General features: G+C 43.2%; 1 protein-coding gene across 5 annotated transcripts; it reads left to right on the forward strand.

Moving 5' to 3' along the window:
• Positions 1-3067: 3067 nt before the first annotated feature.
• Positions 3068-45633, forward strand: CREBRF (CREB3 regulatory factor). 5 transcript variants are annotated; one of them, XM_068272884.1, is made up of 9 exons: positions 3068-3128; positions 24709-24896; positions 28174-28299; positions 29930-31040; positions 32326-32520; positions 33991-34180; positions 36331-36404; positions 38332-38454; positions 44245-45633. In XM_068272884.1, the coding sequence occupies exons 2-9, from the start codon at positions 24783-24785 to the stop codon at positions 44358-44360; spliced, it is 2049 nt and encodes a 682-aa protein (XP_068128985.1). In that variant the 5' UTR covers positions 3068-3128; positions 24709-24782; the 3' UTR covers positions 44361-45633. The 5 variants fall into 5 exon arrangements, with proteins under 5 accessions (XP_068128985.1, XP_068128984.1, XP_068128988.1 ...); XM_068272883.1 differs by lacking the exon at positions 3068-3128 and adding an exon at positions 3407-3545; XM_068272887.1 differs by lacking the exon at positions 3068-3128 and adding an exon at positions 3894-3952.
• Positions 45634-72089: the final 26456 nt, after the last annotated feature.

Below are 72089 nucleotides of genomic sequence, written 5' to 3' on the forward strand. Positions count from 1 at the left end.
GTGACTGCTGCACATTTATAATACCAATCACTGCATACCCACCTGTTCAGTGCACCTACCTACGTGAGAGCGCACGTATTGTTATCTACAACTGGGGGGGGGGCACATGCAAGATAATAAGGTCGTTGCTTCATTGTGGAGAGACCAAATTCGATCAGCTGGACAGTCACTGTTCTGTCATTGAGCTACCTCAGTCTGGCGACAATATGGGCTGGAAAGCCGCCATCACCTGCACTCTCGTCATGGTGCGCACCAGTCCAGCACGGCCTTCACTACACAAACAGCTGTTTGTGGTGCGTTACATAGTGAGTTTGGTCTGTCAGTGTGAAGCAGTACACTAATTACACTACCAGATTGATGTATACACATGCAAGATGTTTTAAAGCACTTTAGGCCTCCAATTTAGCATGCAATGTGATTTCTGCCCTTAAAACGCTGCTGTGCGTCAAATCCAGATTTTTACCTAGGACTTTTGGCGTGTATCCCACTCCGCCATGCAGAAACTCAGATGTTAGACCCCTTGAAATATCGTTTCCATGACTTTTGTGGCCAGCATAAATGTTTTTAATTTTTGAAGTTCGCCTCCCCATTGAAGTCTATTGCGGTTCGCGGAAGGAACCCAAACTTTTTGCAGAGGTTCGTGTTCGAGCCATCTCTAATCCCTCTCTGATTAATTCTGATTGGAGAGAGATCTGTTGTACGCCCATACCCCACAGGCCGATTCCCAATCTATTTCATTTGTGAGAAGAAAAAGACAGTTGGCATTACTGCATGAGACAATCGGTTTTGAGGCAATATGTAATATTGCCTACTTGAGCCATAGGGAAACATGGACATTACCTTGTACATCACTTGTACTTTCAGTAATAACTGACAGTAACTGATATATTTTAGTTCTGAGAAAATATTGTCAGACCTGGAAGGAATCATTGTTAGAAGATAACTGTAAGCTTCTAAGAACTAATGGTGAGGTATGTAATATATAAGTAATATTAATTTGCAGGTACATCATGTTTATTTGAAATAATTGTACTCAGTTCAGGTTCACTTTAGGTATAAAGCATTTATTTATTAGCGTTCAGGAATGTGTGCTACAAAATAAAGGAACCCTCGAGGCAGACAGATCATCTACTTGATGTTGTCATGGAAGAGTTGCTTTGGGGACTGGGAGTAGCAGAGCACGTGTTCCCAGCCCTGCCATTATTATTGTCAGGTGACTAGCGCTGTTTGCTCCAGCCTCCCCCTCTTCTCCCCAGCAACACCTCAGTGTGGCGGACTCGGAGCAGTGCTGCAGGCAGCGCATATACACAGGTGACAGGAGAGCAGCTCTCCTCAGTGTGGGATATGCACTGTAGAGCAGCTCTCCTCAGGGATACGCACAGGTGACAGGAGAGCAGCCCTCCTCAGTGTGGGATATGCACAGGTGACAGGAGAGCAGCTCTCCTCAGGGATACGCAGAGCCGGAACAAGATCCTCCAGCACCCAAGGCTGAGACACCAAAGTGTGCCCCCCCATCCCCCCCACCCCAGCCGTCACACACTGATTGCTATTAGACTAAGAGGCGCCACAGGGCCCACAACCTCCCCAACACCTTAATATCTAGTTATCTGGCTTGCAGTCACTGCCATGTATCCCTTTTTCTTATTTCTCTCTGCTTCAAACACAATTAGGAATGACAGCTGAATGAATTCTGCGCCCCCTCCTACACTGCGCCCTGAGGCTGGAGCCTCTCCAGCCTATGCCCTGGCCCGGCCCTGGGGATACGCACAGGTGACAGGAGAGAAGCCCTCCTCAGTGTGGGATACGCACAGGTGACAGGAGAGCAGCTCTCCTCGGGGATACGCACAGGTGACAGGAGAGCAGCTCTCCTCGGGGATACGCACAGGTAACAGGAGAGCAGCTCTCCTCAGGGATATGCACAGGTGACAGGAAAGCAGCTCTCCTCGGGAAAACGCACAGGTGACAGGAGAGAAGCCCTCCTCACTGTGGGATACGCACAGGTGACAGGAGAGCAGCTCTCCTCAGTGTGGGATATGCGCACAGGTGACAGGAGAGCGCAGCAGCTCTCTGAGGAGCTGTGTGTGTACACACGTGACAGGCAAGCGTCGCTACACACACAAGTGATATAACAGAGCTCCGCACAGCGCTCCCCCCTCCCTCATCAATAGTAGCATCAACAGCAACGTTTCTAGATCTCTCCAGAACCCGCCCCCTCCTCAGTATGGAAATGAATGAGATAAGGCCCCTCCCACCCAGGGAATCCCCCTCTGCCAGTGGCTGCTAGTAGAGATGGGAAGTTCGGATCTTTTCAATGATCCGGATGATTCGAATCGGATCATTGAAAAGATCCGGATCTTTGATCCGAATCTCGGATCATTTTACTACCGAAGCATTCGGGGTGAGATGACTAGCAGGACAGGTCTTTCCCTGCTGTGGACAGGAGAAGGGGAGGGGGGTGGACACACAGAGAGAAGGGGAGAAGATGGACAGAGGGCAGGGAGTGGACAGAGAAGGGAGGAGGGACGAGCAGAGAGCAGAAATGTTTGTGCACACAATACCCACATGCTGCAATCATATGCTTTACATATATTTATTTCACCTATATGCTCATCTGTGTACTTTCCATGCAAACGTCACACAGTGAAGGAAAGCATTCCCAGAAGATAAGTGCAGCTGTTTAGTGCCCAGTGCAGGAGGATCATTTTGCCCTGCAATCACAGCGCCTGCAAAGTTACTGAGCTGTGCTGAGCCAAAAGCTTCCAATGTGATCACTGTGCAGCACCATGGAACAGACAGCCTATAATGAGCAGCACATTATAGCCAGTATCTGGCAGTGGCACCCATGTCCCCTCTCTCTCATCTACCTGTCTCCCTGCAAGGCTGCCTCCCTTCCAACAGAGCGATCCATCTCAGCTCTGCTTCCAGGTCCCCGCTGCCCGCTGAGAGGGGGCGTGTCGCTCCTGGCCCCGCCCCTTTTGCGATCCGAATCGTTCATTTTGATGATTCGGATGATCGACTCATTAAATAGATTCGGATCAAAGATCCGAATCGTTCATGATCCGGACAACACTAGCTGCTAGGGGCTATTAGTGACAGTGCAGGAGTCGGTGTAGTTGTATATGAGACAGGTGGGTGTCACATGGAAGTTCGGTGTTGTCACCAGTGTGTGGGGGGGAGGAGTGTCCGGTACACGGGAGGAGGAGGGCGTGTCTCGTCTAGGCACGGGGTTTGGAGGACTTCCAGCACGGTAACACCGTCCCCGGGCTCTCTGCTGCCCTCTCATCCTGCTCTGCCTCAGCACCCCCTCCCCTCTATTGCCACCCCTGACAGGTGCGTGCCTATTGGCTGTCGCTGGGTACCAAGCTGCGTGGATTGGAGGAACGGGGGGTCACGTGGGAGAGGAGTCACGCGCTTTCCGGGAACCCGTCAGGAAGGAAATAAACAAAACAAAGCAGAAAGCATGGAGACTGTCCGCGGGGACGATCGGTGGCAGCGGGGCGGCTGAGGCGGCGCACCCAACACCATCTATTCACTGCCGGAGACAGGTAACGGCGGGCGGGGCTGGGGAGGGGGCAAAGGGCAAAGAGCAGGGCACGGGGCAATGCTAGGCACGGGGCAGGGGGGAGTCCCTCTCCTCCAGCCACGCTACTCGCCCGGGAACCTGTATGTGCTGATCTGCCTGTACTACTTGCTGCTGGAGGGAGGGGGCGTGGTGCCTATTGCCACACTACCTGTGTGTGTATGTGTGACAGTGGCCTCTGGTGTGCAGCATCCTCTCATCACTGACGGGTGACAAGGGCGCAGCTATTAGTGTGTTACATTCCATGATCACACAGGCGCCTCATGGTGTGACCGGGGCACAGCGCCTGCTCATTGATGGAGACTACAGGACGCTGCCTCATGCTGCACAACTTTCTGACATGACAACATGGGACATCTTTATCGCACAAACGTCAGTGTTCGGCCACAAATGCAGAAAGGTCATACTTTCCATTTACCCAAATTCAACTAGTCATTTCTGCCACTGATTATCTTTTTATATTCATTCAGAGACGAGCAATGCAATGATTTAGGGCTTGGACATTTAACACAACGTAGTCACTACGTCTGCAGAGTGCAGGGCTGTTCCGATGCCTCTGAGCCTGCAGTGGAGGGGCAGATGATCTCCTGGGATCGGGCAGAGAACGGTGTGGATGAGGGTGCAGCTTCTGGGTACAAGAGATCTCCTCTCTCCTGGATGAGGCATAGAGCAGTGTGTGCATGGGAGTGGAGAGGTTGTAGTACTATGAGGGCAGCATGGCAGCTCTGCTGTGGGGCACGGGAGAATCAGAGACTTGTTCCCTGAGCAGTGATGATGGCGATTGAAGAACTATGGTTGCTGTCTCTGGTAGTATGTACATAAAGGAGAAGGCTATGGGTGCTGTCTCTGGTATGTTCATAAAGGAGAGAGCTAGATGCTCTTCTCTAGTTTGAGTATCATACTGAGAACGACCCACAGTCTCTGGCAATAGTCAAAGGGACAGGTGCTCTTGAGAAGAGGGAACACCAATAGTCTACCATTTAGGGAGGGCAAGCATTCTTTGGCAGTGCTTGCAGAAGAGGAACAGGTACTCTTCCCTGGGCTGGGTGATACAGAGTTGTGGGGGCACCATTGACAGATTGCAGGCAGTGTCATTGTGTTGGCACAGTGCAGAGACAGGTGCTCTTTTCCTGGATGGGATACAGAGTTGTGGGGGCACCATTGACATATGTCAGTCTTACTGTATTGGCACAGTGCAGGGACTGGTGCTCTTTTCCTGAATGGGTTACAGCACAATTGTAAATGAGTGGGAGGATGGAGTGGAGCTTCGTGAGGTCCAGTCCTTTCCACGATGGGTTGCAGAGTGGTGCAGATGTTTGGGAGGATCAGGCACTGGGGATGCTAGTGTTAGTACACAGCAGGGACAGGTGCTGTTTTTTTAATGTGTACAGAATAGTGTAGAATGTAGATGAGTGGGAGGATTATGTGATGATGGCAGGGATTCTTGCTGTAAGGGTACATGTCGTAGACAGGTGCGCTTCCCTTATTTGTACAGAGCAGGGTAGATGAGTAGGAGGATGGAGCAGTGGTGGGTGACGTGCCTGGCTGTATATGTACAGCCTGGTGATGGGTAGAGCACAGCCCTTGCTGTATATTGTGTGGCAGACACTCTCTGGGCCTGTTGTTTACATGCAGCGCTGGCTGTACAGGGGGGTGTGTTGCTGGGTAGAGGCCTCTGCCGTGCTCTGCATGGCCAGGGGGTGTGAGCTCTGAGGGGTGGAGACTTGGGTTTTACATAAGCAGTAGCAGCAGCTCCTGTCCCCGGCCTCTTGTTATTAGTCTGTGCTGCTGGGGGAAGGGAGGGAGGTACTGCCCCCCTCTCTTCCCCCCTCCCTTCCGCGCCTTGCATTGAATGGAGCCGGGGATTGTTTATGTGTGCGCTCACAGCAGCTTTGTGGGGAGGGAGAGGGCGGGAACCTGACGTTGAGTAGCAGCACACGCAGCCAATCACGGCGCTCCTTGAAGCTGTCCTATCCAGTCGGTGAGCTTCCTGCGCCAGTCTGATCAGGCTAGGCTGGTTCGGAGCAGGAGTTGAAGCCATGTTGGTTGTATACAGCAGGAAAGGGGTGTGATGCTTCTGACTTCAGTGCAGCACTATCATGGAGCTACATGACAGTTCTTTTCATTTGGTATTTCTCTCTGTGTGTTACTGCTGTTCAGGGAAAGTTTTCAGTGTTTACAGTTGTACCATGCTGGTAGTGTAGTGGAGCTGAATGGACGCTGTTTCCACACTCGTCCCCCATTCATATCTGAAATAGAAACGTAATTGCTGTTTGAATGAAACTTGTTTCACCACCTGGTTACCCCCATGTACGTTTGAAGATGAGAAAAATATTTACTAGCTAAAGTGAAGCAAGAATTTACTTACCAGTAATGGTATTCCAAAGGTAAACATTTCAGATTTTGTGCCCACAAAGCTATTAAAGTACGTTTTTTTAAACGTGTAGTGTGGAAGATTATTTTTATGATCTTAATATCATTATGTCTCCGTTGGTTAATATTTATATTCATTTACTGTGATGACAGTTGACAACTGGGTTCTTACTTAGAGCTGATCTCCCTGTTTACAAAGATCTGCAGTGCAATCCTACATGTTTTGCAAATAAAAATCTATAGTTTAAAAATAGGGGGGGGGGGGGTGCTTTCCACAGGTGTGCAATGGGGGTGTCCTGTTACAGTAGAGACTTGGGCATCAATAGATCATGAAACCAGGAGAGATCAGCTGCTAAAAGGACCTGGACAGCAATTCCATATGCATTCAAATCCTTTTATGTAATGTTTTTTGATTATTACTCTGGGGAAGTTTTGTAACATCGTACAAACCAAGCAGAACTTGTGAAATGGTGATCTTTTATTAACCTCCACTGTAATAAACATTTGCGGGCAACAAAGTTGCTTACAAATAAAACGTTGCTTACAAAGAAAGCTGCACCGTACAGTATGAAAAAAGTAGCATTGACTTGGGAGGGGGCACGGCAATGTGCTGATATTTCAGTTGATTGCAACCTTATTTATGCAAGAGCAAGCTTTTTTCTTGGCAGTGGATGTGCTCAGATATGAGTGCAAGCAGCTGGGGAAGGCAGTTATTACTTTATCAATGTCTACCTAAATTATATATTCCAAGTGTGAAGGGGCACCACACAAAGTGTAGAAGTGTCTCTGGGGCTCACACAAGCCAATGACACAAATGGGTCAACGTAGTAAAGCAGATGCTAGAGCAGTCACTCATCCAGGACTGACAGCCTGGCCCGCCGGTGCTCAGTCCTTCAGTGGATCACCACCTCCACTACACAGTAAATCCAACACGATTAGAAGGAGGCAATCAAAAGGCGTATAAACAGTTGTTTGTTCCACAGGTGACTAACACAACATGTTGAGAAAGGGGGAAACCCCGAAACATGTTGTGTTAGTCACCTGTGGAATAAACAACTGTTTATACGCCTTTTGAGTGCCTCCTTCTAATCGTATGTAAAGAAGGATCCGCAGACCAGACCAGGTAGATGAAAAAGGCTGAAAAAAATTTTATTTGAAAAATTCCACAAACAGTGCAATAAAAAAGACAGAAAGTGCTAACGCGTATCGGGCCTACAATCTGCCCTTAATCATATTTAATAACAGTATAGAATTTAAGAAAAAGTAAAGTTTTACTTTTACTTTTTCTTAAATTCTATACTGTTGTTATTAAATATGTCTGTAACATGTTTGTGTATTATAACATTGTATTGCACCTTTAAGATTTGGGCTGTATGGTGAGTGGGTGGAGTTTTTCCTTTCCCCACCTGCATATAAGCCCTGTTTTAGGCAGATTTACTTCAGCTATGATTAAGGGCAGATTGTAGGCCCGATACGCGTTAGCACTTTCTGTCTTTTTTATTGCACTGTTTGTGGAATTTTTCAAATAAAATTTTTTTCAGCCTTTTTCATCTACCTGGTCTGGTCTGCGGATCCTTCTTTACATATTGACTGGTTTGGCTTCCCAGATCCTGCACCGACCGGTTAGAGGTGAGGGGGGTAGAGCGTATTTGAACTTTCCTACTTTTCCTCCTTCTAATCGTGTTGGACATAAATGGGTCGGCACCACCAATTGAATATAGTTTTATCTCTTTTTACATAGAAAAAGCAGTAACGGCTTCACAACTTCATGTTCACGAGGTAATGAAAATATATGAATTGGTGTTTTATAAGAAGATAAGATCACGCAACTGGGATTTCGTAGTAACAAAAATGGAATTTGGGCCCTAGTATTCTCATGCAAGTCACAGATAAGGTGTGTGTGTGTGTTGCAGAAACATTGAGCTTGATTCACAAAGGGGTTTAGCACGTGAAGTGCCGTTCGCGGACTTTTGCGCGCGCAAAGTGCCGCGATTCGCGGCACTTTGCACGCTCAAAAGTCCGCGAACGGCACTTCACGTGCTAACTGTTTAGCACATCTGTGCTAAACAGTTAGGACCGCTTTGTGAATCAAGCCCATTGTGATTATATCTTTGACTGGAGTAGTTCATGCATGCTGCCTAATAAACATACCTATTGCTAATTGTACTCTGTGCTAGATATATATCTACCAGTGCTTACCGTACATTCTATACCTGAAAGAGAAACTTTACTTTTTTTTTTTACTTGTAGTGATTTATAGGTCAGCTCCATGCTTTTCAAATCTGTTATCCTATATAATAAAACCCCTGTGTCTCTTCATCCTGTGTGGCCTAGTGCACACCAGAGCGGTTCTGCTGCGGTTTGCGATCCGCTTGCGGGTGCGGATCCACTAGGGTAATGTATTTCAATGGGCTAGTGCACACCAGAGCGGGAGGCGTTTTGCAGAAACGCATACTCCCGGACTGCTGCAGATTTTGGATTGCGGATGCGTTTCTGCCTCAATGTTAAGTATAGGAAAAACGCAAACCGCTCTGAAAAACGGCACTTCAGAGCGGTTTGCCAGGCGGTTTTTGTTACAGTAGCTGTTCAGTAACAGCTTTACTGTAACAATACATGAAATCTACTACACCAAAAACGCTTCACAAAACCGCAAAATGCTAGCTGAAACGCTACAGAAAAAGAAGAAAAAGCGTTTCAAAATCTGCTAGCATTTTGCGGATCTGCTAGCGGTTTTTGGTGTGCACCGGGCCTTAGTGTGTGTGTGTGTGTGTGTGTGTGTGTGTGTGTGTGTGTGTGTCTCCCTGCTTCCAGACCTGACAGTTTGCGGTTTGTGAACCTCATTGCATTGTGGGAAATAACAGCTTTTTCCAACTGCCAAGCAAGCAACATCTCCCAGTGTGCATATACTTCGGACAGTGGTGGGGGATGAGCAGTTGGGACACGTCTGTGCGTGCATTGCGGGTGGTAGCGGCCGTGGCTTAGTGTCCGTTTTTTTGGCGGGCCTTTTTACTAGTTGATCATAATTACTGTGCTGTGTGTGTGTGTGTACTATTAAAGTTGACCTGAAATCTTGCACAGGACAGAAGGGAAACATATAGAAATGCACCCTGTATGTATTTATAGAGTTTAGCGTGTCCAATTGCCCCTTATTTGTGACTAAGCACAAGTTGTAATTTGATCCCTCAGCTGTGTTAGCTGACTGCCACAGCAGAGAGCTAATTGGTAAATACAGGATGTTAATATGTCTGCTTCCAAGAAAGTAGGAAATAGATACACTGTAGATTTATTTCAGAATTTTTATCCGCTGTAACAAAGAAATGTTTTTTTCCTTAAATGTTGTTATACTTCTGCTTATCTTTTAGAGCAGAGAGGAAGTTCTGAGTTCAGGACCGCCTTAACGGAAGCCAGTGCAAAGGTTTTAACAAGCATATTAGATGAGTACCAGTTGGCTCTTTTTTTTCTCTTACAAATCACTCCAAGGTTTGTAAGAGAAAAGTTGTATTTGGTCATGCAGTGGCTGACTCACTTAGGCCTCTTTCACATGGGAGGCTGAAGGTAGTGAATTCACCAGTCAGCTGCTCCCAGGCATCTGTTGGATGCTTGCTAGCGCTCGGCATGGGTGATGGAGAGGTGCCCCCCTTACCATGCAGTCATATCTGAAGGAAGCCATGCTCAAACATGACCTGTTGTGGTTTTCTTCCATCTTTTAATGCCACCGCGTATCAAACGATGACAAGCTTGTTGTTACAAACACTGCTGTTTGGCTGCATGCAATTGTGGCTAGGAGGCTGAACTGCCCAACAAATACGCAGTTCAGTGTCCCGTGATATAAAGACAAATAACATGTATATCGTGCTTTTCTCCTGACGGACTCAAAGTGCCAGAGCTGCAGCCACTTGGGTGCACTTAGTAGGCGTTAGCAGTGTCTTGCCCGAGGTCTCCTTACTGAATAGGCATTGGCTTACTGAACAGGAGAAGTCAAGGTTTGAACCCTGGTCTCCTGTGGCAGAGGCAGAGTCCTTAAAGGAAACCAGAGACCACAGATACTTACCTTTTGTATACATACCTGGGCCTTCCTCCAGCTCCATGGGCACAGATCGCTCTCACGCCGCCGTCCTGTGCTGACTGAAGCTCTGGTACCAGGTCACGGTGGCCATGGTACAGGTCATGTGGCCATGTTCAACAGCAACACTTTAGCACATCCAGTGAGCTTTGGTTGTGAAGTTAAAGGGAAACCAAGGTGAGAGGAAAATGGAGGCTGCCATATTTATTTCCTTGTAAACAATGCAGGTTGCTCAAAAGCCCTGTTGATCTTCTGGTATAAGTAGAGTCAAAACCCTGGAACGAGCATATGGCTAATTCAGTAACACCTGAGTCTGACTACCTGATCATCTGCATGCTTGTTTAGGGTCTATGGCTAAACGTATTAGACAGAGGATCAGGAGGCCTGCCAGGCAACTAGTATTGTTTAAAAGGAAATTAATATGGCAGTCTCCATATCCCGCTCACCTTGGTTTTCTTTTAAATGATATATCAGGCAAAATGCATAAAAACAGCTGTACTTACCTGGGGCTTCCACCAGCCCCTGGAAGCTTATGTGTCCCTCACTGCAGCTCTGCACTCAGCTGGTCGCCCGGAATCCCCTCCTTGGCGGAGGCAGACCCGGCGAGCTGGTCTCCCTAGGTCACCTTCATACTGTGCCTGTGCTGAATGCTCCTGGTGACGGGAGAGTGAATGCGAGCGGCGTAGGCGCAGTAGCAGCCAACCTTGCCAGGTCTGCATCTGCCACGAAGGGGTTTCCAGGCGACCAACTGACTGCGGAGCAGTCTATTGGCACCATAAGCTTAACTTTAGGAACTAAAGGCCAGATTTGCTTACATAAAGAGAACCTGAGATGGCCCAATAGAAAAAAAAAATATGCATACCTCTGTGGCTTCATCCAGCTTCCTTCAGGCTTATCGGTCTCTCACTGTCGTCCTCCGCCTCCTGGTTGTTCCACATTTGGCCCGGTAATCAGGTAGTCTGCACATACTACGCATATGCGACCCAGCCAAGCATGTGTGCCCCATCCCTGGGAGAGTTCTGTGCTTTGTGCAGTACTACTACGCAGGTGCAGAACACTCCCGGCCACTGGAATACAACAGAGTGCGCATGGCCGGATTGCGCCTGCATTGACTGGCGCCAACTGGCTGAATTGCTGGGCGGAATTGCATAAAAACGAGGAAGCAGGGGACGACTGCGAGGGACCGATAAGCCTGAAGGGGGCTGTAGGAAGCCCCAGGTATGTATAATTTCTTTTTGTTTGGCCATCTCAGGTACACTTTTTAAACACAATGGGCCATCAGGAAGAAAATTCTTAGTAGAAAAGAACCCTAAGGGCTGGATCACACCTGGATCGCAAAACAATTTTTCAGCAGTTTTACTGGCAAAAACGCTTTGCGATTTCTTGTTGGGGGAACAAGAATAGCAAAGAAACCACTCCTACAATACTGCATGCAAAACGTTTGAGATTTATACACATTGCAAACACTGCAGGTAAAATGGTCCTATTGGAATACATTGTCACAGCATTTAAGTGCTGAAACACTCCTGAAAAGCGCCACAGTGTGAACCATGCCTAAGACATCACTGTCAGTATTCTCCCCAGAATTTTTTTTCCAGCCGGGTGGTATGAAAAAGCAGCCAGGTGGGGCGAGATGAGAGAATGCAGGGCTGGCACTTCTCTGCTTACAGCAGAGAAAAAGGTGAGCAGATAACAGCCGGGTGGTCACCAAAAATAGCTGGGTGGAGCACCTGCCTAAAAGGGCCTGGGGAGAACACTGCCTGTCATACTCCATACTGAAGCAGTTGACACCAGTATTTCCTTTTTTCTGCTTGCTGTTTCATATTCCTCTTTAGACGGTGAATCAGAAAATATGGTGAAGCAGATCCTTATTTGAGAGTGAAAGGAAATATTAGAAGCTGCAAAGCAGAAAATTGCATTGCCATTTTCATTATGCTAGACCAGTGCTACTAGGCGCTAGGGCTGAAGGAAAGTCTACTGAGCTTAGGGCTGGATCACATTGGGGCGATTTTTCAGTGCTTTGCCGATCGCCGGCGATCAGCAAAGCACTGCTACTAGGTATCCCTATGGATACATTCACACTGCAGCAGTTGCAATTTCAATTAATTGAAAACACGTTTTGGAGGTAATTTGCTCTGTGATTCTCGTTCTATTGAATGGGAATCACAAGCGCAAATTGTGTTGAATCGTGGCAAATCACAAAATTTGGGCTGCTGAATTGCAGAGGCAAACACAATCGCGGTAAAGCGCCCAATGTGAACCAGCCCTGAGCGGTTGTGGCTTCCTGGGAAAAGGAATGCTACTGTAGAATCTGCCATACATGACCCGGTTATTCCTATTGCTCTCCTGTGTGCCAGTGTAAGGAGAGGGATATGGAGGCTGCCATGTTTATTTCCTTTTAAGCAATGCTAGTTGCCTGACTACCTTGTTGATCCTCTGCCTATAATACTTTTAGCCATAGACCCTGAACAAGCATGCAGCAGATCAGGTGTTTCTGACATTATTGTCAGATCGGACAAGATTAGCTTTTTCTGGTGTTATTCAGACACTACTACAGCCAAATAGATCAGCAGGGCTGCCAGGCAACTGGTATTGATTAACAGAAATGTATGCCAGCCTCCATATGTTCTTTAATGCCTGAGTTCTTTGGCAGAAGGGGTGACAGCCCACACACACTCACTAGCAAGGTCGCCTGAGGCAATCTTTCGAGATTGCTTTGGGCTCCTTTTCTGTAGCTTGTTAGTAATCAAGCATTCCAGGAGTCCATGCGTGTTTGCTTTTGTGATGTATCAGTGCAGATGCTGGCAGCATGCTTCTGTCCCCCCACACCCCCTTTCCATAGAGCAGAACACCCTCTGTGGCTGGGAGCCGGACAGCGTAGGGACAAAGGCTATTTGATGGGACCAAATAAGATCATTTTCAGGTGACCATTATTCCAAGTACTGTATGTATGGGCCTTCAGAAGAAAGATTTTTAAGAAGCACTGTGGGAGATTTATCAAGACTTACTGAATATTAGGGTAAAAGTGAAGCTGTTATCCAGAGCATTGAGTGGTAATCTATTGAAACCTGGTTGCTTGCTGCACTACTGCCACTACTTGCCACTACTCGTTGCAGCTTTTTTTTTTTTTTTTCATACAGTGCTTTTGGCGAAGTCGATTTCAAATCCCTTCTTTAGCCTGAAGTGTTGGCACATGTCATCCACACTCAGATGCAGGAACATGTGATTTCAGCTTTTTTTTTGTTACTTGCATCATGACACTGTCATACTCAGAGGGAGCAAATGAATTTTTCTAATTGCTCAACGACTATATGCCTGTGCTTTTTACTTGGAACACCTTCATTTTGAATCCACTTAACAATGTCATTTCATTTATGAATTGTTACTGCATTCTCTGTTGTGGTGCCCATACACGGTACTATAAAAACTTTTGATTTTTCCCGTTTATTCGACCAAAACAATTAAATGGAATGCAAGTCGACAATAATATTTTTTTTTTGATCAAGAAAGACGAACGATTAACCAAATTTTTTCTAATCGATCTAACGCATACATATTGAACTCTTGTCCGCAGGCCAAATCTGGCCCTGAGAACCATTAAATTTGGCCCTCAAAGGGTTTCCCTACTTTGCATTATGTTTGGCCCACTCTAGACCACCAGGGAAGCTATATTTGAGGCGAAACCCTAGAACAATAGGGAAGCAATATGGGGGAGGCAGGGGGAAACCACTAAACACTAAGGCACTGTATAGGGGAGGGAGGACCTCTAGGCACCAGGGAACTGTATAGGGGTTGGAGGAGGGCCATTAGACATCAGGAAACTTTATAACGGAGGAAAGTGGCCAGTAGACATTTAGGCCCCATTCACACCTAAAAGCGCAAAACGCCGGCAATTACCGCTAGCGTTTCCGGGCGCCTGATTTTTCCCGCGATTATTGCGGAAAAATCACTGGACACTTCAGCGTTTTGGGAGCGATTTCGATTAGAGGTGCTATGCATGCTAATCGCAAATCGCCGGCAAAACGCTGCATGTTACACGTTTGTGGTTAATGCTAACCGCAAACGCGGCAGTGAGAACACTGCCATAGCCTTACATGGGCTAGTGGCTTTTAAAAACCGCTTGAGTTTTGCGCTGAGTGGGAATCGCGCGATTCCTGCTCAAGTGTGAATGGGGCCTAAGGTTGGCCCGTGACTAGGTCCTAATGTACAATTTTTGGCCCCCTTTGCATTTGAGTTTGACACTCCTGATCTAACGGAATAATCAAATGAAATTATCTAATCTACAAAAAATGAAACTATTGTACCATGTATGGGCACCTTTAGGCAAATAGGAAAGTCCAGCAGATAATGTGGGTTTAGTGGCATTAGGTGTGCAGAACATCTCAGATTCCGTGTCACAGAGCGAGGTAAGATGTCTATGTTCCATTTCTACTGCGCAGACCCACCCAGAAGAGATTATGGTGCCTGTTTTACTGAGGGCGTGTCTTAGTAATTCTGTTACAGAAGTTCAGTGAGTTTACTGTGCCTTAAAATACTGTTTGGGGAAGTAAGGGAAAGAATGTTTGTTTGTTAGTGCATTTAAAGGGGTTCTTCCGCGAATGAGGAAAAAAAATCAAAATGGTTTATGCATGTTCTATTAAAAATCCTTCTAAAATAGTGTGAACATTTTTTCAAAAAAATGAATGGTTTCACCAATACAACATGTAATGTATACAGTGACGGCTGACGGGACTGTGAGGCTAATCCATTTGTTAGGGGTGTTTTTTTTGTTACTTTCACTTCATAAGCTGCTCCCTACCTAGTTTTCATTGCTGTAATGCAGGGCTATGATGAAGTGCTGTGCAATGGCAGTTACAGCTATTAAAATAACGGCTGTGCTGCTCTGTAGTTTCTGCTTGTACTTCCTCACAGAGCTGACCCCCCTCCCCCCGCCTCTCCCTGTAGGCAGAGGTCGGGCAGCTCTTCGGAGCAAATCACGTGTTTACCTCGTTGCCGGGCAACCAGACTTCAGCGTCTGTGCAGAGGACTTCCTATCCATTGCACGGCAAGTTTGCTGCCTGAGCTACAGTTCAGTACGATACAGTACAGAGAGGGGGGGGAGGGGGGTCAGCTCTGTAAGGAAGTACAAGCAGAAACTACAGAGCAGCACAGCCGTTATTCAGCTGTAACTGCCATTGCACAGCACTTCATCATAGCCCTGCATTACAGCAATGAAAACTAGGTAGGGAGCAGCTTGTGAAATGACAGTAACAAAAAAACCACCCCTAACAAATGGATTAGCCTCACAGTCACCTCAGCCGTCACTGTATACATTACATGTTGTATTGGTGAAACCATTCATTTTTTAAAAAAAACTTTTCACACTATTTTAGAAGGATTTTTAATAGATTATGCATAAACCATTTTGATTTTTTTTCCTCATTCGCGGAAGAACCCCTTTAAGGTTGTGTATTGAGAAGAGGCCAGAGGATGGGATAACTCTTGTTTGCTTCAACAGAACAAATCAGGATGACTTGGCTAGATGAGACATCCTCTTACTTTATGGCGAATTCTGAGACCGTATTATGTAAAACGATCTACAATACAGTAGAAACTAAGATCTACAGTACAGTATAATCTCATTGTAGTACACTCTTATACAGTCAGGGCTGGAACCCACAGGAGCGCTTTTGGCAGCGTTTTGGCAGCACTGCGATACGCTAGCAGTTTGCCAAAACGCTGGGCTAATGTTAATGGATGGGGCAACTTCCACAGGAGCGTTTGCGTTTCCCAGAAACGCAAACGCAGGACCTGCAGCATTTTGGGAGCGTTAGCGCTTCAATGTAAAGTATTGAAACGCTAGCAGAAACGCTCAGCAAAACCTAAACTGAGCGGTTTTGCTAGCGTTTTGCGGTTCAGCACACTGTAACAAAATGAAAAATAATTCACAGGACCAATCAGGATAAAAACGCAAAACGCAAAACGCTAGGCACCCGCTGGGGAAAAAAATACAATGTTGCAAAACAAAACCCAAAACGCGCATGAATCCGCTTGCAAACCGCTCAGACAAAACGCTAGCGGTTGCGTTTTGCGTTTGCGGTTTTCAGTGGGTTCCAGGCCTAAGGGCCCGTTTCCACTTGTGCGGTGCAAATTTGTTGCAGAAAACGCAAAAACGAATTTGCATGCGACTGCAAATTTGTATGTGTTTGTATACAAATTTGCTTTCGTTTTTTGTGTATTTTTGTAAGTATGCGAATTGCGGTGTGCGAATTATGATGGTTCTGCTGTGCAGATTTTTCCTGCACAGCAAACCGCACAGATTTCCTGACAAGTGGAAACAGGCCCATTTACTATCATTGGCTATGCGAATCTGCATGCAGAAAACGCATGCAGATTTGCTATAGTGGAAACGGGCCCTTAAACTTTGAGTATAGTTAACGAAATGTCCAGGTCCTGGCCAAGCACCGTTACAAGTATACCTGTATGGGAGTAACACCTGTATAGTAAACTCTGATATAACAGAACTTCTGTTATAGTAAACCTGTTTTCTGGCCCCTGTAGTGTTCTGTATCCAGCTATAGTGGAACATGAACAGGCATATGCGTCATACGTCAGTCGGAGGCCCATGAGCCGTGGACGGGTGGCAGCCTGCTTGGATTACCGTAAAAGCATCAACCAGTGAGACCAAGGTGGCCACTAACTATGCAATTTGCTGAACAAATATTTACAAACGAATCTTCGTATGAATGAAATGATCGTTTGCGACCACTAATAGGTAAAAAAAAATCTAACCAATTGCCTGGTGTGTTCCCATCATATGGTATGGGGCTATAGGGCTAGGCTTTATGTCTGTGTGATTGGCAAGAGGGCCTACCTTGCTCCAATTTAGTTCCAGGTTTTTAGGGTTGGTTTTAATCTATTGTTGTCCTTGAATGTTTTACTAGGCCGGAGGTAAGTACTCTAGAGCAGGTTTTCTCAACCAGGGTTCCTTGAGGACTCTGAAGGAATTCCTTGGCATTTTACCCTATAGTGCAGGAAGCATAATAGAGCACATTATAATAGGGGGTATTGTAAAAAGAAGCACTAAATTGGGGGTCAGAATAATAATGAGCTCAGTATGAGTGGCAGTGTAATAGAAGGTAGTGAAATTAACAGCCTCGCCTACTTTTAAAGACCATGTCTCCTGCAAAATAAATGCAGGGGTTCTACGACACCAAAAAATTGTTTGCAGGGGTTCCTTGAGATCCAAAAGTTATTTGCTGGGTCCCTCCAGGGTAAAAAGGTTGAGAAAGGCTGCTCTAGAGCAACATTTCTTTTATGCAAATCCTTCTATTGTTTTAAAGGGTAGTGCTCCTTCCCAGTTTTTTTCTACCACTGATAAAAAGCTTATTATTTGTGAAGGTGTATTGTATCTGCAATTTGCTTTGAAGACACAGGCAATGTACAAAATATAAAACTGCATCTTGTACGGAGTCAAGACATTCCTGATTTGCATGCATGTGTGAGCACAATAAAATGTCCAGGAAGGAAATGGCATGCAATAGCATTTGCAAGTAAAGCTGAATAAGTCAGTTGCAGCAGGTGTTACTACGAACAATCGCTATAACACAAAAGCTGTTTATTGGTTATATTGAGGTGCTGTTTAATGTGCACCCATCAATGTGTGATGAAAAGGTGACACAGCGCAGGAAAGCTTTTTCCAAAAAAATACAGCTGTGGAGAGGTTTCATTCAGCTCCATCCCTGGCAGTAATTGCTTTTTTGGTAACCCCTTTGTCAGTGCAATGGCCAAATGTTTTGACTAGGGAATTGCAGCTATGTTAAAGGAAAGCTGAAGTGAGTGGAACATGGAGGCTCTAATTGCTGATGCTACTTGCCATGCTTCTGCTCTGATAATTTACGTTATTGTATTCTGAATTCGGCTTCAATAAAGAACCTCTCTTGTCCCAAATTTGGGTTTAGCTTAATGTGTGAGGAGTTTGCTCTAAAGCTGTGCATAAACTTTTAGTAGTATTCATCTGAAACAGTGATCCCTGATGGTTTTAGGTGGCAGGTTACTGTACAAACATGCTTTCTAGCCATGTGCTGTGCAGAATGTTGTGCTGTATGGAGAGGGGGTTGGGAGGAAGTTGCCAGTGCATTCAGCACAAAATTACACACATGCTTTACCAGTGTGTCCTACCCTTAAAGACCGTTCAGGGAACACCCATACATACTTGGAATGGTGCCAATTACCAATGATTGTTTCGGGTGACCAAAGTTGCAAATGTGTACAGACCTCAAAGGGCACCTGAACTGAGAGGGATATGGAGGCTGCCATATTTATTTCCATTTAAACCATACCAGTTGCCCCTGCAGTACTGATGATTTGACAGGCATCGGTAGTATCTGACACACGCTCCTGAAACGAGCATGTGATTTAGCTAGTCAGACTTCAGTCTTAAAGTGATCCCACCACTCTTATAATATGGTATGGGGTGAGATGGGCTAGCTAGCCTTTTTTCCACAAGCACTTCATTAAACTTTGGGCACCCATTATCTTGTTGACTGATTCACAGGTTGTCTTTAACACCTCATACACAAGCCTGACTAGAGGCAGCCAATAACGGCCGCCTCACACAATTGTCAGGTGTGTGTACAGAGGACCCCGACCAGTGACAGCCGGCACCTTCCAGATCATCAGCAGGCAAAAGACAAGGGTTATCCATACACCCCAGTGCACAGCCAAAAAAAGCAGTAATAAAAAGTGCCGCCTTTTCCAGTTAGTAATGTTATCTATCATGGCTGCACTCCCCATTGTATATGAGCGCAGCCGCTTTGCGTACGTGAGGAGAAAATAAGCCTCTGGAGGATCTAGAGGCTTTTATTTTCTGCATACGTATTAGTATGCCGCTGGAGAGCCGAATGATGCCTCTCCCTGCTGCCTCTAAACACCCCCCCCCAGGGGGGCGTTAACCAATTCCGGGCCATAGACTTACACCCCCCTAGCGACCAGGCTATTTTTTACAGCTTTAAGTTTTAAAGTGGATCCGAGGTGAACTTTTACTCATTGCATAATTGTGTTCCTTTCCTATTGCTTATAGGGCATTCCTCAAGCCAAATACTTTTTTGTTTTAATACTCTAATTCCCTATAAACTAAATAAACCACGCCCACAGGTTTTCAGAGAGCCTTGGCAGTAGCAAGGGCTCATGGGAGTGTTACTAGCCATTGATTTCAGAGGCAGGGGGGAGGAGGGGGGGTTAGGTTTTTTCACAGTCTGAGTGCTGATGGTGCAGATAAGCCTGCCTCTGTGTAATGTTTACAAACAACATGGCTGCTGTCATTGTATCACAGGAAGAAATAATCATTTTCTATTAAATCTGTTTGCAGCTAGATTTGCTGTGTAAACTATCTAAACTTTAGATACGATATTTAGACAAGTTACTTGTTATAGTTAGTTTTTCATCTCGGATCTGCTTTAAAGAGAATCTGTATTGTTAAAATCGCTCAAAAGTAAACATACCAGTGCGTTAGGGGACATCTCCTATTACCCTCTGTCACAATTTCGCCGCTCCTCGCCGCATTAAAACTGGTTAAAAACAGTTTTTAAAAGTTTGTTTGTAAACAAACAAAATGGCCACCAAAACAGGAAGTAGGTTGATGTACAGTATGTCCACACATAGAAAATACATCCATACACAAGCAGGCTGTATACACAATTCCTTTTGAATCTCAAGAGATCATTTGTGTGTTTCTTTCCCCCATGCACTGAAGTTTCAGGCTGCTCTTTTCTTCCTGCAAACAGCTTTGCCCTTGTTTGTAATTCCTCAGTATGTGAAAGCCCAGCCAGCTCAGAGGACCATTTATCCAGCTTGTAAAAGATAAGAGACAGAAGAGAGAAGCTGCTAACACACAGGCAGTGTGCATAAAGGGGAGTTCATAGCAGAACCACAACACTGAAGAACTTGGCAGCCTTCCAGACACAGGCCGACAAGTCTGACAGGGGAAAGATACATTGATTTATTACAGAGACTGTGTTAGTAGAAAGTGCTGCAGTTAAGCTGGCCACTAACGGTCCAATTTCTAGTGAAAAATCGTTCGAGCGATCAGAAATTCTGATCGGACGAAAAATCGTTCACTACACCATCAACTAACCAATCATTTCTTCCTATCTATCACGACCACCAAGAAAATCCAAATTTTCGTTCGACGAAAATTCATTCGGGCGACATTTTTTTCACTCGTTCATAATCGATTGTGTCCACCAATGGAGATTATTTACAACCAATCCGATCAGAATTTCTGATCGCTCGAACGATTTTTCGCTAGAAATTGGACCGTTAGTGGCCAGCTTTAGCCAGAACACATTAGAATAGCTTTTGGAACTTGTAGGATGATAAAAAACAGGATGCAATTTTTGTTACGGAGTCTCTTTAAAGCAGTTGTAGGATCAGCCATACTATTCCAGGGGGGGGGGAAAACACATATATAAGTAGATAAATACTTGATCTACTTACATAACACATGTATTATACTGTCCACGTTTTGATTTCAGTGAATGTTATATAGTAAATGACGAGAATTCTGTTCCTGGTGGGGGCCATGTCTTTTGCCCACAGTAAAGGCTAACTGTGATGTCATTTCTGCCCTTTACTTTCTTTCTTGTCTCCTCCAATCACTGAGTCACCTCAGCCTTGCTTGTAAACACAAGTGAGCAGGGGATTGTGTTTCAGATAAACAGCAGACAGTGAAATAAAGGGAAGAGGAGGAATATAATATAGATAAAAAGAACCCCCAGCATGCAATTCTTTGGCACCGACTACTAAAGAGCCAGTGCTCCTAAGGTATATGATAACTCCAAATCATAACAGCAGAAAACGTTTTGAAAGTTTTGACTGCAGGATTAGCATCTTTATCACTTAATACTCTCAGACCAGTTGCTGTTGAAATTAGATTTTGACGATACCGCTTTAAGAGCTTTAATTTGTAGTGCAGGGAGTGGTGTAAATGTGTCACTGTCACAGGCATGGAGCAGGTTGTGTCATCTCCATAGGTTTGACAACAGCAATTGGCACAGAAGTAGTTCCTGGTTGTAAAGTCCCATTACTTGTTAAACTCAAAGCTGTGTGGGATGTCCCCGAAATTCCCATTTGTCCATTGTAACAGTTTTACAGAGCTCACTGATGTTATTTCAACAATTGTGCACAGCAAGAACCTATTCTGTAGTGGCTTTTTGTTTATACTGGCTAAAGAATCTCTCAGAGCAGAAGCTTTACATTACTTTGATTTGGAACTACTGTGGTTGTTCTACAAATCTTCATCAAGCTTTTTTGCTTTGTAAAATGTGACTTTGGCTGTCCTTTCTTGGGGGAATGTTGATCCTCTGGGTTCGCATTTCCTGGCTGATCACTGATCCTATCTTCCAATCTATTTCTAGAGATGTGAACCTGTGTTCTTGGCTTCTCATCTTTCTTTTGAAGCATTTGTGGTCAGATTGATTTGTATGTCATGCTACCTTCTTAATAAACCCCAATGTAAACTTGTACTGCATAGTTAGAACATATAAAGTATATATTTGAACCATTCTTAAAGTGAACCAGAGACGAAGCACCCTCATGTATTTTACCATATATATTTTGGGAACATTCGAGAAAACACCTACCCTGCTCTCTGTTACATTCCTCACTGTTCAGCTTGCGTCTTATAAGCCCTGATAAAATCCCTGACTGAGCATTCAGTCTGGCTTTGCTCAGGAATCTTTATAGCTGAGTCTGTCTCCTCTGATTTTTCACGCCCAAGCCTGCCCCCCTGTGGCTCTGCTCAGGAATCATTATAGTTGACCCATTATAGCAATGCCAGACTGAATGCTCAGTCAGGGATTTTATCAGGGCTGATAAGAAGCAAGCTGAACAGTGAAGAATAATACCCTAATGTTCCCACTGGTATATATGGTAAAATACATGAGGGTGCTTCGTCTCTGGTTCACATTAAGCTATACCCTGAAGAAGCCCTACTGTTGCTGAGCGCATTGTTCGTACCCTCCCAGTTGAGGCCACCCAGTCCACTGCCTGGACAAGTTGTACCGGCTGAATTTGTCCACAGTGGACTACTACAGACAGCAGTACAAAAGTCAACTGGGGGGGGGGGGGTTACTGTTGAGGTGAGAGTCAAGCTGGCAGTGGTTACTCGTACAGTACGTCTTGCTGAATTCAGGTCTGCACCTAGCACATAGCCATAGTGTCAGAGAACCTGCTCAGCTTACTCATTTACCAGGGCTCCTATTAAATTGCGGAAATATAATTGCTGCCAATGCTTTAACCTTGTGCCATAAACAGAGCAGTAGGTCTTGGGCGTTCAGTCTCGTTGAAGTAAAACACCTCTGGACTGCTCCAGAGAGACCTTTCCAGTAGAGATTCCAGCTCCCTGTTCGTTGCTATTATGATTTACATGTGTAACCTAACCATAGTGAATGAGTTCGCAGTTGAGCCAGAACTGGCTTCTCCCAGAGTGGTCCTGAAAAATAAGCACCACAAACAACCTCTGCATGGTCAAAATGACTGTGCACAATTTTTCACAAAATGGGGTCCTTTAGCATGAAAGACCTGCTTCCACAGTTTTTACCAGATTCCAAAACATGCCAATGTTTAAAAGGGAATTCTAATGGGAAGCTTCAAATTCCTGACATTAGAGCATTCCATTTCATAGCGTTTTGGGATAGGGATTGTAGAACCAGCTCAGTCTCCTCCCCTCTAGGAGGATGTCCATAGCAGCCTACATGTGTAAAATACTTGGGATATTTATGCTGCATGCACTGCACTTCACATGTGTTGTATTTTGCACATCTGTTTATACCCCGATGAAGCTCCTTTAGGGGTGAAACATGTTGGGATCTGGGGTGTGTTCATGCTAGTGGGATTTCTAGGAGGGTTGTTTAATAGTACCAGGAGCTTTCACTGTATGCATGCTCACAGCGATCTCTCAGCGCACTGACAGGAGAGCATCCATATTTACCATGATCACACCCTCTTAGCTTGTACTCCTCAAAATCAGGGTGGACTGTGGATAATGCATGACTGACACTGTGAGATCCCCTTTATATAACATTGCGCTGCTCTGACAGGGCTATTGTCTAATGCTAACTACAATGCAATTTCCCCTCCGATTGATGGGATCGGACAATTATTTCCGACATGTTCAATGATGGGATCAATTTTGCGAAGTTATCATTAGAAAATTGACCTCATTGACGATACCAGTCGATCGGCCAGGAAATTGAACCGTGTGTACCCAGCATGTGGGCCAGTGCATTATGTTTACTCATGCAGGACAATCTGTCTGACTGGTCAGGTCCCCTTTGTATCATATTGCACTGTGCTGATAGGGCTATCACTCAAGTTCTGGCATCACTTAAGTTCTGGCATCACTTAGTCTTGCACTTTTGGTAGCCCAATTAATAAACATATCCAATATAAGCTAAGTTTTACAATTAAGTGGGTCTTTGGACTTTATTTCACTGGGGAGAAGAGATGGATCAAGAGGGACACGTCTTAACTTTATGCCAGGAATTCACTGCAAGATCATTTTAAAACCCTATGAGTAAAATACTGGGCTGTAACCTGTCAGAAGTGTATATATGGATAAGAAATAACATTCATATACAGTGGTTTGCAAAAGTATTCGGCCCCCTTGAAGTTTTCCACATTTAGTCACATTACTGCCACAAACATGAATGCACTATTTAGTCATTAGCACTAATCAGGCAATGTCTAAGGGCAAATGACTGCACTCAGGCCAAAGGGGGCTGAATAATTACGCACACCCCACTTTGCAGTTATTGATTTGTAAAAAATGTTTGGAATCATGTATGATCTTCGTTCCACTTCTCACGTGTACACCACTTTGTATTGGTCTTTCATGTGGAATTCCAATAAAATTGATTCATGTTTGTGGCAGTAATGAGACAAAATGTGGAAAACTTCAAGGGGGCCGAATACTTTTGCAAACCACTCTAAGTGTTGTGAACATGCTGATGAGTAAATGCAAGAACACACAAGGGCTGGGCCCCATTCACACAGTGTCTGCTGCCCCTCATTTTAGGGAAAAGGTCAAAAGACTGCAGTGATTTTCTGAGACAATTCATAGTTATCATTTCCAGTTTTGTACATTGTGTTGCACTGCAGAAATCCTGCTGCACGCATTTTTCCAGGCGGTGGTTTGCATTTCCATTCTGGACTGACCTAGACATTGTGTTCATGTGAAGTGGCCCTGCTGTCTGCCAACGACCAACAATACTTATCCCGTGTAGGCAAGATGTTTGACCTGCAGTGTATTACAGTTGGCTGGCAGAACATCACAGGGTTTCTCAACACATTCTGGCCTGCAAATAGACCTTTGTTGGCAAACACAGCGGTTTGTGTGCAGGTCTCATTGTGAACGTGTACAGGTTTTAATTGGGGTCAAAATGTATGCATGTAGAATGCAATTTTAGCAGTTTTCAGTGGGAATTTTGAATTGTATTTTTCCAACAAGAGCAACCGAGCCATGGACCGTAGTGTGGATTTTACATGCTTCCACTTATTAAAGGACATAAAGAGGCGACCAACAACCAAAGGAGGAGCCATTGGCTATGTTGCTGGGCCACTGCATTATAACATTGTTTTGCAAACGATCTGTTTTTTAAGTTCTGTTAGCTCTTTCATTACTTACATCTGTGTTTTAAATGTAATATTGCAGACTCTGGAAGGTCTTGTCTGGTCGTGCCTATAATTCCCTAATCCTCTGCGTGGAGATCCATTACTCTTCATTGTATGTATAATATTTTTGCTGCTGATAAGAAGGAAAAGACGGAAAGAAGGCCCTTGGGGAACAGGAATATATTTTCCGGAGTGGGTTTGGAGGAACTGGACTTTGAGATGCCTCAGGTCAGTTTCTATATATCCACAGTCACTGTAAGTTGGTTTGTGTCAGCAATGCTTCTGCAGTATTACTGTGACATTTACATGGGTTCAGAGCAAATGAGGATATGGGGATGAACTTTAACCAGATCCATTTGTACTCCCCAGGGAAGTAGTAGATTTTTTTTTTTTCTTTTTGCAGCTCTGATGTATGCTTTGAGTCAGTCATACTCTTTTAAAGGATACCTTAGGTGAGAGGCATACGGAGGCTGCCATATTTATTTACTGTTGAACAATGCACATTGACTGGCTGTACTGCTGATTCTCTGATATCTTATGCTGGGCATACACGGCTCGTTTTATATTATCAATCGAGCCACTGATGGCTCGAATGATAATATTCAACCTGTCTGACACCCCGCCGGATTGATTCTGCGTTCGATACCGGTGGGGAGAACAATGGGAGCAAACAAAACGCTGATTAGCAGCGCCCGCGGGGACGAGCGGGAATCGATCCGCGTGCACGTGCCGGCATCGAGCCGCTGGCTAGATACCGGCGCATTCTCGAGCTGTGTATGCCCAGCATAAGCCATAGGTCCTAAACAAGCATGTAGATCAGATGTTTGTGACTGAAGTCTGACTGGATTAGTATTCAGACACTACTGCAGCCAAAGAGTCCACCAGGACCAGGCAGATGGTATTGTTTAAAAGGAAACCAGTATGGCTTGCTAGTATTTTGAGGGCTTTAGTCAAGCATGTGTGCAAGCCTTAAAGGATACCACAACTGACATGTGGCATGATGAGATAGACATGGGTATGTACAGTGCCTAGCACACAAATAACTATGCTGTGTTCCTTTTTTTCTTTCTCTGCCTGAAAGAGGTAAATATCAGGTATGTAAGTGGCTGACTCAGTCCTGACTCAGACAGGAAGTGACTACAGTGTGACCTTCACTGATAAGAAATTCCAACTATAAAACACTTTCCTAGAAGAAAATGGCTTCGGAGAGCAAGAAAGAGATAAAAAAGGGGGAAATTCTTATCAGTGAGGGTCACACTGTAGTCACTTCCTGTCTGAGTCAGGACTGAGTCAGCCACTTACATACCTGATATTTACCTCTTTCAGACAGAGAAAGAAAAAAAGGAACACAGCATAGTTATTTGTGTGCTAGGCACTGTACATACCCATGTCTATCTCATTATGCCACATGTCAGTTGTGGTATCCTTTAATATAGGTATGCTTGTTCAGATAATCGAGTGTTGGCCACTTACCTATGGGAGAGAAGCAGAGCTCTTTGTCTTGGGAACAGACTGTAGTGATTGGACAGTGTAAATCTTATGTACCCATTAGCTCTCCAGTAAGTAGACCCATATTCTTTTACTCATAAAATGACACCTGAAGTGAAAGGGATATGGAGGCTGCTATATTTATTTTCTTTTAAACAATGCCAGTTCCTGGCAGTCCTGCTGATCTATTAGGCTGCAGTAGTAGTTCACACACCTGAAACAAGCATGCAGCTAATCTTGTCTGACTTCAGTCAGAAACACTTGATCTGCTTGCTTGTTCAGGCTCTATGGCTAAAAGTATTTGGTACAGGACAGCCAGGCAATCTGTCTTGTTTAAAAGGAATTAAATATTTCAGTATCCATATCCCTCTCACTTTAGGTGTCGTTTAATAGCCAAGTCAGGTGACAACCCTCAGTATCTGTATGTACCTTCTAAAATGTTGAAGTGGCTACTGAACTTTGGATAAGTAAATTGTTTACATTGTAACACTGAGGAAGTTATTCACTGGTCACACTTCATCTTTATTGTTACAATTTACAACAAACAACAGATAAGCTGTTGGAAATTGTAGAAGTGTTTCATTTGGAGATAGCAGTTTTCAGCAGTAACTGCTATGGATGCATGTGTATCCTGGCACAGTAAGGGCAGTGTGTAGGCTGTTCCAGTGGTGCTGCTGACTGTGTTTAGTATAACTTTTATTGCAAAGGTTAAAGCGGTACTTATCCGTTAGCCGGGCGCATCCGGCAGGTGGCGCTGTTGTTGCTAATTTCAATCACAAAACTGAATGTAAATGCCGGATGCGCCCGGAGCACCGGCTAAACTGTATGTAATGTGCCCGGCTAACTGAATGTAAACGCCGTAGGTGGTAACAATATGTATATTAAAGAAGAGAGTTAATTAAATGACAAATAAGCCGGCGGCAATGTGACAGATCAAGCCGCCAGCTTGCTTCGTGTCTCGCTCTACTCCCCCCCCCCCCCCCCCTTGCCCTCTCTCGTATAGAGCCCTGGGGGGGGGGGCATGCGTGTCCCCCCAGAGTCGTTCGTCGTGGCAGGGAATCCTGCTTGTTTTATTGCGCCGAACGACTCTGGGGGGGACACGAGTCCCCTCCCCAGGGCTGTATACGAAAGAGGGCAAGGGGGGAGGAGAGCGAGACACGAAGCAAGCTGGCGGCTTGATCTGTCACATTGCCGCCGGCTTATTTGTCATTTAATTAACTCTCTTCTTTAATATACATATTGTTACCACCTACGGCGTTTACATTCAGTTAGCCGGGCGCATTACATACAGTTTAGCCGGGCGCATCCGACGTTTACATTCACAGTTTTGTGATTGAAATTAGCAACAACAGCGCCACCTGCCAGATGCGCCCGGCTAACGGATAAGTACCGTTAAAGCATGAGCAATGACAGACGCTGTTTCGGGTATAGCTCTTTCTCAAATTGCATTAGCCACTTTGAGAAAGGGATATGCCCGAAACAGCGTCTGCCATTGCTTATGCTTTAACTTTTATGCAATAAAAGAGATTTTAAATCTTTATTTGAGTGTGGTGCCGATCCATCGTTGGAATTCTACTACTGAGAGCCTCACGGGATATAGAGGCTGAGATCATGGCACACCAGTGTTGACCTATTGTGTTGCTCCTCCTAACCTCTTTTTGCACAGCAATGATTTCCTATGAGCAGAACTCGCATACAGAAAAAAAAAATGACGTACGTTTTTTTTTGTTTTTGCAGTAGAATTTGCTTCTATGAAAAATTGCACCAAATATAAATATTTGCACTTGCAAATTTGCATGTAAAAAATAACTTACATGCGTATGCTATTTCATATTCGCATGCAAATTTTGCATCCAAAAATTCACATGCGATTTGCATGCTTCTAGTGGAAACAAAGCCTATAACAACTGTTTTTGTTTTGTATAAGCTCGCGTAGAGTTAAACAAGACCGTGCCAGCGTGTACACTATGCATTAATTTCCTGATTTAACATACTGAATTGTATCTGCCTCACACAGCCCAGTGTCAGTGGGATGGATCCTCCTTTTGGAGAAGCTTTTCGGAGCCCAGCCTTTGCTGAGCAGACACTGATCAGCACAGATCTTCTAGCAAGCAGCTCAGATCCAGACTTCATGTATGAACTGGTAAGTTGGACTTGTAGTGATCATTTCACAGACAGACCTCAGCATAACTGGGATTTGTTTTAGAAATGTAGTCAATGCTGGGGTCTACAGCTGCTTCCTAGTTTCCCATGTTCTGTTTACTCTATATTCACTAATGCATAAGTTTTGCTGAGCCCTACACTATGGCCTGTTGGGACCACAAGATGGAAAATTTCTAACCATACTGTTTACCCACCAATGTGTATATACAAGGAAAAAAAGCACAGAATGGGTTTTGGTGTGCTGACGTATAACGAGAATGCTCCTCTGTAGGCCTCGTTCACATCATATGCACTTCCGTGTGCATTTGGCAGCGCGCATAGTGTGTGACGTGCAAGAACGGCAGAAGGGCATAGACGGCCCTTCTGCCGTTCACATCAAAGGCGCTGCGCAGCTGTACGATGCACTATGATGCGCTTTCGTACTGCTGCATATGTTCTGCCCGCAAGTGCAGAATTGACGCATTCGCTGTAATGAATGGGATCAGCATCGCAGCGGGTAGCGGCACAGATGGCGTGCGATCATACACATTGCGTTCTGATCACGCGGCCATCTGCGCTACATAGATCTGAACGAGGCCTAATGGTTTACTTTAAATGCATCTCTAATATCAGCACACCCGCTATAAAACTGATGTACAAGAAATCTTATATGTCATTGCTTTAGAAGCAAATAATACAATTACACAGTTGTAATACATATATAGTTTTGTGACATAAACATTAGGGATTGAAAATGTAGAATGTAGCAAACTTTTTTTTTTTTTTTTTTGTAATGATAGGGTTCTCCCTCGGGGCCATTTACCTTGTGAATATTTTCTGTACCACTCAGGGCTTGCGCTACCATAGGGGCAACCTGGGCAATAGACGGCTGCTGCTCCTCCTAGGTCTTCCCCAACTTTACCTGTTGCTCCTCATGGCTCCTGCAAAGTATCATCTCATCTATCCCAGCGGGCACACTCTGCTATCTTTCTGTGCTACCAGTCTTCATCCTGGCCGGTGCGCCTCTCCGATACATTATTACGTAAAAACATGGCGTGGGTCACAGAGCAGATGCAGCCGGCGGTGGATGAAGACTGGGAACATGGGCCCATAAACCGATGGAGGAGTGCGCCCACTGGGACAGGTGAGATGCTACCCTGCTGAAGACTTTGCAGAGGCCCTGGGGAGCAACCGTTAAGTTTGGGAGCCAAGGCAGTTGACTCAGGAGCTCCAAGAGGCAATTTGGCATCAATTAAGCAGACCCTAATGTTGCATGGGGAAGGGGGTGTCAGGACTGTGGGTGGGGTGAGGGGGGAGGGGCAGTGTCAGGGTGGCCCACAGGTTTATTTCTATTTTTTTGGGGTGGAAGGGGGGAGCATTGTACTTAGAAACCAGCCCTGTACCACACTCTGCAATATGCAAGATCTTACGTAGAAAGTACAGAAATCAATCTCTTTAAACTGTATATTTTTTACATTTTATATCTGTGCTTAGCATTGCATATCTGAATTGCATGTTGGGTAGGAAGTGTGAAAGTCTTTCTATAAGAACTTCCTGTTTTAGTACAATATTTTAATGTCGATAACAATCTATGTTGATTCAGCTCAGTGTGTGTGTTTTCTTCTGCACAGGATAGAGAGTTGGGATACCAGCAAAGCCCAGCAGATAATTTTCTGATGGAGGACTGCAAAGATCTGGAAACCTTTGACACGTTTGCAGATATCTTGGGAAATAGTCCACCGCTGTCATCTCACTGGGAGCAGTGGGACACTTATTGCGAGGACCTGACCAAGTACACAAAGCTTACTAGTTATGATATTTGGGGAACGAAAGAGGTGGATTACCTTGGTCTTGATGACTTCTCCAGTCCCTACCAGGATGAAGAAGTAATCAGCAAAACGCCCACTCTTGCTCAGCTAAACAGCGAAGACTCTCAGTCTGTAGTAGAGTCTTTCTGCTACACAGACGGCTTACTTGGATCTAAATCTACTTTTATCCCTGGAAAGAAACTTTCATCTGGAAGAGTAGCTGCTCCAGTTTGTGCATCCAAGATTGCTCCTGTCGAAGTGCCATCTCCTGATTGCTCCCAAAAGGCTGCCAAGGCAGGTGGAAGTCCTCAGATGTTAGCAAAGACTAACATTTCTTGTGATGAGAAAATCAACATTCACGGAGAATGCAAAGACTATGTTAAAAAGGCCAAGGTGAAGATCAGCTCGGCAATTCCAAGCCGACCAACAAGCACAGTGGTTGCACTGGATGCAGCTAAGGAAAATACTTGTTTCTGTGGCGCTGTAGCCAAAAAGCAGGAAAGGACAATTGGAGAGCCCTCATTAGGCCGAAGAAGCTGTGCCATTTTGCCTTTCAGAGAGACTCAAAAACTTTTCTGCCCATCCCAAAATGTGGTCACAACCGGTGTTGTGGACGGTTGCGGTGTTCTACCAGCCTCGATGTCTGACCCTTCACAAAAGAAAGAAGAGCACAACTATTCACTTTTTATCTCAGAGGGCCTTACTGAATCAGTCATCAAAGCAGAAAGTCAGCAGGAGAATGAGAATGAAGAGGAGGTAGAACTGGATGAAGAAGAGCATGATGAAGGTTTCGGTAGTGAACATGAGCTTTCTGAGAATGAAGAGGAGGAAGAAGAGGAGGAGGAGGAGGAAGAGGAAGAAGAGGAGGAGGAGGAAGAGGAAGAAGACTATGAGGATGACAAGGATGATATCAGTGATACCTTTTCAGAACCAGGTATTTATTATTTCTCTGGTTTAAGACACACAATTGACACACTGATATTTTAATGTGTTTATCAAAATGGTTGTAATTACATACATTTGCACACAAGATGGAAAGCTTGAGCACTATGCAATATACTTTTTATTCGCTTAAACTTGTGAGAGTATGTCTTATCTTGCTTACAACTGTTGACAAAAACTAAGAACACATTCTACAGCCATAAGTAAGTGCTGGTTAGTAAAGGAATCTACAGATGGTTGAAAAATGTGGTAGAAAGTAATTGAGGTGAAAGTGGTTATAGGAGTGACTTAGGGTGAGTGGAAAAAAAAAAGTCAGTATTGAGTCAAATTTGTCATGTTTATGAAATTTTCATCCTGAGAGTAAATATTTTGCAATAAAATCCACTGCAGAACCATAACAGGTCTTAAGCTCAGTGTCCGGTTCGGGAACAGTAAAGTCCCATAAGTGTACAGTAGTTTTCTTTCCTATATCCTTTTTATTGTTTTGTTGTTGTTTAGAAATGGTTATAGCTCTTTGGCTCATTGACGCTCTCTCTATAAACTTTGCTTAAAGTACAAGTACCGCTAATTTAAATCAATTGGGCCCTTTAATGTCTCCTCTTTCATGTAAAACTTTGCTTACATTGTGTCAAGCAAAACTCTCTCCTAAGTGTAATGGTTCAGGGTGAACATGGCATTTTACTGTTTGCCTTGTAAGTAGATCTCAGCATACACAAATAGCATAATGCCTATGTAGACTGGTGAACTGCCATTGCTTATAACACAGTGCAAATCGTCCAAAAGCGGTCACATATATCACAGAAAAACAAGCCATTTACTGGTGTGAGACTGTCACTAGTTTAAAGTGTGGGTTGTAATTTACATTAAACCTTTATTAACATACAGGGACAGCTGTAGCCTTGGATAAGGTCTGAGCTCATGCAGTATCCAACAACACTAAATGGTCTTATAGACTTTGTCCAGGAATCTGCGGATTTTAGTTGTTTGTGCTGCTTAAATACAAAAAATATATTATGATTCCTTCCTACTCTGTCAAAATTCAAAAATTTATTTTCCTAAAGTTGGGCTTTGTAATAAAAGGGCTTCCTATGATGCAGTGTGTCTTAATGGGAGTGCATTTGGAGAGGGTGATGTGGGGACAATTGCATAAGTATTCAGGTGACATGTCTGAGACTTGACCTAAGTCAGGTAACAAAATCAGTAATGTGGGCGTTAATCTTCCATTTTGTACTTCGTGGAATAATTACGTTTTTTGTGTGCAATCTAATGTATTTTAGGTTATGAAAATGACTCTGTTGAAGACTTAAAAGGTGTGACTGCCGTGTCCTCGAGGAAAAGAGGAAAGCGAAGATACTTCTGGGAGTACAGTGAGCAGCTTATGCCTTCTCAACAGGAAGGGATGCTAAGACCCTCTGAATGGAACAGAGACACACTACCCAGTAATATGTACCAGAAGAATGGCCTGCATCATGGTACTGTAAACCCGTTCTACTGTTAGTTTGTTTATCAATATCCAGTGCAGGCTGCGCTGGTGAGCTTGGGCGCAGGGTGAGCCGTCATTCAGCTGCTCATTTGAATTCCTGGCGGCATGAAGTACAATTCCCCTGTCTGAGTCATAGCAACTTGGAGGGAGAAGTAATTTGGGGTCCGGCAATTGCCATAACCCAGAATTACCCTTGCGTGCAGGGCGTACTACAGCATTAGTGTAATAGTGATGCCGGTGCTGCCACAACCACCTTCTTTACCAGCAGGAAGTATACACAGACTTTCAATAGATTTCATGCTAAAATGTGTATGGAGGGATTTGATCAGATAGATCCCTCTCTGATCAAATAATGATCTGAGAGGGATCTATCTGCTGGCCACATCGACCAGTGTATGGCCAGCCTTACTGATTTACAAGGGTCATTCAGAAAGTAACAGCCAATGAATCAATTAAGGAGGCATTTTATTACAGACAGTATTTTACAGTATTTTCAGTATTTTACAGACATTTTAGACAGTATCTTCTAAATATTTCTCCACATAATCCGTTTTCAGTATCTTTGTTGTAGCAGCATCTCACAGCAATGAGTTGGAGGGATTAGTGGTAGTGGTTGGGGGAAGGGGGTTGTTATGTTAATGCTGCTGAAGAAGTAGCTACTGGCATTCTGCAGTCGTGTGACATGCAGGGAGAGAAGATATAAACCTGACAGATGCACGTTAAATACATTGCACTGAAAGGATACCTAGGGCCTGATCCAGTTTACTTTTTCTCCTAATTTTTCTTCTAGGAGATCATTTTTTTTTTCATCTTCTTTTTAAAATAATATTTGAACTCTGTAGTTGAAAAAGTATCAAAAAGTAGGTGAAAGGGTACTGTCAAAATTATTCTTGGTATTTTCTTGCTGGTGGCGTAAAAGGCATTTTATTTGTAATGTAAAAATATCACCTAGGAGAAAACTTGGCGGAAAAGTGCATTGGATCAGCCCCCTTATGTGGCAGATAAAAACAAACTACTGTTTCTTTCTAAATCACCCTCTTCTAGTGAATGATGGTAACCAGCAGTAGTAGTTTTGTGTCATGGATGTTGCGCACTGGTATATTGGGCCATCCTCTGATGTCCAGCTCCTTTCTAAGATGAACATCCGCATTGTCATACCAGAGTGTGAATATTATTATAGACAGCTGATGTTTTTGAAGCCAGCACAAAGCTGTACATGCACTTTTACTTGTTACAGTTCTTTGTGTTTTTAACCCCAACTTCCCCCATATTGAGTAAGGAGAATTTGGGGAGGTGGGGTGCCCTGCCAATGTTTGTGTGTCACCTTTCACTGCCTCACTTTCCATTCTGCAAGTACTTGACACAATTCATTAGTTGGTTTCCTCAGCAGCTAAATGTTATATGCACTGAAGCTGCAGATTGAACATTTGGTGACTGGTGTACTTTGCTGTTTTGACAGGCAAGTACACAGTGAAGAAGTCTCGCAGGACGGATGTAGAAGATCTGACTCCAAACCCAAGAAAACTTCTACAGATTGGAGGAGAGTTGCGCAAACTGAACAAAGTAATCAGTGACTTAACGCCTGTATCTGAGCTTCCTGTCACTGCCAGGCCTCGATCTCGTAAAGAGAAAAACAAGCTGGCCTCCAGGTGAGACACTGATCAGTAATGCTCAGGCTGTTCTATTTTTCTGCTGCAGGTCAGGGTTGTGCAGTTGTTTGTTAACAATATGGTCATGTAAAGCTATGTACCCACAGCGACATGGACGATCGTTCTCTGATCCAACTGGCCGAATCTGCAAGCGCCGTTGGCAACTGCAGAAACTAACAATAGTTTAAATGATTACAGCAAAAGTCAATAGGAGTTGGAACGATCCTCCGTGATATGATCCAACATGCTGGTCATTTAAAAATGAACGATCACTGTGGGCGGCCTGTGTTGTGAAATATCGTTTAGCGAGTTTTTGTTAAACAATTTTATGCGATATGAAAAATACAGCTTGCTGTGAAAAAAATTGTCCCAAAAATTGCGTCAAGTGAGATGCTAATCTTCATGACTTGCATGCAGCTTGGAATTAGGCCTGTCCATATCTGCAGCACATGCATTTAGCTGCATATTCACTTAAAGGGGAACTTCAGCCTAAACAAACATACTGTCATTTCGTTACATTAGTTATTTTAATTAAAATAGGTAATAAAATCTCTTACCCATTCTGTTTTAAAAGAACAGGAAAATGTTTGTGATTTCATAGGGGCAGTCATCTTTTTCATGGGGGCAACCATATTTTTGGTTGAAAGGAGGGGATGATGGTGCATGAGACAAAGTTCCAACTGTCCTGTGTCCTGAGCACCCCTCCCAGCTGCGCGCGCTAGGCTTCAAATCTCAAATTCAAAAAAAAAAAAAATTGCACCAAAACAGCAGAATGAGAACAACATCATCACAAATCCCATCATGCTTTGCACAGCATCAGGGGAAAAATGCCCAGGCAGTTTTCTTCTGTTCAGCTAAAAATGAGGCTTGTGTAAGGAAAACAAAGTTCTGATGCTGTGAAACTGTTAAAGAAACACCAAGCCTTTTCAGTGCGGCTGAATAGATTTTTAGTCCGGAGGTTCACTTTAAGATTCGTGAGTCAGGTGGTCTTTATCAGCTGCCACAGCAGAGTTCAATCCAGCATGTGTATGCTGCCCAATACTAAGCTGCCTGCCTTTTGCTTTAGTGAGAAAAATTAGAATCTCATTGATCATTTTTGCTGTACAGTATAGTCAAATTACATGCAGCTTGGCCATTCTGAGCTTAAAGAGGAACTTCAGCCTAAACAAACATACTGTCATTAGGTTACATTAGTTATGTTAAAATAGATAGGTAATATAATCTCTTACCCACCCCGTTTTAAAAGAACAGGCAAATGTTTGTGATTTCATGTGGGCAGCCATCTTTTTGGTTGAAAGGAGGTGATGATGGTGCATGAGACAAAGTTCCAACTGTCCTGTGTCCTGATCACCCCTCCCAGCTGCACAAGCTAGGCATCGAGAACATCATCATCAGAAATTCCATCATGCTTTGCACAGCATCAGGGGAAAAATGGCTGGGCAGATTTCTTTGATGGAGCGGAGCCTAGCTTCTGTGCAGCTTAAAATGAAGCTTGGGTAAGAAAAACAAAATTCTGATGCTGTGGAACTTTTAAAGAAACACCAAGCCTTTTCAGTGCTGCTGAGTAGATTTTTAGTCTGGAGGTTCACTTTAACTTGTCTTGGCCAACTGCAGTGTATGCTGTAGAAAAAGTCTGTATGAACGTTTTGCATCCTTATTCATTATTGTCAACATACTAACAAGGATAAATGTAGGCTGCGTAAAATGTATAATCTACATGAGTTAAGTATCTAGCAGTATGATGATGATTTTTGGAAGGGGTAGCTGTAATAACAGCAGTGATGTTGCAATTATGTATCAGAGAGATGTTTTAATTATTTAGATCCAAGGATATAGTACTTTCCTTGTAAGTTGTGCATCTGTCACTGAGTGGTGCTCCTGTTATTTTCAGATGAAGCTCAATGCATATTTGCTTTTCAAAAGGAGAAGAAGGGGGGTGCTTAACTAAGTGAAGGCATGGAACATCACTGCTGATTCACTTTGTAGTATACCAAAGCCATTTGGCTGCTGGTCAGAGTATATGTGAAGCTTTCTCGTGTTTGAATATTGTTCCTTAGGAATACAGTGTATAGTCCTGCAGAATTTCTAAGCTAGAAAACTAGGATAAATGTGACATCTATTCTTATTTATTCTTTATTTTTCTCATGCAGAGCTTGTCGGCTAAAGAAGAAAGCTCAGTATGAAGCCAATAAAGTGAAGCTGTGGGGACTGAATACGGAGTATGGTACGAGCGGACGTTCCACTTTGTGGTGATGCTAGATTTCACTCATGTTTCCTCACCACTCAGCAATAATAGGTGGTGAATAAGATGGATATGGCGGCCCATATGCAATTCACTTTTTCTCCTGAGTTATCTCCTAGGTCCTAGGAGATAACTTTCACCTTAAAGAGGAACTTCAGCCTAAACAAACATACTGTCATTAAGTTACATGTTAATTAAAATAGATAGGTAATCTCTTACCCAACCTGTTTTAAAAGAACAGGCAAATGTTTGATTTCATGAGGGCAGCCATCTTTTTGGTTGAAAGGAGGCGACAGGGAGCATGAGACATAGTTCCAACTGTCCTGTGTGCTGATCACACCTCCCAGTTGCTAGGCAATGTGAATAACATAGGAAATCTCATCATGCTTTGCACAGCATCAGGGGAAAAAAGCCCGAGCCGTTTTCTTTGATGGGTGGAGCTTAGCTAAAAATGCAGCTAAAAATGATGCTTTGGTAAGAAAAACAAAGTTCTGATGCTGTGAAACTATTAAAAAAAAAAACCCCAAGCTTTTCAGTTCTGCTTAGTAGATTTTTTTTAGTCTGGAAGTTCACTTTAAACTAACTTTTCAGCATTTTTAAATGGAAAAAGTACCCAAAAGTTGGTGAAAGAGTGTTATCAAATGTATTGTGAGTGTTTTCTTGCTTGCTGGAGGCTTAAAAGGCATTTTATGACAGGTTGTGAAAATATCACCTAGGAGAAAAAGTGACTTGCATATGGGCTGATGTGTCTTCACCATTCCAGCTGGTTTTAAATGACTTCCCCTTTTCTGAGAAATACATTCTCCATCTGGGTAGGAGAAACTTGGAGTGAAGACATTTTCCTTTTGTCATGGTTCCCATTAGGAAATCCTGATAAGTTTTTTTTTTTTTTTTTTTGGAGTGCAGAGAATAAAACTGGCCATGTATTAAAAGGGATGTTTATTTGATTAAGCACAAAATGATCAGATTGGTAAGGGTACAATCAATAGAATTATACTTATACACACCCTAGATGATTTTCAGCCAAGGCAACCGGTCAGGGCTGTCTCTGCTTACAAAATGGCCTGTATACAGCTGCCACAATGCATCACTGAGAGATCCGGAGTGCTGGACCATCTGGGCCAAGCACATTGTCCTGCTTGGTATCACTCTGCAGTGGCTGGATGGTGGATAGTTAAGGGCCGTGCCTCTGACACAGGCGACCAGGGATTGAATCTTGGCTCTTCCTGTTCAGTAAGCCAGAACCTATTCAGTGAGGAGACCTTCTGCAAGACCCCCTATCCTGGCTACTGCCTATAGAGTGCACCCTAGTGGTTACAGCTTTGGCGCTGCGAGTCCGCTAGGAAAAAAAAAATGCAAAATGTTCTGTGTCTGTCCGTTGTATGGCACATCACCCCCCTAGCAACAGGCTGTAGGCTAGTGGTGTATCAGTACTGCACTTTGTCCCAAACTGTGACCTGTGAGATCAAGTCCTTCTCCCTGTTGGCTGCGGTGTGTGTGTGTGTGTATACACATTCTAAGAAACAATTAATTTTGTGGGAAAATTTATAATTTCTGCAATCTATCATGCCAGAATAGTTTGGCCTGATCATCCCTTAAGATAATGTTCATCAATAACAGGCTGCTCCAGATATCCCTTCAGATCAATAATTGAAACAATTTAATAATAATCTCTACACGTATGGCCAACTTAAAAGTTGTCAGAAGTTGATTAATATTCAGCTTCCACCAAAAGCTGAAATGTGAGTGTGGGCTGGACCAACACTAAATAACTGGGATGCTCTTTGTGTATGTTGAGTAGGTGCTTGGATGGTGTCTCTATAGAATTGCTTGTAAGTGTACTGTCAAGCTGCTGTATGTTCTCTTGCCATGCAGGCCATGGTATTTGACTGTTTGTGCTTGTTTACAGACAATTTACTCTTCGTGATTAATTCAATAAAGCAAGAGATTATGACCCGGATACAGATCCCATGGGAGGAATGGTCCTCAAGCATGGAGCAGAAACTGGATACTCTTATAAAGGAAACACTAGGTATGAATTGTAATGTCATCCTTTATAGAAATGAACTGGATCCTTTTTCATCCAGCAAAAAGAAAAGCTTTACTGTATTCGGAAAACCAATAGTTAGGATGTTTGTCTGGGCCAGATTTATATCTCTGGAGCCTAGAAGTACAAAAATAATTTGACATCGTAAACCCTGCCCAAGAAGACTTGCCATAGCCTTGTCACACTGTGAGTGTTGGACCTCACAGATACTGTATTGCCCGGAAGAAGTGAGAAAATGACCACAAAAGCATTGACACTTACCGTATATACTCGCAAGCAGGCCGACCCGCATGTAAGCCGACCCCCCACACTTTTACCCCAAAAAACAGGAAAAAATGATTGACCCTCATGTAAGCCGGGGGTAGGAAACGTTGGCCGCGTGATCCCCCCCCCAGTATGTCCCAGTATAGCTAGTATAGTGCCCAGTATAGGTAGGTAGTGCTCAGTATAGCTAGTAAAATGCCCCAGTATAGCTAGTATAGTGCTCAGTATAGCTAGTATAGTGCTCAGTATAGCTAGTATAGTGCTCAGTATAGCTAGTATAGTGCTCAGTATAGCTAGTATAGTGCTCATTATAGCTAGTATAGTGCTCATTATAGCTAGTATAGTGCTCATTATAGCTAGTATAGTGCTCATTATAGCTAGTATAGTGCTCATTATAGCTAGTATAGTGCTCAGTATAGCTAGTATAGTGCTCAGTATAGCTAGTATAGTGCTCAGTATAGCTAGTATAGTGCTCAGTATAGCTAGTATAGTGCTCAGTATAGCTAGTATAGTGCCCAGGATATAGCTAGTATAGTGCCCAGGATATAGCTAGCATAGTGCCCAGTATAGGTAGGTAGTGCTCAGTATAGCTAGTATAGTGCTCAGTATAGCTAGTATAGTGCTCAGTATAGCTAGTATAGTGCTCAGTATAGCTAGTATAGTGCTCAGTATAGCTAGTATAGTGCTCAGTATAGCTAGTATAGTGCCCAGGATATAGCTAGTATAGTGCCCAGTATAGGTAGGTAGTGCTCAGTATAGCTAGTATAGTGCTCAGTATAGCTAGTATAGTGCTCAGTATAGGTAGGTAGTGCTCAGTATAGCTAGTAAAATGCCCCAGTATAGCTAGTATAGTGCTCAGTATAGCTAGTATAGTGCTCAGTATAGCTAGTATAGTGCTCAGTATAGCTAGTATAGTGCTCAGTATAGCTAGTATAGTGCTCAGTATAGCTAGTATAGTGCTCATTATAGCTAGTATAGTGCTCATTATAGCTAGTATAGTGCTCATTATAGCTAGTATAGTGCTCAGTATAGCTAGTATAGTGCTCAGTATAGCTAGTATAGTGCTCAGTATAGCTAGTATAGTGCTCAGTATAGCTAGTATAGTGCTCAGTATAGCTAGTATAGTGCCCAGGATATAGCTAGCATAGTGCCCAGTATAGGTAGGTAGTGCTCAGTATAGCTAGTAAAATGCCCCAGTATAGCTAGTATAGTGCTCAGTATAGCTAGTATAGTGCTCAGTATAGCTAGTATAGTGCTCAGTATAGCTAGTATAGTGCTCAGTATAGCTAGTATAGTGCTCAGTATAGCTAGTATAGTGCCCAGGATATAGCTAGTATAGTGCCCAGTATAGGTAGGTAGTGCTCAGTATAGCTAGTAAAATGCCCCAGTATAGCTAGTATAGTGCTCAGTATAGCTAGTATAGTGCTCAGTATAGCTAGTATAGTGCTCAGTATAGCTAGTATAGTGCTCATTATAGCTAGTATAGTGCTCATTATAGCTAGTATAGTGCTCAGTATAGCTAGTATAGTGCTCAGTATAGCTAGTATAGTGCTCAGTATAGCTAGTATAGTGCTCAGTATAGCTAGTATAGTGCTCAGTATAGCTAGTATAGTGCTCAGTATAGCTAGTATAGTGCTCAGTATAGCTAGTATAGTGCTCAGTATAGCTAGTATAGTGCTCAGTATAGCCAGTATAGTGCTCAGTATAGCCAGTATAGTGCCCAGTATAGCCAGTATAGTGCCCAGTATAGCCAGTATAGTGCCCAGTATAGTGCTCAGTATAGCTAGTATAGTGCTCAGTATAGCTAGTATAGTGCCCCAGTATAGCTAGCATAGTGCCCCAGTATAGCTAGCATAGTGCCCCATATAGCTAGCATAGTGCCCCAGTATGGGTGGGTGGATAGGTGCTGTCCCTCCCCGCTCCCCCCGCGGCCGCCGCCGCTGCTATTACCTTAGGCGGCGCCGCTTCCTCTATCCCCGTCCTCCTCCGGTAACTCATTCACAGCAGCGCGCCTCTCGCTGCTGTGATGACGAGGAAACCATAGAGAGCGGCTTCCTGTAGCGGCGATGCCGTTACTATGGGAACCGCTCTCTATGGTTTCCTGCGTCATCACAGCAGCGGGGGTCGCGCTGCTGTGAATGAGTTACCGAAGGACGGGGATAGAGGAAGCGGCGCGCCTAAGGTAATAGCAGCGGCGGCGGCCGCGGGGGGAGCGGGGAGGGACAGCACCTATCCACCCACCCATGACTCGCAAGCAAGCCGACCCCCCCCAACTTTTGGCCCACTTTTGGGGGGTCAAAAATTCGGCTTGCTTGCGAGTATATACGGTATCCATGTGAATCCCACGTGTGATTTTCTTGTTTTTCTGCTTGCCAGTTCTGCGATTTGTGATTTTTAGGGTTTTGTTCTTTGACTTTTTTCCTCTTCGATTTTGCAGTTTTTGCGTGAGAATTTTTTTTTTTTTTTTTTTTGGTGGGTTTTGTGTGCGTTTTTTAATGCATTTTTTTTTTACTTATTTGGGGATTGTGAAAAAAATCGCAATACGCACAAAAAATTATGATAAATAAGAAAAGAGAAATACATTAGATGCAACAAATGCAAATTAAAATACAGTAAAACAAAAGCTTGCTTTCTTAAAACAGAAAGAATTTGCGATAATTCAGGTTGGAGTGAGCTTGAGATATCTCCCAGGGCATCACTGCTGAATATATGCAAATTAACCATTGTTGCCCTTAGAAGCTAAACACACCTCCAGAACCGTTAGAATGCAATGGTGTGTCAGCTTGTTAATTTGTACAGAGCAATAATAATCCAACATGCATACAGACTGTTTCGGATTGTTTGATCCTCATCAGTGCATGGCATGGATTAATTTGGCTCTATGGAGTAGGGCTTGTAACACCGAGAGAAATGTTTGGTTTCCCTAGTATTTTAGTAAGGGGGCTTTTAGGACCATTGTAGCCCCTCACACACTCCAATGAGTTCTGGTTCACCATGAGCTTGCTGGTTAGCAAATACAGTAATTGTGAACAGGCCTTAGTGTATCAATGAATTTATCTATCAATTAATTTTTGTATTTTTATTTTTTTTATACATCATAGAGATGAGCTTTTTTTTTTTTTTTTTTCCTTACTATTTTAAACTGCTTGTAGCTATTTGATTGTTTTCGGGTGCTTCCTCCCTCCCTTCATAGTTCACACCCCCTGTGGGGATTGTTTGAGCTTAGTAGTGTTTTTACTATACACGTGTGTGTGTGTTTTTTTTTTTATTTATTTATTTATTTATTTTTTATTGGAGTGTGACAGATACATATATACCGAGTGAAGATGGGCTTTCTTCACATACGTTTACACCATAGTTGCCAACACTGCAACCTATTGCACTTTCCAGGGCTCCTAGTATGCGTGTTTTCTTATTGTCAGTTTGGATGCTACACAGTTCCCTCCAGATCCCTGCTTAATTAATTTCTAATATCCAGCTCCTTATCCTTTAGCCCCTGTGGAAGACAATTCTAGCATTCTTCTCCTAGAGACAATCGTTTCAGGAAACAGAAAATTCCCACACCCAACTGAATAATTACTGTATATCAGCCCCTACAAAAAGTAAAAGGGTGGTAAAGGAAATGCTGGGTATGTGGCACAGTTAGCAAAAGGGGACACATGGCATGTAAGATGCTGGATATACTGTATTTTTCGAACCATAGCACACCCTTATTCTCCCCCTAAAGTGGGAAGAAAAAGTCAGTACGTCTTATGGTCCGAATACTACAATTTGGACCTGTGCCAATATACCTTACATGGTGCAGCCTGTCCTTTCTCTCCTCTCTCAGTGCACTGGTGCGCTGACAAAGGCTATTGGGCTTCAAAGTCCACAGGGCCTGCATTCCATTGTGCCCCCTCTGCCCCGCATCACCATGGTCTCTCTGTGGGAGATCAGGGACTGTGGAAGCAGGGTCCGTCTAATCGGAAGTGTGTGCACTGATGCTAGCTGCTGGGGCTATTGGGCTTCAAAGTCCACGGGGCTCGATTGCATTTATTAGATCACAGCCAGCATTACATAGCAGTAGCGGGCGGCAGCAGTAACGTCCCTCTCCCTCTATGCTGATTTGAATCCACCCGCAGCTGCTCGTTCATTGATAGGGTGCACCAGTCCTGCGGGCAGAACCAAGGCTCATCATTGCAGCCAATCACAGCACTTCCTGAGTAGCAGGTAGACTATTGGAGGTACTATGGTGGTGCGGGGCAGAGGGGACTCAGATGAGGGGGCCAGAGGAAGACAAAGGACACGGGACAGATAAGGGAGCCAGAAGAGTATGAAGAGGGACACTGAACAGATGAGCGGTCTATATGAGGACAAAGGGGTGACAGAGAGAGACACGGGTCAGATAAGGGGGCCAGAAGAGGACTAAGGACACAGGTCAGATAAGAGGTCCAGAGGAGGATGAAGAGGGACAGAGAAGGACACGGGATAGATAAGGGGGCCAGCGGATAATGAAGAGGGACATGGGATAGATGAGGGATCCAGAGGAGTACAAAGGGTGACAGAGAAGGACACAGGGGACAGATGAGGGGGCCAGAGGAGGACTAAGAAAGACACAAGTCAGATAAGGGGGTCCAGAGGAGGATGAAGAGAGAGAGAGACACAGGAGACAGATGGGGACAAAGGGTGACAGAGAAGGACACGGGACAGATGAGGGGTCCAGAGGAGGACAAAGGGTGACAGAGAAAGACACAGGACACGGATGAGGGGGCCAGAGGACAGAGAAGGAGACAGATGAGGACAACGAGGATAACACAGGAGGGACAGAGGAGGACCCAGGGGGACAAGGGAGAAGACAGGACAGAGGGGGACACAAAATGTACGGGGGGGGGGGGGGAGGGGGGACACGAGGTAAAACATTTGGGGATAAGGTCTATAAGATGCCCCTGCACCACGAGCACACCAGGTTTAGTATATTTAGTTTTTGTCCTCAAAACTTAAGTGTATCTTATGGTCTGAAAAATATGGTAGATAGAGGGTGCAAATGTTAAAGGGACAGGAGCAGTACTACCATTGACAGTGGTTTGTGACTGGATTGAGCAGTGATGTGGAGGAGCCTCTTGGAGTAGACCTCCTTTCAGTATTGGCAACTCTAGACAAGTGTCCAAGAGTGGACCATACATTTTTTTTTCATGTCTGCTCTTATTTTGCATTTATAAGTAGCAATCATGTTTACTGTACATTTTTTATCATGTGGTATTCTATACCTGCTAAGTAGTGTGACTAGCATTGCAAGCAAATCACAATTTTGCACAAAGACCTTTGGCCATACATCATACTACGGGTGTGACTAGTTTAGCCTATGATAGCCTGGGTTCTACTTCCATTTCAACTTCCTGGTACTTCATATTTTCGAATTTAGAAACAAGTGGGTTTGTGACAGTAGTAGATGAATATGAGAACCCATGACATGCTGTTTCAGTCTTAAAAATTTAAAAGAATGTTATCTGACATCTGTCCTTTTTATTTCAGGTTCACCAGTGGCCAGCCAGACCTCTGAATTTGTTAATCAGGTTCTGGAGAAAACCTCTGATGGAGATCCCACTGGTGGTCTGGTGGGGCTACGCATCCCCACTTCAAAAGTGTGACACCCTCTCCACGATACAAGTGCTGATGTGTCATCTTCCCTTGTCTTCTCCACCGTCTGTACTGTAAAGTCCATTTAGGATTTGCATGTAAAATTTAACAACATCTGCTCGAAGTGTATTTTAAGTTTTTTTCTTGGGCAAGAACAGCAGACAAGCTTGTCTGCTAATGGCAAGTACCCGCTGCATGGAACGTTTTTTTTTTTCCTTCCAAAACTTCTGGTTGTTAGTAATTCTTTGTTCTTAGCGTACAGAACACTGCAATTCTGTCATTGCCATAGAATTTAAATACTGAACGAACATGTGCAAAAAACAAGACCTATTGTAAGTTTGTGTCTTAGTCCAGTATATATATATAGATACCGGTATATAATTTTTTTTCTTTAATGTTCCCTTAGTTTTTGAGCAAATGCCAAATTTATCCAGAATAAGCTTCAAATGCTTGTGATAATAAGCCACTTACCATTTTGGAATTTGTAGAATTTCAAGTTCTGTTCTTAAGACAGAGTCCACATATTAGGCTATAAGTTTATGCCTGTTTGTGCTGCATTCATTGTTCCTATAGCTAAGCAGCAGTCTACAAAAAGTGGCTTCAATCACAGTTTGTCTGGCTCATAAAGTAAACTTTGCGATAGCAGATAATTTGTCGCAAGTGGAACTACAGTTATAAAATACTTTGTGCCTTGTAATTTGCGGAGTGATAAGACACTTCAATAGCTTAAAGTCACTTTTTTTTGTATGCTTTAAACCATTACAATGTATATGTAAACTTGTAGTGTAGTGGGCTTAAATGCATAGTTTCATGCTTATTTATTGGATTGAGCTTACATGTTTAAGAAAAAAATCCTTGTGACTTCCTCCTATTTTTTTTCCCCCCGAATGTATATAGGAATATGTTGAATTTGTAGATATGTGCCACAGAGTCTGTGAATTTGTATAGTCATTGGAAAAAAAAATTCAAAAAAAGAAAAAAAAAACACAAAAGGCAACAAAAGAGGAAAAACAGAGAAACGGTGGCTCTTGAACTAAAAGCCGCACTTTTTTCCTTTATGTTCTTTTTCATTTCTCTTTGGTACTTTTAGTTGGAGAAGAAAAATTGCACATTACTTTTTTTTCTTCTTTCTTTTTGTTTTTATTTTGTACCAAAGAAAAACACGTTGAGGTGGCGGACTGCCAGTCAAAGTAAAAATTTGCACAGCTTATAAGATACTGTAATGAATGTATACATTTTAGAAACCTTTATAAATATATATATATAACGTTTAGGTCAGCAGAATTTTGGGATTAGTTAGGGTTGTATTAAACTGTGAATTTTTTTCTTTCTTTCTTTCTTTTTTTTTTTTTTTTTTTTTTTTTTTAATCCTTTTTTCTTTAGTGGTCCAATTTTAAAACTCTGTATGTAAGTTTGAAGGTATTTTGAGTATGTTGTCTACATTATGGAGACAGATTTCCCCTTGTAGATAAGCATAGAATTTATATATAAAATATATATATATATATATTATTATTATTATTATTAATTTTTTATCTAATTTTGGTTCAGATTTTTGGAGGCGGAGGTGGTGCTGCTACATTTCATGAATACAGAAAAACTTCCAGAATCTGATATTTTCCCTAGCCAGAGACGTGTAGGCCTATGCGTTGTTAAAGAAAATATATATTAAAAGAAAATTCTATTTTTGCTATTGTAATATGCACCCAAATATATTTAAACTTGAGAGAAAAAAGAGGGAGAGCTTTAGAAATCCTAATACTTTGCCAATATTTTTGTTAATGTTATTGATCATACAGAGCATGACCTAATAAAAAGAGTAAACCATTTTAAGATGTTGTAAAAATGAAAAAAAAAGAAAAAAAATGAAAAAGGGAAAAAATAGATTTTATATTTTTGTACCAGTTCTGAAAGCTATTGTTCTTTGGTTGTTAGAGACTTGTTTTCAGTTTTGTCTGTTATCGGATTTGTTTTATCCTGCATGTAGTAACTTTGCGGCTATGAAGAATATGGAGATTTTCTTTCTTGGTAGGGAAAGTTAAACTGGGGAGGAACAGGTCTTAAAATTCAAACACAAAACCAATAACTTAAGACAGACATTTGGCTGGGATAGTTATTCATCTGTCTGCGGATTGTAAACCTTTTATGAGAATAGAAAACCTCTGCTATTGGTACAAATTCTTTCATGTACCCGTGTAGGCACTCAGTGGCAGAGCTTGTTCTTATCAGTATGGCTAGCTGACATTAAATAAAATCGCTTTTAAAATTACCTAGACAGGAACCATTTCTTTCACCATTACCTGTAGCATAGACTCGCAGGGCTTTAGTTGTCTAAGACCGCTCTGTGCCCCCAGACCATTGCAGTTGGAATAACAGGATGTTGCTGAGCCAAGCACCAGCCCCACTCACACAGCCTGTTCTTAAAGAGAACCCGAGGTGTGTTTAAAGAATGTGATCTGAATACAGAGGCTGGATCTGCCTATACAGCCCAGCCTCTGTTGCTATCCCAAACCCCACTAAGGTCCCCCTGTACTCTGCAATCCCTCATAAATCACAGCCATGCTGTGAGGCTGTGTTTACATCTGTAATGTCAGTCTCAGCTGCTCCCCCGCCTCCTGCATAGCTCCGGTCCCTGCCCCCGTCCCTTCCCTCCAATCAGCAGGGAGGGAAGGGATGCAGGCGGGGACTGGAGTTCTGCAGGAGGTGGGGAGAGCAGTAAACTGACACTATAGAGATAAACACAGCCAGCTCTGACAAGCTGTTTGTCAGCAGCGTGGCTGTGATTTATGAGGGATTGCAGAGTGCAGGAGGACCTTAGGGGGGTTTGGGATAGCAACAGAGGCTGGGCTGTATAGGCAGATCCAGCCTCTGTATGCAGATAATATTCTTCAAACCCACCTCGGGTTCTCTTTAAATACTTCATTCAGGCTGCCTAAGGACATATGGCCAATTTTTTATGCAGAAGGTCTGACTGATCTAAACAAAAACTGAACATTTGTTCACCGCACTTTCTAAGTTTGATTGGAACTGTGCCTGTGTCCGGCTTAAAGTCTGCCCATACATTACTCAATATTGCTGGCCAATTGACCTTCTGATTAGAATAGGAAGCAAATCAGTGCTGCAATATGGCCACCCTGAATGAATCCCGGCTGAAACAGTTTGAATGGATTGATCTGGAATTCTGGTACAATGTCGGTCGCAAGCGCTTAATCGGGTATGCGGCAGTAACCCCCCCACCCCCCGTCCACGCTCAGTGTTTTAAAGTGTCACCCCTCCGCTACTGTGACTCCTGGCCTCTGGTTTCTGCCTGCCGCATGTGTGGTTTCACAGCATGTGCCAAGCCATATGGTACTGGCAGCCTCTGACACCGGAGGAGGCCAGGAATCGTGCTGGCGGAGAGGTAAGACTTTACATTGAGCATGGAATCGCTGTGCAGTGTATGGGCAGGCAATAGATCCCTCTCTGGTCAGATTTGATCAGAGAGGGATCTATCTAATGGTTGATCTGCTACCAGAATTAACATAGTATAGGTACCTTAGGATATTAGATTTTCCACTGACCACTAAAGAAAATGTACAATTAAACACACGAAAAATTAGAAAAGTTCTTTTATGTCAGTAGTTCAACTTAAAAGGTAAAACTATGAAATATGAAAAATATGAAATAGACTCATTACATGAAAAGTGAGATATTTCAAGCCTTTATTTGTTATAATTTTGATGATTATAGCTTACAGCTTATGAAAACACCAAAATAAAGATTTAGAAAATGTAAGTATTGTGAAAAGGTTCAATATTCTAGGCTCAAAGTGACAGACTCTAATCAGCTACTGAATCCAAAACACCTGCAAAAGGAAGATCCTGAGCCTTCAGGTGACCTTGCAGTCTGGTTCAGAATTGTTGACATAAATTAACTTTTGCATGATATTCTAATATATCGAGTTTCACTTGTAAGTGGAATTCCAGCTCAAATTTTTTTTTTTTTTTAAGCTGTGGATAGAGTTCCTTGCTTAATATACATTTAGCTTCACTTCCTGTCCTGGTAACACCGCAAGCCCTACTGTGAGCACCCAAATTGGGATCTCAATTGAATCTGGCCAACTTGTAGACAAAAATGAGCAGATCCATTTTTTTTTTTTTTTTTTTTTTTTTTTTGCTAGGTTAACCACTGCACAATGTGAATCAGTATTGGTATCCTGTAAACTCCATCATAGTTAATGTATAGAAATGTGCAGAAGTTGTGCTTTTGTCCATGTCACGTTCAGGGATTCCCACACTGTAATAATAATGTCACCTAGGTAATCACAGATCTACCCTTCCACAAGCACATGGTAAATATAAACTGTTAGGCCCCATTCACTCTGGGGCGCTTTGCTGATCGCCGGCGATCAGCAAACCGCTGCTGCATGAGTAAACCTATGTGATTACGCTAACTGCAGCCGTTGCGATTATCGCAGTTCTCAAACCCGCTGTATGCAGCATTTTCTTGGCAATTGTGCTGATTCTCATTCACTACAATGAGAACCGCAAAATGCAATTGCTGAAAATCACAAAAAAAAAATAACACAAGATTTGCGTTTACAAGTGGGTTTCTGTTCAGTTGTCAAAAAGACCACCAGAGCAAAAATTCCAACTCTGCAGATCATAACTTTGCAAATTTGTGAAAGTGCTACAAAGAAGGTGCTTGTGGATCATATGCACACTAATACGAACATTTCCTTTCAGTCCATTGCTAAAATAAAGCTTTGGCTGGTGTCTCTGTGTAATCGTGAAATAATACACAGCCAGTTGTCACTAAGCTGCAGTCTGTAAAGGCTCAGTGCCATACTGTCATCTGCTTCCATTCTCTCTGATTCTCAGTCAAGCAATAAACAGGAATCGCTTCACTCTAATCAGTTTATGCCTAATGAAAAAGCATAGGGTTGTGAGGTTAGTGGCAAAGAAAATAAGACTACATGAGACCTTAAAACACCATGCTAGGGAACATTTCGACGTTCTGGTACCCCTATAGTCAGTCAGACCGTAATAGCAGGCTAAAATGATCTAGAATTCTATATGACGTGTGCAAATAAAAATAAGCGAAAAAATACCATATTTCATTATCTGACAGCCCCTCTGCAGTCATCAGGACTGCTGTTATGCACAGGGTTTCTATCCTTATGTGATCTCAATGTGTCTAACAGCCATTACTTCATGTTACACAGCCACTGATGTTTCAGTTACTGCAGTGAAGTATTGTCTGTTAGAGGTCTTGTCTGGTGGAATAGACCAAGTGAAAAAAACACACACACACACACACACACACACACACACACACACACACACACACACACACACACACACACACACACACACACACACACACACACACACACACACACACACACACACACACACACACACACACACAATCAGATATTGAAAATGGGCTTTTCTGAAATTTTGTTTGAGATGGAGTGTATTAAGAGCTTGATTCTGCTGCTATATGAATGAATATGTAGAGAGCTGAATGTCAGAAATGTCTCTCTAGTGATTACTTTACCAGCAGTTACATTTTTGGTCTTTAACCTCAGCATTCAGCAGATTTCTGCAGTGTATTTTGTTCAGTGAGACACACAAAACCCCAGATTTCAGTTGGGCTAGGCTTGATCTTTAAATACTTGGTTGCATTCTATTCTCATGCATGTTCTTTAAAATACCAAGGTTATAAATCTGTTTAGTTACAAAGCTTCTCTATCTTCCTGTTTATATGGAAATTGCAGTGCTTTGGTAGTTTTAATGCCAAAAAGGAAGATTGCCCCGCGAGATGTGCCTTATGTTTCATAAATTTGGGGTGAATCTGTTTTAGAGTTTTAACTATTAAGTAGTTAAGATTAGAGTACATGACAATGTTCACAGTGATTTTCCTTTAAGATCTTTGTCTTCTTGATTTGTATACACACGTCTCGGCAAACAGTGCTACTATTTCCTGCTAAGCTTAAAGTGGGACTCCACTTTTGACAACCCTTAAGTCCTTTCATTTTAGTTTTGCACATTGATCAGAATAATGGCAAGCGTGTTTATTTCTGTGCATACAAACACACAGCTTACTCCTCAGTGAGGCCAGAAACCCACTAGGAGCGATTTCTAATCACTAGTGAGTGATTAGAAAGCTCTTGCTAATGCAATGCTATGGGGGATTTTTATAAAATCACATCGCTCAAGTGGGATCACACCCATAGCATTACATTAGCAAGAGCTTTTCAAATCGCAAATCGCTCAGAAAATCGATCCTAGTGGGTTCCCTGCCTGATTCTGACAAAGACCGGTAAGTCCAGAATGTCAGAGCTGCTTTCAGTCACTCACTCAGTGCAGGTGTGGAAATAGTTACAGAGAATTTTCTTTAGAAGATGCAATGTAAAGTGAAATGGAAGTCTACAGGCAGATGCTGGTATGTCTGAAGAATGGGACTTCCAACAGATAAACAGATACACTTTTTAAAGAGGGCTTTTCATGTCTCAGAACATGAAACAGAAAGCACTGCCACATTGTAGACACCTAGTGGGGCCTGTAAGCAAAGCTCCACACACTCATAATTTTAAATTATTATTGCCCAAAACAAATATTCACAATAGTCCGGGGAAAATCTATTAGAAAAAAAAATCCCTTAACCACTTGCCGACCGCCTACTTCATATTGGCGGCGGCAAAGTGGCAGCCCCAGGACCACGTAACGCAGATTGGCGTCAGGTCCTGGGGCACTCTCTGGCCGGGGATCGCGCGCTGGGATGCGCGCGCATCCACCGGCAATAGGCTCCGCCCACCCGCGACGTCAACCCGCCGGCCAATCGGAAGCGCCGGCGGGTTGTTAAAACGACGATCGCCGGATAGGAAGCATATAATACGCTTTGTAATGTTTACAAAGTGTATTATACAGGCTGCCTCCTGCCCTGGTGGTCCCAGTGTCCGAGGGACCACCAGGGCAGGCTGCAGCCACCCTAGTCTGCACCCAAACACACTGATCTGCCCCCCCCTGCCCCCTGATCGCCCACAGTACCCCTCAGACCCCCCCCTGCCCACCCCCCAGACCACCATTTGCACACAATTACCCCCCTAATAACCCATCAATCACTCCCTGTCACTATCTGTCAACGCTATTTTTTTTTTTAGTCCCTAAACTGCCCCCTGCTCCCTCCTGATCACCCCCCCACCCCTCAGATTCTCCCCAGACCCCCCCAGACCCTCCCCCCCCGTGTACTGTATGCATCTATCCCCCCTGATCACCCGTCAATTACCCGTCAATCACCCGTCAATCACCCCCTGTCACTGCCACCCATCAATCAGCCCCTAACCTGCCCCTTGCGGGCAATCTGATCACCCACCCACACCAATAGATCGCCCGCAGATCCGACATCAGATCACCTCCCAAATCCGTTTACATCTATTCTCTCCTCTAAACACCCACTAATTACCCATCAATCACCCATCAATCACCCCCTATCACCACCTGTCACTGTTACCCATCAGATTAGACCCTTGCGGGCACCCAATCGCCCGCCCACACGCTCAGATTGCCCTCAACCCCCCCCTTATCGATTCGCCAGTGCATTATTTACATCCGTTCTTCCCTGTAATAACCCACTGATCACCTGTCAATCACCCCCTGTCACTGCCACCCATCAATCACCCCCTGTCACTGCCACCCATCAATCAGCCCCTAACCTGCCCCTTGCGGGCAATCTGATCACCCACCCACACCAATAGATCGCCCGCAGATCCGACATCAGATCACCTCCCAAATCCATCGTTTACATCTATTCTCTCCTCTAAACACCCACTAATTACCCATCAATCACCCATCAATCACCCCCTATCACCACCTGTCACTGTTACCCATCAGATTAGACCCTTGCGGGCACCCAATCGCCCGCCCACACGCTCAGATTGCCCTCAACCCCCCCCTTATCGATTCGCCAGTGCATTATTTACATCCGTTCTTCCCTGTAATAACCCACTGATCACCTGTCAATCACCCCCTGTCACTGCCACCCATCAATCACCCCCTGTCACTGCCACCCATCAATCAGCCCCTAACCTGCCCCTTGCGGGCAATCTGATCACCCACCCACACCAATAGATCGCCCGCAGATCCGACATCAGATCACCTCCCAAATCCATCGTTTACATCTATTCTCTCCTCTAAACACCCACTAATTACCCATCAATCACCCATCAATCACCCCCTATCACCACCTGTCACTGTTACCCATCAGATTAGACCCTTGCGGGCACCCAATCGCCCGCCCACACACTCAGATTGCCCTCAACCCCCCCTTATCGATTCGCCAGTGCATTATTTACATCCGTTCTTCCCTGTAATAACCCACTGATCACCTGTCAATCACCCCCTGTCACTGCCACCCATCAATCACCCCCTGTCACTGCCACCCATCAATCAGCCCCTAACCTGCCCCTTGCGGGCAATCTGATCACCCACCCACACCAATAGATCGCCCGCAGATCCGACATCAGATCACCTCCTAAGCGCAGTGTTTACATCTATTCTCTCCTCTAAACACCCACTAATTACCCATCAATCACCCCCTATCACCACCTGTCACTGTTACCCATCAGATTAGACCCTAATCTGCCCCTTGCGGGCACCCAATCACCCGCCCACACCTCAGAACGCCCTCAGACCCCAGCCCTGATCACCTCGCTAGTGCATTGCTTGCATCTATTTCCCCCCTCTAATCACACCTTGAGACACCCATAAATCACCTCCTGTCACCCCCTAGCACACCTACCCATCAGATCAGGCCCTAATTTGCCCCGTGTGGGCTCCTGATCACTCGGCCAAACCCTCAGATCCCCCTCAGACCCCCTTCCGATCACCTCCCCAGTGCATTGATTGCATCTATTTTCCCCTCTAACCGCCCCCTGAGACACCCATCAATCACCTCCTGTCACCCCCCTAGCACTCCTATCCATCAGATCAGGCCCAATTCATCCTGTCATCTAAGAGGCCACCCTGCTTATGACCGTTTCCACAAAATTTGCCCCCTCATAGACCACCTGTCATCAAAATTTGCAGATGCTTATACCCCTGAACAGTCATTTTGAGAAATTTGGTTTCCAGACTACTCACAGTTTTGGGCCCGTAAAATGCCAGGGCAGTATAGGAACCCCACAAGTGACCCCATTTTAGAAAGAAGACACCCCAAGGTATTCTGTTAGGTGTATGATGAGTTCATAGAAGATTTTATTTTTTGTCAAAAGTTAGCGGAAATTGGATTTTTATTGTTTTTTTCACAAAGTGTCATTTTTCACTAACTTGTGACAAAAAATAAAATCTTCTATGAACTCACCATACCCCTAACGGAATACCTTGGGGTGTCGTCTTTCTAAAATGGGGTCACTTGTGGGGTTCCTATACTGCCCTGGCATTTTAGGGGCCCTAAACCGTAGGGAGTAGTCTAGAAAACAAATGCATCAAAATGACCTGTGAATAGGACGTTGGGTCCCTTAGCGCACCTAGGCTGCAAAAAAGTGTCACACATGTAGTATCGCCATACTCAGGAGAAGTAGTATAATGTGTTTTGTGGTGTATTTTTACACATACCCATGCTGGGTGGGAGAAATCTCTCTGTAAATGGACAATTGTGTGTAAAAAAAAATCAAAAATGTGTCATTTACAGAGATATTTCTCCCACCCAGCATGGTTATATGTAAAAATACACCACAAAACACATTATACTACTTCTTCTGAGTACGGCGATACCACATGTGTGACACTTTTTTGCAGCCTAACTGTGCTAAGGGGCCCAAAGTCCAATGAGTACCTTTAGGATTTCACAGGTCATTTTGAGACATTTGGGTTCAAGACTACTCCTCACGGTTTAGGGCCCCTAAAATGCCAGGGCAGTATTGGAACCCCACAAATGACCCCATTCTAGAAAGAAGACACCCCAAGGTATTCCGTTAGGAGTATGGTGAGTTCATAGAAGATTTTATTTTTTGTCACAAGTTAGCGGAAATTGATATGTATTGTTTTTTTTTTCACAAAGTGTCATTTTCCGCTAACTTGTGACAAAAAAAAAATCTTCTATGAACTCACCATACCCCTAACGGAATACCTTGGGGTGTCTTCTTTCTAAAATGGGGTCACTTGTGGGGTTCCTATACTGCCCTGGCATTTTAGGGGCCCTAAACCGTGAGGAGTAGTCTAGAATCCAAATGCCTCAAAATGACCTGTGAATAGGACGTTAGGCCCCTTAGCGCACCTAGGTTGCAAAAAAGTGTCACACATGTGGTATCGCCGTACTCAGAAGAAGTAGTATAATGTGTTTTGAGGTGTATTTTTATACATACCCATGCTGGGTGGGAGAAATCTCTCTGTAAATGGACAATTGTGTGTAAAAAAAAAATCAAATAATTGTCATTTACAGAGATATTTCTCCCACCTAGCATCTGTATGTGTAAAAATACACCCCAAAACACATTATACTACTTCTCCTGAGTACGGCGGTACCACATGTGTGGCACTTTTTTGCACCCTAAGTGCGCTAAGGGGCCCAAAGTCCAATGAGTACCTTTAGGATTTCACAGGTCATTTTGCGACATTTGGTTTCAAGACTACTCCTCACGGTTTAGGGCCCCTAAAATGCCAGGGCAGTATAGGAACCCCACAAATGACCCCATTTTAGAAAGAAGACACCCCAAGGTATTCCGTTAGGAGTATGGTGAGTTCATAGAAGATTTTATTTTTGTCACAAGTTAGCAGAAAATGACACTTTGTGAAAAAAAACAATTCAAATCAATTTCCGCTAACTTGTGACAAAAAAAAAAATCTTCTATGAACTCACCATCCTCCTAATGGAATACCTTGGGGTGTCTTCTTTCTAAAATGGGGTAATTTGTGGGATTCCTATACTGTCCTGGCATCTTAGGGGCCCTAAACCGTGAGGAGCAGTCTTGAAACGAAATTTCTCAAAATGACCTGTGAAATCCTAAAGGTACTCATTGGACTTTGGGCCCCTTAGCGCACTTAGGGTGCAAAAAAGTGCCACACATGTGGTATCGCCGTACTCAGGAGAAGTAGTATAATGTGTTTTGGGGTGTATTTTTCCACATACCCATGCTGAGTGGGAGAAATCTCTATAAATTGACAATTGTGTGTAAAAAAAAATAAAACAATTGTCATTTACGGAGATATTTCTCCCACCCAGCATGGGTATGTGTAAAAATACACCCCAAAACACATTATACTACTTCTCCTGAGTACGGCAATACCACATGTGTGGCACTTTTTTGCAGCCTAACTGCGCTAAGGGACCCAAAGTCCAATGAGCATCTTTAGGCTTTACAGGGGTGCTTACAATTAGGCACCCCCCAAAATGCCAGGACAGTGAACACACCCCACAAATGACCCCATTTTGGAAAGTAGACACTTCAAGGTATTCAGAGAGTAGCATAGTGAGTCCGTGGCAGATTTCATTTTTTTTTTGTCGCAAGTTAAAAGAAATGGAAACTTTTTTTTTTTTTTTTTTGTTACAAAGTGTCATTTTCCGCTAACTTGTGACAAAAAATAAAATCTTCTATGAACTCACCATGCCTCTCACTGAATACTTTGGGATGTCTTCTTTCCAAAATGGGGTCATTTGGGGGGGATTTGTACTATCCTGGAATTTTAGCCCCTCATGAAACCTGACAGGTGCGCAGAAAAGTCAGAGATGCTTGAAAATGGGAAAATTCACTTTTGGCACCATAGTTTGTAAACGCTATAACTTTTACCCAATCCAATAAATATACACTGAATGGTTTTTTTTTTTTTATCAAAGACATGTAGCAGAATAACTTTCGCGCTCAAATGTATAGGAAATTTTACTTTATTTGAAAAATGTCAGCACAGAAAGTTAAAAAGTCATATTTTTTTTACAAAATTCATGTCTTTTTTGATGAATATAATAAAAATTAAAACTCGCAGCAGCAATCAAATAGCACCGAAAGAAAGCTGTATTAGTGACAAGAAAAGGAGGTAAAATTCATTTAGGTGGTAGGTTGTATGACTGAGCAATAAACCGTGAAAGCTGCAGTGGTCCGAATGGAAAAAAAGGCTCTGGTCCTTAAGGGGTTTTATGACTGCAGTCCTTAAGTGGTTAATGTCATTGGATCTCTCTTGATTACTACAGTGTATTTTCAATGAGGCGTCACCCTCTAATCTTCCCTCTTCCCATAGATTGTTTGACAATCAAGCACTGTGTATGTACGGTGATCTTCCTTCAATTGTCACTTGACGCACTTGCTAACTATTGGTTCACGTATCGATTTATTACCAGTATGTAAAAAAAAACTAAACAAAATATCGTAGCTGCTAAGAGGCAGAAAAATAGATGAAATCATTTTTGAACCGAGAATTTTAAACTGTTGGCATAAAGCAAATTACTTTATAAATCATTTTTGGCCAAGTTTTCACAGTCCATGTCAGCTACATTCTGATTTCTGATCGTTTTTCTGATTGATCAGGAAAAGGATCTGTCAGAAATTAAGTATCAACTCATCTATCTGATGGGAAATTGCATGGTGTGTACCAGGCATTACTTCAGTGTACCGGCTCTTCACCATAATCATCCATACGCCAAGTGCTCCAGATACTGCCCACAAACGCACTGATACATTCATTGATAACTGTGGATTAGATTGCAAGCCCCACTCAGTATCAATTGTGAATCAAAATTCTCCATGTAAGGTGTAAAGTATGATCTATTAATTTAGCACTGGATAAATACTGGAAATCATGACCACTTGCAACATGCTGCAAGTGTTTGCACTTCGAAACAAAACACGCCAGCCTAAACTACAGTTTATTGACCTTCTCATCATCATTCAATCATTACAACAGTCTCTTCTCTGATAGCAAGACGTTTTTTGACATTAGATAGTCCTCCCAAATCTCTGACGGTACAGTTTGTGCCATCTGAGCTCTCTTGTATTTAGCACTGCCACGGACCATGTGTGAGAGTGGACCTGATTGTCACTAGTGACCTGACTTTCTCTTGGCGCTGGATATTTACAAGATATGGCATGCAAAGTCCAAGGTGCTGCCACATCAAAGCAAAGGGCCAGTAAATCTATCACTTGTTTCTTTCACTCTTTATGGAGGACACATTAGCCAAGTTCAGATGGTGCTAAGGACAGATGTACTCGCATGATCCTGACTTTTGTAAGGTTGATCTTGACAGTTTGTAAGGATGTTGTGAATGCCATCTTTGGTGTATAGGAGAAAGGGGGATGCCACTTTTATTTCAGAGGTTTGTTTATTTTTATGACTAGGCATGGTTAATGAGATGCAAATAAGTTTGATGATGCAAAGTTGTGCAGCTTGAAAATAGACAAGTTGGATACAATTGGTCCATCTTCAAGCTTTATACATTTGCATATTAACTTTGCATATTACTGTATCATCTTAGAATTATTGGTATCTACTTGACCATCCCATCTTATAACTTGTGCAGGGACATGGTCCATTTGTACTCCAAACGTTGAACTGTTGCGATGATTTCTAAGATATGACATTTGAGCTTACTGACTTTGTTGGAGATTCACAGCTGGCTTCAAGTTAAGATAAAAAAAAAAAAAAACAACCCAAAGCTGAAAACTGGTACACACAGGTGCTGATCGGTGCCCATGTAACCTCAGAGCCTGACTTTGCTTGGTGCTGCTTTAGAGGGAGATGAATCTTCTCTGCTAGCTGCAGTTTTTTACATCGATTGGCCAATTTAGCAGTGGTCTTATGAACCAGGAACATGTTGTTATAATCACCTGGTCTTTACTGTACATGGGCATTCCTTAGCATTCACTACCATGTTTTTTTGTTTTTTTTAATACTGTCGATTCATGCCTACAACAGCAGCTTGAAAGAATCTCTGCCTTCTACTCAGGCTGCACGAAACACAGCTGGCATCAGAAGGGCCATGGACACTGTTCAAGCACTATGTGTACACCTAGTTTAGCATTCTAGACTTTTTGTGCCAGGAACTGGCCCCTGTGTGAGCTCTTCCTCTTCAAAGCTGATTTATGACTGCTGTCTTGGCTGTTGCTAAGAGGATTGATAACTCCTAAATGATGCGTATTACAGATGGTCTGTGAGATGCTAAGAATTATGAGTTGAAGCAGATTTTATGAAATTCAAATGTATGCAGTGTGAAATTAGACCGGCGTCATCGGCTACTGCATTTAATTGCCAAGCTGCATACATTTACTTAGAATTAAAAAAATTTGGAATTATCAGGATTTTGCTGCTCATCTCTAATGCATGCACGCATTGTGGAAGGAATGTGTTATTGTAGCACATTAGCACAGCTGACAGAGTGAAGAATTCTGTGAGTCTTACACAAAGTTCTAAAAAGCATGACCCAGAGATCTTTTCACAAAATATGGTGATTGCTCTGTGCTTCCCAGGCACAGAGCCATCACCCCACCTCCTATATATGCTCACTTGAGTGGTGTGTAGAGGGAGGAGGTGGGCAGGGTCTGCTGTTCTTACAAAGAAAGACTGACTAGAGAACATTACTCAATAAAAGTTACCTCCTCATTCTAATGATGATGGGATGGGGGTGGAGTATGGAAGAGTCATAAGGTCCGTACACACGCCGGACTGGAGGCAACGACGGGTCCGTCGTCACCTCCCGCTGGGTGGGCGTTCCAGCTACAGTCCGGCGTGTGTACAGTCTGTCTGCAGACTGATACGGCTGTTTCTGAGCGATCCGCCCGGCGGATCAGTCCGCCGACAGACTGTACACACGCCGGACTGACGCTGGAATGCCCACCCAGCGGGAGGTGACGACGGACCCGTCGTTGCTTCCAGTCCGGCGTGTGTACGGACCTATAGACTGATGTTTAGTCAGCTAAACGGCATACAGCTTGGGGCAAAGAATGACAGCATTGCAAATTTGTCCAGCAGGGTAGTATAAAAAAAAAAACAAGGCCAAAACATTAAAGTGGAGTAACCCTTTAAGCTCTTAAGCTAGATTGTTGTAGCCAATTGTTTACAATTAAATAAAATGCATAAAAGCAGGTGCAGAAGGCAGTAACCTATGTCAACCAATCAGGGTTTCCCTTTCACTGATCTTGGTTGATAAACTGGCACCTTGTTACTGTCCATTGTAAGACATCTCTGAATGAGCCTGCAGGAGTACTGTAATAAGATTATAATTTCTATTATTATTTTGGGCACACACTTTTGATTTTACCATTTGCACTGACCCTATTTTCATCAGGAAATATTTTGGTACAAGCAATTAATGCAATCTGCGGCTGATGTATAGTTTCCCATGTATTGCTCTTTTCATGTAGTCTTCTACCCTTATAATTGGAGATTTGTTGGAAATTCTCACCCAGTACCTGGTGTCAGTTAGCCGAAGCATATTTGCTAGATGCAGGATAAAATGGTGTATAGACCATGGTGATGAGGTGGATGGAGAATAAAGTTTTTTGTCATTTCTAAAGGAGTTTTCAGTACTTAGGTCTGTGGAGTTAAGCTAGTTAGCATTAGGACTTGCTTATTAGTCATTGTATTGTCTAGAGACCATCAATGGGAAGCCAATGATTCCAGCCTGTATGCATATTCCAAGCTGCGTGTACCAGTAATTGTGCATGCAAGCTGTGGAAGAATTAGCATCTCATGGTCCATCCTTAGTTGTGTCTAAGAACAATAAAGCAACATCTTTTTGTGGCTTAGTGAAGTTGTGCCTTGCTTTCTTGGACTATGCGACTTGAAACTGGTGGCTCACTACATGAAGAAAGACAAAGCGTTACCTTCTCTAGATGTTGCCCTTTTATGTCACATTAATATACTTGGCAGACACTGACATTTCCAGCCAAAGTTCCCTAGGTCACTGAAGTGATGTATTCTTTATCTGCGCCTTTGGCCCACAAACTGAAGTGAGCTTCCTTCAGTAGCTGCTATGTTCATGCCCAAGTGCGTTAGTTGGGGTGGTGCTCTTTCATACATTTGTATATTTTTTGCACTTTGTCCAATAGAGGGCCAGGCCATTCTTCATAATCTTTTTGATTTACATTATTGGTAATTACATTTATTAGTTGGAATATGTTTCAGAGTGCCTTATTAAACAACTGGTGTTGCTTCCTAGTCTGCTTCCTTCAATCTTGCCTTTTGAGGAATATCTATAGAATTTGATTTCCTTGTTTTGTAAGCTTTGTTAAACACAGTGGTGTTGTATTTCTGCAGGGGTTGCCACAACCTTGTTAGACAGAAACAAAAATTGCTTATTGATATCTGCCAGCTGAGCACTGGGTATGTATAAAGAATTCCAAGAGCGGTCATACACAAGGTGCAGAAATCTATAGCAACCAAATGTTTTGTTAGATCAGAATTCAATTCTAATCGGTTGTTATATTTTAGTGGATTTTGTGCATTGCTCTTTGTTCATTGCTAAAGAAGCCAAAATATTTTTTTGTTTTCCTTTTAACGCACATCTCTGATGCCCTTTACCACTTCCAGCTCTTTGAGGGGTAATCCAGTGTACTGTATGCATCAAGCGGTTACTGCTGTAATACCATCGCAAGCCATTTATTTCTACAATAGGTTCTAACTTGTAGACACAATAACTTCCAGCAAGTCGCATCCTCTGGCATTACCTGCTTTTAATGAACACAGGGCTATGTAACACTCCAAACATCTGACAGATAATTTTAGCTACGGTACCCATGCTTGAGTCTACACAAACATGCCCCAGTGTCCTACTAAAGCACAAGAGACTCAGGTAACAGGCTAAAACAATTCAGTCTTTCTTTAGCTCTTCTGACCAGAAGTGGATTTCAATAAATGCATTGTGTGATAAGGGAAGCCTGTATATTCTAGCATTATTACTTAGACATGCAGGATATATTGTATCCCGGATCTGAAAGCAAGACACTGCATTGCTCCTCTGTATATTGACCATCTACAGGGCCGTTTTTGTGCACAGTTACTCCAAGAACAGTCCTAAAGTGCCATTTGGTGTGAGGGCGCCTTTGTGAGCAAAGCTGACCAAGCATCAGCTGAGCCAGCAGCTTAACAGACATCTGCAGGCAGCACATAACACTGGCACAGGCTGACTCGCCTGGGGTGCCAAATAGGCTAAAAACAGCCCTGACCATCTATACTAATTAGCTGATGTGGTGTGATGATATATGTTACGGCAGTGAAGATTTCTATGGTGTTTTGCAGTTGCCTTGTGGAGATTTCTTGTCAGGTTTTTTTTTTTTTTTTTTAATTATTATTTTTGTAGAGATTGATTGTAAAAGAAACCAAGCTGTTGTGTCTATATTGTTGAGAAAGCGATGTATACATAGTGTACTCTACTCTTATTTGCACTGCTATGCTGGGGATGCCTTGTCTACAGTAAATACCTGAGCATGTCGAGTCCTCTAATTTTATACAACACCATTCTCCACAGAAGTGAAGCAGTACTGCTCTATTTTCCAGACAATCTCTTACCTCTGGGGTTTCACCTACACCTACAAGGCACTCTGTAAATAGAAGATATCCTTATGATGCTTTAAGATGTGAAAATTACTAGTTTATGGGTGCTTGTACAAACATGTAATATAGAAAATGCTATAAACTGGAGCATGTGACAGGAAAATTAATGTTTGTAGCCAATTGGAATACATGAGCAGATATTTAGAGCAGGCTAGAAAAGGAAGGAATACCTTACAAAGGCCTAGTGTGTAAAAATACATATATACGCTTCAGCTTGTACAGTATGTCTCCTTTTTGCTTTGAGCTGCATTCACCCCACTTAAAGTTGAGCGTAATTATCTCATCACATTAGGTTCATTGAGTCATAAGAACAAATTCTAACAGTGCATATGAATGTTCAGGACTGAATGGTGTTCTCAAAGCAATACGACATGCATTTTCTATGTGGTCAGTCCATTCAGTATTCATGATGGCTGTATTGTACTTCCTGCTCAAGTTTTCCAGAGGTTTGTGGTGTCCGTTCAGCTCCATCCTATAAGGTGTCATCACCCTAATGAAGCACATAGCGTGTCTGTGCCTGCAAATGTTGGTTAATGTGGATCTACAATTCATTTAGCACCAAATACTTCAAAGCAGACCTCCACAAAGGTTCATTGGATTGAACATTTATTTTTTTCCAAGCTCATCCTCTAGTGAGGTGTCCTTCTGATTTCCCTAGAATAGTGATGGCTAGCCTTGGTGCTCCAGCTGTGACAAAACTACAAATCCCCATCATGCCTCTGCCTCCCCTAATTATGCTTAGAGCGGTCAGAGTATTGCAATGCCTCATGGGACTTGTAGTTCCACCACAGCTGGAGTGCCAAGGTTAGCCATCACTGCCCTAGAGTCACAAACCAGCAACTAGAGAAATCATGTGGTTGATGGGTAGCTTCAAAGACCATATTCACTTTTCAGGCTATCAGACGATATTGCCTACCATCCTTTAAACAGTTCGAGGTGCAGAAACACCTACTAAAATTTTATGCAAACCATTTAAGCAGTCTATCAAAGCATATTATAACATAGGCCAACATTATTTAAATTCATGCTAAGTAAATGCTATAAACGGATAGTTAAGGAAATTTATTGTTGCAGCAGAAACCTCTCTGCCATGTGCTCTACATGTGCTCACTAGTGAAGAGCAATGAATCTTACTTGTATGCTAATTAGTCACACCCAACTATCAAATCACAGCCTCTAGCAGTTCATACGTTTAACCAGCTACTGTGTGGCAGCTATAATTTCTGCCTCCTAGTTGAAGTAAGTTGAATGTTTTGCTCATCACTAATACTCACATTTTTCAATCAAATAGGGTTAGACAACAATGTCCAGGCAGAGATGAGTAATCCGTTGCTCAGCCTGAAGTCTGACCTCCTAGCCTGATATCTTTATTGAAATGTTAAGGCAGTTGATACTGTAATGGTACAGATACACTATTAGATGTGTGGTAGATTAAACAATCAATATGTTCTAAGTAGCGATCTTATACCTGTTCTACCACTTTGCTTGCTTCACATTGCTGTGTTAGATCAATATTGGACAAGATTACTGTTGAAAATCTTGTTTAATGTCGTGTTGCAGTTCCTAGCTTAGTATTTTTACTGCCGATGCAGTACAAAGCCATTGAAACCTCAGCCACACACTGCTGTTGCCCGCAGCCAGCATTTCTAAGATTTACCGTATATATGATGGATATTGAGATTACATTAAAGATTGAAAATGCATCACCAGCTCTAGGCCCACCTGCATATATATACCGCTGCACCCCTACTCTGATCCACCAGCAAAAAACAATTGTGTCCTATCGTTAATATTCTATTTCTGCTACAAATCAATCAAAATTACAATCGAGCTGCATGTTGGGGCAACAATCTTTCACAGATAGCGTATGAGCACATTAACTGGTAAAACATTGGAGGAAAGGGTTCTGTTGCAAAGAAAAGTATTTATTTTTTGTGTTTTTATGTACACCTGCCATGCTAAAGACATGCAGGAAGCCTTTACTTAAAGGACTTACAAGGCCAAATTATTAAAAAAAAAGTTAAAAAAGTGAAGTACCTGCATCTTTTTAAAAGACAAGGAGGACGCCATCCGCGCCCTCCGTGTCATTCCGCGGGGTCCCCGCCGCTCAATAGACCCTTCGGCCTGTCACGACTACAGGGCCCGGGCTCTCCTGCCTCTGCCAATATGGCCGCCGGAGCTGGCCGTGGCTGCGCAGTCCGCACCTGCCGCGTATGTGGCTGCGCAGCTCTAGGGCCAACCCCCCGATCCATGCTACTGTAGTGTGGATTGGGGGGTTGGCCCTAGAGCTGCGCAGCCGCACTCGCGGCAGGTGAGGACTGCGCAGCCGCGGCCAGCTCCGGCGGCCATATTGGCAGAGGTCTGTAATACCACTAATTCTGAACCTGTAGCTCACAATTCCTATCAACTCCCTTACATATGCATTTCTTACTCAGTGGAACTTGACCCAGACTATCTTAGTGTGTGCCTCAGCATCACAGACGTATTTCTCACATGGCGGGTTTACTCTGGGTGCTGGATCTTAGGGGAATGGGCTGGAGGATAATTTGAAAAATATAGCAGATGCATTGGTACATTTCCCAGAATTGTGCATCCACATTCACCACGGTTCTCTTCATGTCATTCCTTCTCACTCTTTATTACTGTATCAGTGACATTTAACATGGTCCCTTCATTCTCTAGATGGCCTCACAGTGTTATTGCAATTTAATTTAGTGAGTAGGTGTTTAGAGGTTTTAGACTGATCTTTTTTCCAACCGACACTTTATTTTATAATTATTTATGTACGTCTTCAAAAGCACTTTGTTAAAAAAAAAAAAAGAAAAAAAAATGGAAACCGTTTTGTTTTTACTTACCTTCATAAGCATGTATGTGTGTGTATATATGTGTGTGTATATATATATGTGTGTGTGTGTGTGTGTGTGTGTGTGTGTGTGTGTGTGTGTGTGTGTGTATATATATATATATATATATATATATATATATATATATATATATATATATATATATATATATATATATATATATATATATATTATATTCCTACCATTTGCTGCTAACTCTGGACTGTATACTGCAGCAATACTTGATATAAATCTATAATTGGCTGGCAGTTTAGATACAGAGGGGGACGTTAAGCCTCAGGTTTGGTTGGATCCACGTGGCTTGACCTTGTCATGAGGGACATGGTGCGACAGTCCTGAACTTTGCTATTGTATTACAGGTCCTCAACTAGTGGTCACCCTTAAGTGTTTTTTCTGTTTTGCATGAACTGTAATGTATCAAAGCTCTCCTTGAATAATACAAGGTATTTACATTTGCTGATTGGGTAGAAAGCTACTATGAAACAGCACCTAAATGCTTTGCTCAGGCCTAGCTCGTTTACATGATCATGCGTGACATTCTGACCCAGGACCAATGTGGCTATAATTAGATCCTGTCTTGAGTTTGGCCCAGACCATCAGGAGCCACCATGCACCCGTCACACAATGACGCAGTTTTGTATGAAAAAGCTGTGCGGCTTTGATCTATAACCAGGAGACTCTGTGGTATTTAAAAAAAGAAAAACATGGTCGTACTTTGATGCCAGTAATATTCTGCTTCCTCTATTGTCATAATATATATAATTATATATACATTTATATATTATAATGTAAATCTTTTAGTGTATAGTTTTTTGCTCTTATATGAAAAAAAAGTTGCATTGTAAAACATTCTGTATATATGTTGAATTCTGCTTCTTTACGTAGTTTGAGAACAGCCAGATTCCAGCTACACAGATGCAACCAGCTGTGCACTTGGGTTTCCTGCAGGTTGAATTTGATTACCAGTCATGACCTCTATTTATGTATGTCGCCCCTCCCCCTCATAGTTTTCATTATTCACAGCATACACACATCATGCAAGGCTGGGATGAAAATACAGTAGAAACCACATTGGTTTTCTTGGGTCGATTAATCTCTGGTATTTTAGTCCCCGAAGTCTTGGACATTCTTCCCATGAGGTGGGTTCTCAGGTGGCCTCTTTCCAGGGTTGGTGGCATTGCTTCCATCAATGCCTATCTGTAGATGAAAACATGCACTTGCTCCATTCCTTTAATATAGGGAGTAAACCTCATGGTGAGAGCTGGGGGTGACGTATTTCTTGCTGCATGAGGCCGCAAATATAATTGATGCGCTATAAAGTGTTTGACCCTTGATTGGCCCATGACTGGACCTTATGGTGTACACATGTATTGAGATTTATTGAATGTAGAAGTTAGTCACTTTAGAGAAGGCCCACCATGACATTTCTCCATTTTAGTATGGTACTGAGTCATATTTGGCACATTCAGTATGGTGGTCTCTCATTTCATGTCGTCATATCTAATCCCAAAAGCTCAAGTAGGTTTTTGGCTAACATTTGTATTCCAGTATTACTTTGACTTATATGTTTTTCTTTATTCTGCTGCTAAAGACCCAACAGTGTGTTGCAGCAATGGCTTTAGAAGCTACTGATGGGTCAGATGCAGTGCATTCTCAGACCTAAACATCTGTCTTATTCCCCTTGCCTGTCATGTGTGTAATGTGTTTTTATAACTGTGCCTTACTTGTACATTCAGATAGAAGCGGGTCTTGCTCCAGGCCCCTTTTGTGTGGACCATTTGAGAGGTAATGTTGTTTCAATATGTGACATGGATAAAGAAAGACATGTACCTTGTTTGAGTGCCTCTCCTGTTTTGGTCAATGGGGCTTATGTGTAGATCTTCTTCAGTGATCAAGTTATGACTGGGATAAAATGTAAAACATGCCGTGCTACAGTAGATTTCCATAAGGATGATTTTGGTGCACTTGACAGAATGTGGATGTATGTATCTTCTTTTTTTGGATGGATTTTCATCTTCAGTTCTTTGTGATATTAGAGTGGAAATCTAGGCAGCCCACCAATCACACAGTTGGTTCAAGTATTTAAGTCAAGTCTTCTGATTCAGATACCTTCCAAAACAGTATACCTAGACAGGAAACGCCAGTAGTTAGTTTCAGCTGCGCAGCTTCCTGTGTTACAACAATGCTGATTCGCTGCCCAGTGCACAGGCTGGTAACAATGGGAGCCCAGCACAGAGGATTAATCTTGTAACGCCAGCATTGTTTGATTACTTTAAAGTATGGCAAAGATACGTGAATTCAAAACCAGCAGGTAAAAAGTTCACGCAAACTGTGTACTTAGTCGACTGCCTGGCATTCCACTTCCGTGTACGCTGAAGCCACACTGTATATCTCTAAAGACTGATTAATGAATGATCAGACCTTTAGGATACAAACAGCTGATTCATTTACATGTTGCCAACCGAATCCACGATAATGTCTCCATCTTGTGGTCCATATATACTGCTTTTCATGTGATACATTGCAATCTAGTCTCTCAGAAGTCAGCAGCATTCGCACCTGACAAAATCTACTTTGGAAGACCTGGACTGAATCTACTTTGGAAGCTCTGAATAAATGCTGCTACAAGTCATTGTGGAGATGAATATGAGAATTTTTTGTTTTCCTCCACTCCACATTAGTAGTCACTAATAATATTTTGCACATGATTTATCAGCAGAAGGCACTTTAATATGTTAGAAATATGTTGTTGCTGATTCTTTGTCGGAATTGATCCAAAAAAAAAGAAAAGAAAGAAAAACTGTATTACTTTCTTCATGCTGAACTATCTATTTACAGTCGGCTAAGTGTTGCCATCATTTTCCCTGCGTGTTTGGTTGTAGAGGCACAGTGGCATTAAAGAGAAGTGAACTTTGTTGAACTCCTCCCAATCTGTGTGCTTATGAGGCCTGTGTTTGTCTCACTGAGGTATTAAATACAATGGCTGTGATGAATACATGCACATAGTGTTCTGCCTCAACCGCAGCCCTCCATTCTGCACTGTCTTCAGGGTTCCTGTACTGGATCATGTGCATGGGAAGCCATTGTTCCACCACGGTTACCACTCTGACAATTTGTCCCTTGTATAAAGAACGCACAGGAGGAGGCTTAGTGGCTGGAATAGAATATAGGGTTTGTAATGCAAAAGAATAGAAAATACTGTAAAAAAATGGTATTTCCAAAATGTCATTTCAATCTGTTTTCTTCTGTTTTGCCTTTTATTTAATAAAGCTGTTTTGTCTCTTCACAAATAAAATGCGTATGTTGTGTTTTCCTTTCTTTCACAGACACAAAATGTAAAGGTGTGCATAGCTCTCAGTGGGTGGTGGTCCTATGTAGATACGTGTTTATGACCTAGTGTGGCTTAATCTGGTGCTTGTCATGCCATATTGCCACACAAGTTAAAGTGTACCCGAAGTGACAAAAATTGGGCCAAATGGGTACATATCTGTGTAGAGACTAGGGGTGGTCAGAGAGATGCAATTTTTTTTTTTTGAAGCTTGAAAATGGACCAGTCAAATTTTACCTCGGTAGGAATTGATTGGTTTGTGTTCAAGCTGCATAAGATTGCATGCAAAATTTTCATAATGCTGCATCACCTCAAAATGAATTGCGTCTCATTGACCATCCCTATAAGAGGCGTCCCCTGTCCCCCCTCTACCTTTCCAGCGCCGGCACCCCCAGGGCCTTGTCGATCGGATGTGATCTCGTCTGTGAAAGCGCAGCTGCAGGACACCTGCTCTGTAGCATGGAGTCACTTGGGCTGGGTGGAAAAAGCAGAGCACGAGTGACTCATTGCTACTTCACAGTGCGGCTGTGCCATGAACTTCTGAGTTCCAGAGCTGGATCGGTGGTTGGGAGGAGGACGTGGTAAACCTCTGGAGGATTCAGTAGCTTTCTTCTACCCCGAGGTCATTATGTGAGTTTTTTTTTGGGGGGGGGGGGGGGGGGGTAATCGGTGATTCTCACAGGTTTGTTTTAATAGCCTTTGTAGAAGCGCAATAGTGTGCACAACAGCCGCCAGGCGTCTGTACCCAGCACCCACCGTCATCAGTTGTGCCACCTCTCCATCCACCGGTATGTTCACCTTTTATCCAGTTCATGGTTTATGTAGCTACCATGTAACAGCAAGTTTTGAATAATAAAGTGTTTTGCAGCAGTGCCAGCATCTTCCACTTCTTATGACATTTTGTTTTAATAGAGATGGGAAATTAGGTTTACCTTTACCAAGTTTTCTTTTACTGTAGGTGATATTATGTATCTTACAGGTACTCCTTCCATTCATTGCTTCATGATGGAGAGCAGGCACTGAGGCTCGGTCCACACTAGAGCCGTTCCAGATCCGTTTTTTTATTTTATTTATTTCCCTCTGTTTGCTCAAAATGTCCTTTACGTTTCCAGTCTGTGGAAACGTATCCCCAGTCCTGGCCATGGGTGGGGGCAGTCGAATTGGAGGGAGGAAGCAGCCAGGACGGGAGTGGCTCCGCCCCCTCACCTGGGTCCCCCATCCTCGCTCCCCTCCAGCTATTTGAGCAAAAAGTTGTTAAAATGTAATGTAGGCAGTGAGCTGGGACGCTTACCTTCCTCTCTTGCGTTCCACTGCTTGCCGCTTGACTTCCTGCAGTGCTGCCCTCTATACTTCGGAGGGGGCACTATCCAATCCAGTCAATTGGAAGGTCAACCGTTTGCTAAATCATATCATTAATGGGCACCTTTATACCTGATACATACACACGGGTGCAGCTAAGGTTTTGGTGGCCTCAAGAAGTCCATAAATTGAGGCCCCCCCATCCATGAAAGAACGGCCCGCGAAGCGGAAAAATGGATAGCCATACCTCCCAACAAAGTGGCGGCGTAAAATGGGCATGGCCAAAACATGATGTGGGTCGAGCCAAATACTAGCAGTTTCTAGGCTAAATTGCACCCAGGGCAAGGGCGAAAATGCTCCACCAACGTGGAGTCATATATAGGTGCCCGCAGTATAGGTAGCCAGCTATAAGTCCCTCTCAGTATAGGTAGCCCATATAGTTGCCCCCAGTATAGGTTAGATAGGTAGGTGCCCCCGTATAGGTTATATAGGTAGGTGCCTCCAATATAGGTAGCCAGCATAGTTGCTCCAGTATAGGTTAGCTAGTATAGTTGACCCCAGTAAAGGTTAGATAGGTAGATGCCCCCAGTATAGGTTAGAGAGGTAGGTGCCCCCAGTATAGGTCAGATAGGTAGGTACTCCTCAGTATAGATTAGATAGGTAGATGCCCCTAGTATAGGTTACATAGGTATACGCCCCCAGTATAGGTTAGATTAGATAGGTATATGCCCCCAGTATAGGTTAGATACTGTAGGTACAGTGGGATGCGAAAGTTTGGGCAATCTTGTTAAATGTGATGATTTTCCTGTATAAATCAGTTGTTACGATAAAAAAATGTCATTTAAATATATCATATAGGAGACGCACACACTATTTTAGAAGTGAAATGTATTGGATTTACAGAAAGCGCACAATAATGGTTTAAATAAAATTAGGCAGGTGCATAAATTTGGGCACTGTTGTCATTTTATTGATTCCAAAACCTTAAGAACTAATTATTGGAGCTCAAATTTGCTTGGTAAGCTCAGTGACCCCTGACCTACATACACAGGTGAATCCAACTATGAGAGAGTATTTAAAGAACAAGCGACACCCATGCTAATCTAGAAATAAAAAAACACATATAGAAGTAGATAAATACTACTTCTACTTACATAACAGATGTATTGTGCTATCCACGTAATGATTCCTGTGAATTTTATAAAGGAAAAGCAGAAAATCCTATTCTAGGCAGTGGCCATCTTGCCAAGCTAATGCCGACATCATATCCTCCCTGACTCTTGTTTACCGCCCTCCCTTCTCTTGCTCATTGTGTATTCATTAGCTGCCCTCCTCCCAGAGTCTTCAAACACTCCCACTGAGGTGTATACTAGGAACTACACTCTTTTTTTTTTAATTATTATTATTTACACATCCAATCGCTGAGTCACCTCAGCCTTGCTTGTAAACACAAGTGATCAGAGGGTTAATAAGATAAGCAGCTAGGCAGGAAAATAAATGGAAGAGGAGGAATCTATTATAGATAAAAAGAACTCCCAGCATTCAACTGTTTGGCACTAGGGCCAGTGCTCCTAAAGTATGTGATAACTCCAAACCATAACAGCAGAAAAAGTTTTGCAAGTTTTGAATGCAGGATTAGCATCTTTATCACTTAATACACTCAGACCAGTTGCTGTTGAAATTTTTATGTTGACAATACCGCTTTAAAGAGAACCCGAGGTGTGTTTAAAGAATGTTATCTGCATACAGAGGCTGGATCTGCCTATACAGCCCAGCCTCTGTTGCTATCCCAAACCCCACTAAGGTCCCCCTGCACTCTGCAATCCCTCATAAATCACAGCTGTGCTGTGAGGCTGTGTTTACATCTGTAGTGTCAGTCTCAGCTGCTCCCCTGCCTCCTGCATAGCTCCGGTCCCTGCCCCCGTCCCTTCTCTCCAATCAGCAGGGAGGGAAGGGATGCAGGCGGGGACTGGAGTTCTGCAGGAGGCGGGGAGAGCAGCAGACTGACACTATAGAGATAAACACAGCCAGCTCTGACAAGCTGTTTGTCAGCAGCGTGGCTGTGATTTATGAGGGATTGCAGAGTGCAGGGGGACCTTAGGGGGGTTTGGGATAGCAACAGAGGCTGGGCTGTATAGGCAGATCCAGCCTCTGTATGCAGATAATATTCTTCAAACACACCTTGGGTTCTCTTTAAGGGGATCAATTGTAAGTTTCCCTGGTTGAAGGTATTTTGGACCATTCCTCTTTACAAAACATCTCTAGTTCATTTAGGTTTGATGGCTTCCAAGCATGGACAGCTTTCTTTACCTCACACCACAGATTTTCAATTCTATTCAGGTCTGGGGACTGAGTTGGCCATTCCAGAACATTTGTACTTGTTCCTCTGCATGAATGCCTTAGTGGATTTTGAGCAGTGTTTAGGGTTGTTGTCTTGTTGAAAGATCCAGCCCCGGCACAGCTTCAGCTTTGTCACGGATTCCTGGACATTGGTCTCCAGAATCTGCTGATACTGAGTAGAATCCATGCGTCCCTCAAGTTTGACAAGATTTCCAGTCCTTCACAAAGCCCCACAGCATGATGGAACCACCACCATATTTTACTGTATGTAGCAGGTGTTTTCTTGGAATGCTGTGTTCTTTTCCTCCATGCATAATGCCCCTTGTTATGCCAAAAATAACTATTTTAGTTTCATCACTCCACAGCTCCTTATTCCAAAATGAAGCT

Source organism: Hyperolius riggenbachi, chromosome 3, assembly GCF_040937935.1.
Source record: "Hyperolius riggenbachi isolate aHypRig1 chromosome 3, aHypRig1.pri, whole genome shotgun sequence".
In the NCBI taxonomy this organism is placed as follows: Eukaryota; Metazoa; Chordata; class Amphibia; order Anura; family Hyperoliidae; genus Hyperolius; species Hyperolius riggenbachi.

Bases quoted from the DNA above. Each gene is read 5' to 3' on its own strand.
- CREBRF (XM_068272884.1), top strand. From the start codon at position 24,783: ATGTATAATATTTTTGCTGCTGATAAGAAGGAAAAGACGGAAAGAAGG. The intron at 36,405-38,331 runs GTACGAGCGGAC...GCTTGTTTACAG, and splicing joins GGGACTGAATACGGAGTATG to ACAATTTACTCTTCGTGATT. The intron at 38,455-44,244 runs GTATGAATTGTA...TTTTTATTTCAG, and splicing joins TCTTATAAAGGAAACACTAG to GTTCACCAGTGGCCAGCCAG.